Here is a 72,089-nt window from a genome sequence, read left to right on the forward strand (position 1 = left end):
GATCTGTATAGATTAACTGATTGAACTTTTGCTGTTTAGTTTGTCTGTCTGAGTACTAACTGTGTTTGACTGTTTCCAGGTACTTTTAGTTGCTCAGTTCCTTGTGAACTTTTGCTTTGCTTTGCTTAAGCAACTTGCATTGAGGTATAACTTCCTAACTTCATGTAGTCTGGAGACCCGGCTGTTACCGGGCCGGGCAAATAAATGTCTGAAGTCCTCCTTAAGAGGCGATGATTGTGATTGTTTAATTTTGTGCCTAAGCAGGTAAAGTCCTTAATCAAGGCAATTGGTGGAAGGTAGGGATAAGCAATCTATCCCCCACTATTCAGTTGAGTCTTCTCCTTGCTCCCATTACATGGTTGTAGCATTGAGATCCAAGCCCAAGATCCTGTGCAGTGCACATTGTGTCAGAGTCTCTGAGTATAGAAGGGTTCCCCCATTCTGGACCCATGCTCATTTGTCAGAAGCTCTCCCTGGTTAGGGATAAGAGCTGTGAGGTCTGATCCTCACTTCACCTTTCATCTGCTTCACCTTAGCCTCGTAATGGCAAGGTTAAGAGCAAACCCAGCCCGTACAGACGACTCGCTTCGGCAGTCAAACCTATTGTGTGAGCCACTTGTTTGGTTATAGTGCGTGCTGTGTGGATATCTGTTTGAGATGCTTGTTCTCATTTGATGTATGCTTGAATTATACTGTATGCTTGTGTGCTTACTTCTTTCCTGGATAGGGGTAGTTTGCTTATGCAAGTAGGATAGAAAACTGAACTTAGGGTAACGATGCATGACAACACTAGGCTCGAGTCCAGCTCCCTAGTAGTGTGTCTTTCCCCGGTTTCTGGTTAGCAATTCAGTCCCTTTCAGGGGAACTACATCGCCCTGATCCTTGTTCCAGACAAGGTATGTAGGCAGGTGGTCGTGCGAGACCACTCCGGGCAACCTTTTTCTTTTTTGCGTGTGTTTGTTTGTTATCTGATTGCATGTTTGGCTCGGATGCCGACGTAAGCCCAGGATTGGCAGTCGGGCTCCACGTTTGCCGTTTTGGGCGTGTTTTGGTTCGGATGCTGACGTAATTCCATCCAGTGGTTGTCGGGCTCCATGTTTGCCACCCTTGCTTGTTTGTATGTTTTGTGTTGTTTGGCGTGCGTAAGCCGAACTACAGTGGCTCTGATTCTTGTTCCAGACAAGATATGTAGGCATAAGGTACGATACCTTATCGAGCCCGTTTCTCTTAACCCCACCTGCGTTCCCCGTGTGTGTGTGTGATGTTTAGCAACCTATTCTTTCTTAGAACGTGGATCCCGTCGAGTACGACGGACGTGAGGGGTGCTAATACCTTCCCCTCGCGTAACCGACTCCCTTACCCTTTCTCTTTGGTCGCGAGACCATGTTCTTTCCAGGTTTCTCTGAGCGTTTCCTTTCCCTATTTTGGGATAAATAACGCGCAGTGGCGGCTCTGTGTGTATTTTATTTGAGCTTCGCCGGTTGTTTTTTCGCAGGATGCGACAGCGCCAGAGCTCGTGAGCTTACCATGCCATATCTTGCGGTCGGACCGCTGATTGTTGAACCAGGAGTTGAAGGAGGTACCCCTCAGATCATTCCTTATCCAGATATGCCTACCAATGTTGAAGAATTGAAGAAATATTGGATCCAGTTGAGAGAGGAAAGGGATACTTTTGAAGCTCAGTTCTGTGCTGAAAGGAAGAAAGTATTAGAGCTCACCAGCCAACTTAATGAGGAACGAAGACTCAATGCGTATCTCCGCCCCAAAAGAAGCCGTCCCTGGGAGACTTGAGCTTTCATTTTATTTTTATTATTTTTTGTAATAAACATTGATTAAAGAAATTATTAATAAAAGTTCCTTTCTCGGTGGTTTATGCAAAGTTAAATTCCAAAAGTCCTTGAAAACATTTCATACATTGCATAGCATAACATAACATTGCATAACAGGTATTCTAAAAGATCAATATTCTCACGGTCTTCCTTCTAAACAGAAAGATGGCTCTCGAACAAACTGTCAAAGATCTCCAGGCTCAAAATGTTCAATTCCAGGAGATGATCTTGAACTTATCCAAGGGGCAGGAGGAGCTGAAGGCTCTCTTGCTCGAGAAGAAGAAAGACAAGAAAGCGGTGAGTTACATTAACCCGGGAAGAAGACTTAAAGGACAGGCCGCAGGAGTCAAGATTGGAATTCCGAAGGACAAAGAAGATGAGACAGAAAATGATTCAGAAGATGAGAATGCTGACCCCTTCAACCTTGAGGACGACGATGAAGATTATGAAAATGAACAGTACTCTCCAAAAGATGATAAGTATAAGTTGCTGGAAGAACGCATGTTAGCTATGGAGGGTCAGAAGGCGCCCGACCTTGATTTCGAAAGCTTAGGTCTGGTCTCTGATGTGGTCATTCCCCGCAAATTCAAGGTCCCCGCTTTAACTAAGTATGATGGTGCATCTTGTCCTCAAATGCATCTGAGAGCTTATGTGAGAAAAATTCAGCCATATACCACTGATAGGAAGCTATGGATACATTTCTTCCAAGAGAGTCTGTCTGGCACACAGTTAGAGTGGTATTATCAGCTCGAGAGCTCTAACATCCGCACCTGGACTGATTTAGCGACAGCTTTCTACAAGCACTACCAGTATAATTCTGAACTAGCGCCTACTCGGCTACAGTTGCAGAATATGACTATGGGATCTAAAGAAGGCTTCAAAGAATATGCTCAAAAATGGAGAGATTTGGTTGGCCGAGTCAAACCCCCTATGACTAATCGAGAATTAGTGGACATGTTCATGGGTACACTGACTGGCCCGTTCTACAGCCATCTACTGGGAAGTTCTTCATCGGGTTTCACTGAACTTATATTGACAGGTGAACGTGTTGAGAGCGGCATTCGAAGTGGAAAGATACAGGCGGCTACCTCGGCAAGCACCAAAAAGTCCTATCAGGGGAGGAATGAATCAAATGCTGTGTACCACCAGAGGGGTCATAACAAGAAAAATCGTGACCATGCTATTGGAGCAGTTACGATTGCAGCACCGCCATCTCAAAACTTCCAGCACAGACAAGATAGGCCAAGAAGGCAATTTACCAATATCAATATGACTTTAGCATAGGCACTGCAAGGTATGCTAAAGGCGAATTTAATCACCCTCAGAGATCCTCCTGCGAGTCCCAACACTACTTCTCCTCGTTATAATCCCAATGCCAAGTGTGCATATCACTCCGATAGCCCCGGGCATGATACAAACGATTGTTGGTTGTTGAAGAATAAGATTCAGGATATGATCGACGCTGGAGAAATTGAATTTGATCCTCCAGAGACTCCTAATGTCATCACTGCTCCTATGCCCAATCATGACAAGACTGTTAATGCTGTGGATGACAATTCTCACATTACCAATGTAGCTGACTTAGCAACTCCTCTCCTGACCATCAAGAAGAATTTATTGCAAGTTGGTTTATTTCCAGGTTATACTGAAAATTGCGATCTCTGTATACTCCAACCCAATGGTTGCTTGAAGTTGAGAAATGGTATTCAACGGTTGATGGATGGTCGTACAATTCTCTTCGAAAAGATTCCTAAGGTGGAAAACCCCATTGAAGAAATATTTGTGGTTGCCAGATCCAAAGTTCCAGTGAAGATTACCGCTATTAGGGTGCCTGTGAAGATTACTGCCGAGCCCAAGGTAGCTCCCCTAATTATTACTGCACCTGGCCCAGTACCATATTCCTCAAGCAAAGTCATTCCGTGGAATTATGGAGGTGATGTTTACATCCATGACGTAAAGCAAGTTGATAATTCTGCTAATCCTAATGGCATTGTTGGGACTAGTAAAATTACTCGAAGTGGAAGGATCTTCTCTCCAGAAATCTCACCTCCCGCCCCTGAAACTCGAGGAAAGGAACCAGTCAACCCTTCTCAGTCAGAGACACCAGTTGAGGTTACTACCGAAGATGTTGCCAAACAAGAAATGGAAGAAGTGCTGAAAATCATCCGCAAGAGTGATTTTGATGTGGTAGAACAGTTGGGGCATACTCCGTCTAAAATTTCGATGTTATCCTTGTTGTTATCTTCTGAATCTCATGCCAATGCATTGATAAAATTCCTGAAGACCGCTCATGTACCTCAGGAGACATCTGTCGATCAGTTCGAAAACTATGTTGCTAACCTGACTGTTGACAATGGCCTAGGCTTCTCCGATGCTGACCTGACACCAGCAGGAAAGAATCACAATAAAGCTCTGCATATCTCCATTGAGTGTAAGGGGATCACTTTGTCTCATGTGTTGATCGATAATGGCTCTTCTTTGAATGTGCTACCGAAAGTTGTACTCGATAAGCTTGACTGTAAAAGTATTGAACTGAAGCCTAGTGACGTTTTGGTGCGTGCTTACGATGGTGCGAAGAGTGTTGTCCATGGTGAAGTGGTTCTCCATATCAAGATAGGACCTCAAGTCTTCAACATTACCTTTCACGTAATGAACATTCGTCCTGCCTATTCCTGCTTGTTGGGACGCCCTTGGATTCATGGGGCAAGTGCTGTAGCTTCGTCTCTCCATCAAAAGCTGAGGTATCCAATAGAGGGTAAGATTGTCACTGTGTGTGGAGAAGAAGAGTATGTTGTCAGTAGTGTGCATACCTTCAGATACGTCGAGATGGATGGTGAATTCGTTGAGACTCCTTCTCAGTCATTTGAAGTAGTTCCTCCGACTAGTCCTGCCCTTAAGCCAACTTCCCGTGTGCCCAAGGTTATTCATGCTCCTCCTGCTATGATTTCTCTGAAAGATGCTCAAGCCGTGGTTGAAGATGGTGGTCGTACTGGATGGGGTCGCCTGATCGATGTACCGTACAAGTCTGATAAATTTGGCCTGGGGTTTAGTCCTGAAGAGGCAGTCAAAAAAATCAAATTAATGCTGTAGAAGATGCTGATAGCGATTGCGACCTGGATAGCTGGATTTTCCCAACAATTGGTGACAGACTCAATAATTGGAAGGCTGAAGACACTATCTCGATTTCCTTTAGTCAGGAGTAATTGTTATTGCTATTTTAGTGTTGCAAATTTTTAATTTTTTGAACTTCTTAAAGCATTGTGCCTATACCCGGGGCACAAATAGCTAATTTGTTAAGGGTTTTGTCATTTTCATAAGCATATTCACATTCAATAAATCAATGGACTTTTTACATTCAAATATTGCGCTCTTTATCTTTCCTGTCATCTTTTAAACAAGCTATGTATTCTTACACACACTCACGTAACAAATTGCAGATCCATATCCACTCTGGATCCTATTGATAATAATTCTGCTATTGTTCATTATGACTTTGAAAATCCGATCTACCAAGCCGAGGATGGAAGTGAGGAAGCTTGTGAAGTACCTGGAGAGCTTGCCAGACTGTTACTGCAAGAGGAAAAGACTATACAGCCGCATGAGGAATCAATTGAAACTGTAAATCTGGGTACTGAAGTAGACAAGAAAGAAGTCAAAATAGGAGCAGGCTTGGAAAACAGTGTCAAAGAAAGATTGATTCAGATGTTACATGACTATATAAAGATTTTTGCTTTGTCTTATGAAGACATGCCAGGACTGGATACTGATATAGTAGTGCATCGTTTGCCAATGAAGGAAGATTGTCATCCTATTAAGCAAAAGGTTCGGCGCATGCGTCCTAAAATGTCTGAGAAAATCAAAGCCGAGGTTATGAAACAATTTGATGCAGGCTTTCTGGCTGTTACTTCTTATCCTCAATGGGTTGCTAATGTGGTACCAGTGCCAAAGAAGGATGGTAAGGTGCGAATGTGTGTAGATTACAGAGATTTGAATAAAGCGAGTCCCAAAGATGACTTTCCGCTTCCGCACATTGATGTTTTGGTGGATAACACCGCTCAACACAAGGTATTCTCATTCATGGATGGATTCTCAGGTTATAACCAGATTAAGATGGCACCTGAGGACATGGAGAAAACTACGTTTGTGACGCAATGGGGCACTTTCTATTACAAAGTAATGCCATTCGGTTTAAAGAATGCAGGGGCAACATACCAGCGAGCTATGGTGGTTTTGTTCCATGATATGATCCATCATGAAATAGAGGTATATGTGGATGACATGATAGCCAGATCTCATACTGAAGAAGAACATCTCAATCATTTATACAAACTGTTTGAGAGGTTGAAGAAATACAAGTTGAGATTGAACCCGAACAAATGCACCTTTGGAGTAAGATCCGGTAAACTCTTGGGCTTTATTGTCAGTGGCAAAGGAATTGAGGTTGACCCGGCTAAGGTGAGAGCTATTCAAGAAATGCCAGTTCCCCGTACAGATAAAGAAGTCAGAGGTTTCTTGGGACGCTTGAATTACATTGCCTGATTTATCTCCCATTTGACTGCTACCTGCAAACCCATCTTCAAATTACTGAGAAAGAATCAAGAGATGATATGGAATGATGAATGTCAAGAAGCTTTTGACAAAATCAAGAAGTATCTCCAAGAACCTCCGATTTTGATGCCACCAGTTGAAGGAAGACCTTTAATCATGTATTTGACCGTGTTAGAAAATTCAATGGGGTGTGTGTTGGGGCAACATGACGAGTCTGGTCGAAAAGAGCATGCCATATACTACCTTAGCAAAAAGTTTACCGACTGTGAAACAAGATACTCATTGCTCGAGAAAACTTGTTGTGCTTTGGCTTGGGCTGCTCGCCGACTAAGACAGTATATGTTGAATCATACCACTTTATTGATTTCTAAGATGGATCCTATCAAATATATATTTGAGAAACCTGCCCTCTCCGGAAGAATAGCAAGATGGCAGATGATTTTAACAGAGTATGATATCCAATACACTACTCAGAAAGCAATCAAAGGAAGCGTGTTAGCTGATCATTTGGCTCATCAAGCAGTTGATGATTACCAATCTATGAATTTTGAGTTCCCAGATGAGGATGTCATGCTTGTTACTGATTATGAAGAACCTGGACCGGATGAAGGACCCGAACTGGGATCCCGATGGACTATGGTTTTTGATGGATCTTCTAATGCATTGGGAAATGGTGTTGGTGTTGTAATCATTTCCCCCAAGGGTTGCCATACGCCTTTCACTGCTAGACTATGTTTTGATTGTACCAATAATATGGCTGAGTATGAAGCATGTATTTTGGGACTCAGAGCTGCTATAGACCTAAGAATCAAGTTTTTGAGAGTGTACGGAGACTCAGCCTTAGTAATCAGTCAGATCAAAGGAGAATGGGACACTAAACATCCGAATCTCATCCCTTATCGAGAGCGGGTGTTAACATTAATCCCATACTTTGAAGAGATTACATTCGAACATATCCCACGAGAAGAGAATCAGTTGGCAGACGCATTAGCTACCATGTCATCTATGTTCAGAGTCAGATGGGGCAATGAAGCTTCCATGATCACCATTAAACGATTAGATGAACCAGCATATTGTTATGAACTTAACGCTGATAAAGTAGAAGAGAAACCTTGGTTCCACGAAGTAAAAAGATATTTAGAAACTCAGGAATACCCTGAAGGGGCATCCATTAATGACAGAAAATTTCTGAGGAAGTTCTCCGCTAAATTCTTTTTGAGTAATGGAGTATTATACAAACGTAATCATGATTCGACCTTGCTTCGCTGTGTGGATAAAAAGGAAGCGGAAAAGATTATGGAAGACATACATGATGGTATTTTTGGGACTCATTCTAGTGGACATACGATGGCCAAGAAGATTCTGAGATCAGGGTATTATTGGTCTACCATGGAAGCTGATTGCCACCATCATTCCAGAACTTGTCACAAGTGCCAGATCTATGCGGATAAAGTACATGTGCCTCCTGCTCCATTAAACATGTTGACAGCCCTTGGCCCTTTGCAATGTGGGGCATCGATATGATTGGAGAGATTAAACCTACTGCTTCTAATGGACATCGTTTCATTCTGGTTGCTATTGATTACTTTACAAAGTGGGTAGAGGCGGCCTCGTTTGCTTCTGTCACCAAAAATGTAGTGGCACGGTTCATCAAGAATAGTCTCATTTGTCGATATGGCATCCCTGAAAGAGTGATCACTGGCAATGGTACTAACTTGAACAACAGGATGATTACTGAACTCTGCACGCAGTTCAAAATAAAACACCATAACTCTTCTCCGTACCGGCCAAAGATGAACGGCACCGTAGAAGCTGCTAATAAGAATATTAAGAAGATCATACAAAAGATGACAGTAACATACAAAGACTGGCATGAGATGTTACCATTTGCTCTTCATGGTTATCGCACTTCAGTGCGCACTTCGACAGGGGCAACTCCTTTCTCTTTAGTCTACGGAATGGAAGTCGTCTTACCAGTGGAAGTTCAGATTCCCTCTCTAAGAATTATGAAAGATGCAGGCTTAGAGGAAGATGAATGGATTCAGACTCGACTCGATCAGATAAATTTGATTGATGAAAAGAGACTTGCGGCTGTTTGTCACGGGCAGATATATCAGAAGCGCATGACCCATGCATTTAATAAAAGAGTCAAGAGACAGGTGTATCAAATTGGCGACTTGGTGATCAAGCGTATCATTCTACCACAAGGTGATCCCAGAGGCAAATGGACTCCCACATACGAAGGGCCATTTGTAGTTAAGAAGGTATTCTCTGGTGGAGCCATGATACTTGCTACAATGGATGGCGAAGACTTCCCACATCCCGTGAACGCAGACATAGTTAAAAGATACTACGCATAAAAGAGACCCGCTAGGTCGACGTATCTAGGCAAAAGTAAGGGCATCCCGGCGAACCAAAAGGGTTCGGGAAAAATTAGGGATAAACATATAAAAATGTACACCCGGCAAGTCGAAAACCTGAAAAGGCGGCTTGGGCAAAAAAGGGTATCCTGGTGGACTAAAAACCTGAAAAGGCGGTCCAGGCAAAAATTAAGGATAAAAGCATATGACTATGTCCCGTTCTCAGTCAGCTTCATCCAAGTTCAAAGGACTGAACAAGCCAATCACTTTTATCCGACAGCAGGAGATGAGAGGCTTGAAGACATAATGACAGTAGTGGAATTAAAATCAATAGAACTTTTTCTTCATAGCTTTTTCTTCGTTTTCTTGACAATCTCCTCTTACTAGGATTTCTGTCTCCCTGTACACAAATTGCCTGTTTACAGGCCCTCTTTCCAAATCAATACAATTTTATTTCCAAAAAGATGTTTTTGTTTTACTTTCTCTGTTTTGTTTGCCTAAACGTCCATTGATTTGATTCGAATGAGTATATGCGTTTGAACATGATTAATGTTTACCGAAAATACATGCATAAAATAGCAATAGCAGTTACTAAAAGACTTTAGGGTCGAGGATAAGGTCTAACCATGCTTTCCAACGAGTCCGGTTACAAATCCTTTCCCCAGCAAAAACCAGTTATTCCCCAGAAGAAATGGGCATCACCAGACAGACTGGTCATCTCTTCTATCCCCAGCAAAAACCAGTTATTCCCCAGAAGAAATGGGCATCACCAGACAGACTGGTCATCTCTTCTATCCCCAACCAGGCTCTGTTGAATATTTCTATCATCAGACAGAAATCAAGTATCCACGACTAAGAAAGGGTCATCAATACAAATATCTCCAACCAGGATATGGGGATTTATTTTCCCCTGGCAAAGTTTTTCGGACACATAATTCATTCATGCATCATTTCGAATCATATACATACATGCAATGTTCACATTTATTTTCACAAGCATAAAACATCTCATGCATCATGACATGGCATGAGGCTAACCTTTTTTCAGGTTAATTATCCTCCCGATACAGTCAAAATAAAGGTTCATCCAGACGGACACTCTCATCAGTCACATTCAAGATTCAGATACATTTTCGGATATAATCCATATGAATATTCATTCTGACAAGCATTCTGATATCCTCCTAATGATGGCATCTTTAAGCCCATCCCAGACATTTATTGCAAATACAACATATACAAACATTATCAGATATAGCCTAACGTACGGTTCATTCTGGTTCCTTCAACTGTTCCAATACGGTCTAGCATACGACCCATTTGGATGTTCATCCCCTCAGATACGATCTAGCGTACGATCCATTCTGATCTTTATTCCTCAGATACTACCTAGCGTACGGTACATTCTGAAATGTAGTCTAGCGTATGACTACCCCTTATCATCAGATACAACCTAATGGACGGCTCATTCTGCCACTCAGATACGATCTAGCGTACGATCCATTCTGATCTTTATTCCTCAGATACTACCTAGCATACGGTACATTCTGAAACATGGTCTAGCGTGTGACTACCCTTTCATCCCCAAATATAGCCTAATGAACGGCTCATTCTGCGACTCAGATACGATCTAACGTACGATCCATTATGATCTTTCATACCCAGTGATGTCACCCGCCTAATGGACAACTCATTCTGCTATTCAGATACGATCTAGCGTATGATCCATTCTGATCCTTTATCCCCAACAGTGTATGACTCACTCGTATCCTTATCTCATCAGGTTCAGCTCACCCTAATATCGCCTAATGGATGACTCACTATACGGTCTAGCATACGACCCGGTGTGGCGCCCATGTCTTCAAATTGGTCTGATGCACGACGCACTCTGAAGCTCTCATCATCAAACTTCCTGGATGGCATCTTTAAGCCCATCTCCATCAAGACTAACTTTTAATTAACAAGTGCAAATTTTTGGGGCATTCTAAGTGTTCAATAATCTTCCACCTCTAGACCACGAATGGCGTACATATCATTCTAACTCTCTCGGTTTAAGAATATTGAACAGGGGCAGCTGTCATACCCCAAAATTTGCCCGTTAATCTTGCAAGACATTTTTCAAGGCACTCCAACTCATTTTTCGAGGCATGGATCTTAAAGGAACAAAGACCCAGCACACAGGTGGCCAAATCCAGAAAATGACTTAAAATGGCTTGCTCGCTAGGCGAGCAAAATCATTCGCCTAGCGAATCCTTCGCTGCACCACTCGCCTAGCGAAGCTTGCGAATACCAGAAATTTTGGGCTTCATTCTGAGCCCATCAGATCACAAAAATTATTATAAATAGCAGAGTTTCATTCACAAACGGGACAGAGAAGAAGACGGACAGAAACCCTAGCAAGGAAACCCTAACAAAAGCAACCGAGCAAACTCTGGAGGCTGACCAAGAGAATTCAGAGCAACCCTAAAGGAAACCCTGAAGTAAACTCATCTGCACAAAGGTTACCCCCGCCCAACTCAATCCGGCACCAACCCTAAGAGTGATCTGCCAATCCAACGTGGCAATTCAATTGCAAACAGGTTTGCACTACCGTTACCGCTTTATGCTCCCAACTTACATGTGACATTATGATTGAATTTATAAATATATCTTAGGTTTTGCACGTGGATTTAAGTATGCATGGATGTTTTGAATCTTTAACCATAAAATTTCTGTAATGGATGCCATAGGGTTTGGAGCTTGCTGAAATCGTACTGTCTTAAATTCAAAACCCGCAGCTGTTCGCTAGCACATCGCTAAGCGAACATGTAACGAGCGTCCGCCAGGCCCTCGCTAGGCGAGGCAGCAGCGAACATGACAGTCGTTGATTTTCCTATTCTGATTTTTGCTCATCTGATATGTTTTATTGTAACCATGCATGGTTTACCTGACACTATTACTGTTGTGATTCCTTTTGTTTGGTGCAACTCTTGATTGCACCCTGATTTGGTATTCTGACCTGTTTGCTGAATTTTGTAAGGATTCACATATTCCCGGAGAAGGTAGCTTGCTAGGTATTCCACTTTATTTGTGGGATACCCTTGTGGAGACTCATCCTAATTACCTAACTGATTATAAATTGTTGCCTTTGAATATATGATCTTGGCCCTCTCATTGTTGCCTTACGGTATTACGGTTATGTCCCGCGAATGTGGGGATACACTTAGCAAAGACCCTTCGGTTAAATCATCATGTCCCTATAAGATAAATCATAGTCCCTCGGATGTCGCCTGCGAATATATGATTTTGTCCCTCGATGACCCTTCGTTGTAGCCTACGAGTTAATGATGGTTGTCCCTTTGAATGCTAAGGTACCCTTACAAGTATGGCCTCCAATGACCAATCGATGACCCTACGATGTCCCTTTACATCCAAAGGATAAGACTGTTTATTTCTCAATAGTAAGGACAATCTTACCCTCCTAAGGATAGGAAATACCTATAAAAACCTTGGTTAGGTACAACTCTTAAATGCTGACTCACAACTTACAATACTTTTCACACCTCACACTTTGCAAAACATCTATTAGAAAATCACCACTTGGTATACATTCATACTAGAATCATTACCAAGTTATATTTTTCTAAACAGCTTTCAAAATTAAACGAGATAAATACTTTGTATACATTCGTACAAGAATCATTACAAAGTTAAACTCTCTTTTCAAAACATTTTCTAAACAGCTCTCACACACTTTTTCGGACAAGAAAAACATAAGTGATCAAGCAATTAAGAGCCCATGGATAACCATGGATACAAAGGGTGCTAACACCTTCCCTTTGTATAATGTACCTCCCGAACCCAAAATCTAATCAAGGTCTTTCCTGTTCTTTTCCGCCTTTCCTTATTGGATAAAAGAAAAGTCGGTGGCGACTCTTGCTATCCGCGACATTTGCTTTCCAAAGCAAAAACACACAAAGTCAGTTCACCGTATGACACCTATCAAGTCTACAGACTTCATAAGTCACTTGAGGAATTTTACAACAAATGTTATAGAATTACAAGAAGGTGTTTGGTGCTTCTAGGTAAGCAAAGTGAACACAGTAAGAACAATTGAGTCTCACACTAAGAGCAAAAACCTTGTGAATATGTGGAGCAAGAATTAGTGAATATTTTAATTTTGATGAATAAAATTCTTGTTGAATAATTTTGTGTCAAGGTATGATGATGGTTGGACCTTTATATAGTGCTTGGAGATGATACCATTGGATGAAGCATTGATGTTGATATCTTGCCAATGATGGAACTTAATTGTAATTAAGTTTATTGTCATTTCCATAACAGTTTTAGGAGAGTACTTAATTTTCTTCATATATAGATTTATACCTCTTTAGAAAACTCCGTTGTTAAGTCTTGATTTGATTTGATTAGTGAGAATCAGAGTGCACGGAATTCAGATACTTCACTCAAATCTTGTATTCTTCAGATAGTTGCCTGATATTTCCATTAGAAGCTCTTGATTAATCTTTGTCTTTACATTCCTTAGATGTAGTGATCTTTAGAGACTTCAGATGGGGGATCTTTCAGATTCAGAAAGTCAGAGTCTTGAGTCGTCAGAGCGAACACTTTTAGCTTTCAGTTTAGCTGTTTTGGACTTGCTTAGCGCTTAGAGTTTGTTTCATCAGATGCATTTAATGTTAGAGCCCTGCGCACTTAGAGAATTTTTTCATGGTACTAAAATGTTTCATCCTTTGTTATCATCAAAACTCAAGGATAAATTGCAGAATCAAAATCTTGTTCTAACAGATGAGCTGGAAAATAATTTATCTAAGTTGCCACAACAATTTGGAAATACATGAATCGCCACAGCAAATGCAAATTACATTTTGCGGATTATGCAGTAGTGATCATCCACCTAAACTTTGCCCTCCAAATTATGAAGAAATCAATTTTGTAAACTACCAAAGGCCATAGGAATATCATCAAAATAACTTCCAAGGAGGCAACTCCCATTGGAAATCAAGAGTTGATCCTTCAATCAAACAATCTTTTGAAAACTACATCCAACCACATCTTCAAAAGAAATCAAACACGAAAGAAATGCTTCAACAATCCATACAAGTGTTGGTAGTTGCCCTTCAGAAAACCAATACTTTATCCAAGACCTTGTCACCTAAATTGGACAACTAGTCAAACAAATATCAAATTAACACAAGAAATATTATAAACTTGATACAACCAGATGGGATCAGAGTGGAAGCAATCACGAAGAGAATGAAAAATTTGTTATTGAAGATGGAAAATAGCATGAAAAAAAAAGAATAGGAGAATGGTAAGGAAAAAATAGTAAAAAAAGAAAAGGAAAAAGAAAAGGAGGTGGAAATAAATTAAGAAACTCACATTAAAAAAAAGGTAGGAAAAAAAACAAAAAAATAACCTTATTCAAAACTTGTCTTACCCTCATAATCCAACAAAAAAAATAAGGAAAGGCAATACGCAAGGTTTTTAGATTTTTTCATTCAGTTACAAATAAAATTTTCATTTTTAGAAGCCTTAAAACCAATGTCTCTTATGCAAAGTTCATGAAAGAGATCTTGACCAAGAAAAGAAAATATATTAATGAGGATACAATTAAATTAAAAAGTTATCTATAACGCGATTATTTAAAGAACATTGCCTCAAAAGGAAAATGATCCAGGTAGAGTTACTTTTCCAGTCACTATAGGCAATGTCAATATGGGCAAATCACTAATTGACTTGGGCGATAACATCAATCTGATCCCCTTGTCAGTTTTCAAAAAGATTGGTGATTTCGAATAGAAAAAGATAAATATGATTTTCTAGCTAGCAGACAAATATGTAAAGCAACCCTCTGATATAGCAGGAGATGTATTGGTAAGAATAGACAAATTCTTGTTCCCAGTAAATTTCGTAGTGATGGATATTGAAGAAGATCACAAAGTCCACATCATCCTAGTAAAACATTTCATGAAGATTGCTCAAATAATGATTACCACTGGATGACGAATGTGCATAGACTAAATAATACACCTCGCACGTTGTACAATAGAGAAAACTTTAAAACTCTAAAAAAATATTAGTCGGGCGCACCTCCCAGCACGTCAAGCAGGTGGGATATTGGCAAAATATAATATTTTGTTGAAAAACTAAATTTCTAGACTTATTTCCACAAAAATCTTAACAAAACACTTAAGAGTGTGTGTTGGATTGGATGAGGTGATTGAGAATTTTTAAGGAATTCAAAATTTACAATTTTTAAATTATTCATTTAAAATTCATTCATTTGTAAATTCGTTTATTTGGATGGAGTATTAAAACGATTCATTGTTTAATTTTTGGGATCATTTTTATAAAATTTAAAGCTTGAGTCAAATTTAAAATATGAAAGATAGGAATTATTTTACAATTTTTGATAATTTGAAGGACCCAATTTATAAAATTTGAAAATTATTAGGGATTTATTTATATATATTTTTTAATTTTTGCGGTGAATTTTTTTATTTATAAAATAGGAGGATCATCTTACAAAATTTAAAAAATTAATAATAAACAATTTAACATTCACATTATATTAAGTGAATGAACAATTTTAAATTCTTTATTTTTTTGTGTCATTTGAAATTTTTAAAATTTAATTTAAATAATTTTTTTTATAAATTTATACCATTTTAATAATTTTTATATTTTTTATCTCAACAATAAAGTTTGGTCAAATTATTATGAATTATTTTAAAAATAAATAAATTTTTTCATTAAAATACTTCATTCAAACCCACAATATAAATTGTATATGATAATTCATGGAGAAAAAAAAGGATCAATTCATATTTCCACTATTAAACTTTTCTTGTAGGAAAGAAATACAAGCTAGTTTGACATTTTCCTCAGAAAATTAATAAAGTTCCCACAATTCTATTTTGCCTTGGAGAAAAGGAATCTTCTTTACATCTAGGTCTTAGCTTCATTCCACAAGTTATCTTAGCTCAAAACTAATTTCGGAAACATATGAATTATTGAGGTTTCTAGGATGGACAATTTTGTTTATTTTAGTGCTCATTACAAAATGATTCCTTTAATTATTACTACTATTTTTAATTTCAGTAATTTTTCTTTTGTTTCTATTGTATACTAGTACTACGCAGTACATTTTTGTTAATTTAGATTTATTATACTACTTTTATTTAAATCTCTTCTGAGAGCGTGGCTTTAGATCCCTAGCATAAGTTAATTGATTTTCGATATTCTAGCTTGTAAACAAACGATTCTTAGAGAAAAAAAGCTTGTTACATAGACAATATTTATTAATTAACTTATTATATGATCGTTTAATCCAGATGACACCAACACCAATAATTCTAAAAATTACTTTTTTTCATATAATAAGAATCTGAACAAATATTACTTCAGATCACTGTAAATAATGCATACAAATTTTGATTTGAGTGGTCAAATTTAGACCAGACAGTTAGATTGAAAACTCTGTCCTTTTAATCAAAAATGTTAAAATAAATCGGACGGTCCAGATTAGTTAATCCTTTCCAATAAATCATTGACTGATTAAATAAAAATCATTGACTCATTCTCATATCAACATTAGTCTTCTCTAATATAGTCTTCTCCGCCTCTTCATCTTCTTCTTCATCACAAACAAAACACAATCTCTTCTCCAAACCAAACCAAAAAACATGGACAGAGAACAAGAAGACATGCAATTCCTCGGTTTCTTCGGTTGCTACAAACAATCCTTCAAAATCATATTCTCATGGAGAAAAATCTTCACACAAATCACGTTAACTCTCATCCTCCCTCTCTCCTTCATCTTCCTCTTCCACATAGAAGTCTCCAACCTCATCTTCAACAAAATCAAACACACCGAAGAACAAATCGACCAGACCCAACAAGGCACACCGAAATACGATAAACTCACCGACATAGTTTCATCACAGTTCATCACCCTTTTACTTTTCAAATTATTCTACTTCACTTTCCTCTTAATCTTTTCTCTTCTCTCCACCTCAGCTATTGTCTACACGACAGCTTCCATCTTCACATCCAAGGATCTCTCCTTCAAAAAAATCATCAAAATTGTTCCAAAGGTTTGGAAGAGACTCATGCTCACTTTCTTATGTGCCTATGCTGTTTTCTTCGCTTACAATTTTCTAACCTTCTTGGTTATAATCTTGTTAGTAGTTACACTTGGTGTAAAAAATGGAGGTGCTGTTTTGCTTATTTTCTTGATAATCTTCTATTTTATTGGATTTGTTTACTTAACTTTGATATGGCAACTAGCTAGTGTTGTGACAGTGTTGGAGGATTTGTATGGATTTAAAGCTATGGTGAAGAGCAAGGAATTGATAAAGGGGAAAATGGGTTTGTCAATATTTATATTTTTGGTGCTAAACGTTTCGTTTTTCTTGATAAGGTTTGTTTTTAAGGTAGTGGTTGTGAATGGAACATGGTGTTTTGGTTACGTGGACAGAACAGGATATGGGATACTATGTTTCTTGTTGCTGTCTTGTTTGTTCTTGTTTGGACTTGTTTTGCAAACTGTGTTGTATTTGGTTTGCAAGAGTTATCATCATGAGAATATTGATAAATCTGCTTTGGCTGATCACCTTGAAGTTTATCTTGGAGAGTATGTGCCATTGACAGCTAAAGATGTTCAGCTGGAGAATTATCGGATTTGAGTAGGAATTATAATGGAACTTGATGATGTAATGAAACATTAATATATGTGCAAGTTTATTGATTATATGTTTTGTAATTTGTTGCAAGAAATTGATATACTTTTGTGTGAAATCCAATTGCTTTAGATTGATTATACTATGCTCTACCGTACCATAGAATAGTGTAAGGCCATGTGTGTCTCCTATTGCAAATTTAGGCGTAGAAAAGTTGGCTAAGAAATTAGAAACTTTGAAATGTGTCTCAACTAAACATTTGAGCAGGTATTATTAGTCTCATATACGATCACCAAAATTACAAACCAACAACACACAAACTGCAATAAAAAGAATCCACAAACACTAGCTAACCACCCAACTTGATAATGACACCAAAACACCCTAGAACTAAAACGCAGCCTTTGCAACACGCAACAAAAAAGCTTCAAGTGCCAACCTGCACCAAACAGAATGAAGCTATTTCTTCAACCAACAAACCAAAACTACACGGGTGATACTAATAACCCAAGCCATAGCAGTCCATATACAGGCCAAATAAAACTTTGTTGTTCCACCTCTTCCAAACAAACCTGGGACGCTTTCTAAATTTGGAGCTATCTTACGGGGTAAGTTAAAAGGAACTTTCAACCATTTGAATAACTCAAACCAAATAATCTTCACAAAAGAAAAGTTATAGAATAAGTGAGAAATAAATTCTCCCTCTTCACACTGAAACAGACAACTATCTCCATATACCCTTAACAAATCTATTTTTCTGAAGTTATCTCTAGTCGACAACTTGTTTTGAACTAATATCCATAAAAACACATAGATATTTTCAAGAAAAGCTTTGTTCCAAATCAATTTATTATGGGGTATCGCATCTCGAAAAATACGATCTTACGAGCGCACTGCACACTTGCGGATGACTAAGAGAGTCGCCATCGAACTTTATTTATTTCCAAAAAATGAAAAGAGAAAATATCAATAAAATCCTCAAAAGATAACAAAGAAATGGTCGCCACAACTAAATCAGGTTCGAAAGTCAATTATACAAAAGGAAAGTATTAACACCTCACACATCCGTTGTACTCAACGGGAACCGTTTAGTTAGTTTTGCGCATAAGTGTTAGCTTAAAAATGTTTGCTTTTTTCAAATTATTAAAAATTCAAAGAGAAAAAGAAAGAGGTTGCAAAAAAGTTTTTTTTATTAATGTTATTGGAAAGATTGCGGGTCTTGCTCCTACGTATCTTTAGATGTGATGGAGAACTTAAGGCTACCTAGTTCTGGGTAGAAATTGTTTGTTGGTGGGTCGATTTTAGTGAAAGTTATTGTTGTCGCAATCGAACGGAAAATATTGCTTACCCAAAATAGTTAGAGGATGGGGTGTTTGCATCACAACACAATGAATTTCTATATCAACATTCGCGGAAAAACGTCACTTAGCTCACTCACATATATGTGTGACGAAACATTGTTTGGCATTGTCTTGAGATGAAACATCTTTTGGTTAAAAAAAGTTTGAAAGTGAAAGCTAAAAGGCAAAAGTTTGGATGTGTTGGATTATTTTTGGGTGATGATGAATACTCGGATGGTCGAGATATAACCTCTTATTCTAACCCTCTAGAGCTCGTGATATGCATCACGTTCCTTTTTCATATTACATGTGAAAGGTTTAGATATAGTTAGGTATTTTGGTTGGACGACGAACATTCAGATGGTCGAGATATACACCTTGTATCATAACCCTTGGGGAGTTCGCGATATACATCATATTCCTTTTTCGTCCAATTTTATTGAGAAGATGATTTGCATCAATCACATTGAGAGTTTTTTAAAGGGATGACGAGTGTTCAGATGGTCGAGATACACACATCATATCCTAACCCTCAGGAGCTCGAGATATACACCACATTCCTTTTTAAAAGGATCCAGGGTTTTGATCGCCTCTATGGGCGGAAATGATCCCACTTGAGGATCCAACGTTTTGATTTCCTTTATGGACAACAAAGATCCCCTTGAGGATCCAGGGTTTTGATCGTCGCTATGAACGGAAGGGATCCCACTTGAGGATCCATCATTTTAATCGCCTCTTATAGGCGACAAGGATCCCACTTGAGGATCTAGCTATTTGATCGTCTCTATGAGCAAGAAGGATCCCATTTGAGGATCCATTAAATTGATCTCCTCTATTGGCAAGGATCCCACTTAAGGATTTAGCTATTTGATCGCCTCTATGAGCAGAAAGGATCTCACTTGAGGATCCAATAAATTGATCGCTTTTATGAACGACAAATGATCTCACTTAAGGATCCAACGTTTTGATTGCCTCTATGGGCCTGCTTTAATCCATATATTGACTTCTTTAATTTACACACTAAATTTTCTTTTCCTGCAGTAACAAAACCTTCAGGTTGGGCCATATACACCAACTGTTAGCAAAATTTTATGTTTTGGATCTTGATATCATGATTTTCACAGTGTTTTAGATTCTATAAATAAAACCGTAAAAGCGTACCCGGATCCATGACGTCGATTCTTGTCTGATTTATTGATCCTTGTTTGCAATTGTTTTCTCCTCTCTTCCTTCTTCCTTATTTGTATCTTTGATGATGAAGATACTTTTGTGTATTTGTGAGAAAATGAGAAGGAATGAGAAAAGTCCGTGTTGGTTGCCTAAATGTGTCCTTTTATAGACACTTTATTCCAACAGTCATATTCCACCCCAAGAGTCATGTCCCAACAGTCATGAAGAGAGAGAAGAGGGATTTGTATTTTGAATTTCAAAATAAAACCCCATTGACTTAATTATCCATCTACCAAAATAATCATCACATTCAGGTGTCTTTTATTTAAGCCAAATATTGTTTACATGAGTCACACCTAATTAATAATAAATTAATCCAACAGTCTCCCACTTGACTCATGTGACATCTTGATGTTTCAATCTTATACCATAATTGTGCATCATTCATTGAAAGCACCAAGTTATTATCTTTAATGAATTGGAATGATCGGATCATGGCGGTCACAAATTATTCATCAACTTGATTCCTTCCATGTATCATGAATCAATTCAATTCAAATAACTTTAGGGGATACAATAATGTGTCTCTCATGTCTTTTCAAAGACACCTAGTCATCACATATTACAATAACATGTATAATATAATATGGATGTCAAAACTTAACAGAAATATAACTTTAATTGAATTCACAATTGTCATACAATATGAACATTAAACTATACTTGTATATATACCAAAAATAATACAATGTTAACAAGGACTTTTACATAATGTCCATCCTTTCTACATGACCAATAAATGTTTTGGACGGTAAACCTTTAGTTAACGGATCCGCTATCATTAAATCTGTTCCAATATATTCAAATGACATCTTTTGTTTCTGCACTTCTTCTTTCACTGATAAGTATTTCAATTCCATGTGTTTAGCACCTTTGGAATATTTATCATTCTTAGAGAAGAACACAGCTGCAGAATTATCACAATAAATCCTTAGCGGCCTAGTTATACTGTCGACAATACCAAGCCCTAAGGTGAAGTTCCGCAACCATAATGATTGAATTGTGGTCTCAAAGCATGCCACGAATTCTGCCTCCATAGTAGAAGTAGCAATGATGGACTGTTTTCCACTCTTCCATGATATTGCTCCTCCAGCCAAAAGAAAACATATCCAAATGTGGATTTTCTTGAGTCCACACATCCTGCAAAGTCTGAATCTGAGTAGCCAACCCCTTCAAGGTGATCTGACCTTTTATATGTGAGCATGTAATCTTTGGTTCCTTGTAAGTACCTAAGAACTTTCTTTGCAGCTTTCCAGTGATCCATTCCAGAATTACTTTGATATCGACCTAACATACCAACAGCAAAACTAATATCCGGTCGAGTACATGTTTGGGCATACATCAAGCTCCCAACCACTGATGCATAGGGAATAGACTCCATTTCTTTTCGCTCTAATTCATTTTTGGGACATTGCATTTGACTAAACTTGTCCCCTTTCTGAATAGGAACTGTCCTTCCAAAGCATTTGTCCATTCTGAATCTCTTTCCCAATCCTCAAGAAGAGCTTTTTCATCTTCCGTACTGTCCTCCGTAATGGCTGCGGGCTTCTCGTCCATTATCAATGCCATATCCAAGTTCATAACACCCAGTTGAAACTGAATCTTTTCAGACCAATCAGCATAGTTTAGCCCATTGAACTTTGTCATTGCGTTGCCTAAGGCAAACATATTAGTAACAACTGCAAACATTTACACGTGCTCATGCGTTAATGCTTTGAATAAACTTCATGGATTCAAACTAATTGTAACTTTAATCATGTATCTAAATTCACCTTTGGGTGATATCTACATACATTTCAATAACATACTCAAAAGAACATGCATGTCTATCTTTGGATATACAAGCAACAAGTATGATAAAAACTTTAATTTTATTAATTATAAGTCATGATTCATCTTTGGATGATCTCTATATATCTTATAATAATAAATACTATTATTTAACATAAACATGTTATTTGTATATCATCGGATTAAAATTATACACTTTCATAAATTTGATCACTTTGGTGATTTCAAATTTTAATATAATAATTTCAAAACAATGAATTATATCTATTAAAAAAAATAACGATACACAATTTTTAAAACAGTAACATTTAAATGAGATTTAGCATGGCAATGTTGCAACTCAATCAAACCAGGATATGAACACACAAAATTTGAAAAGGTAACATAACTAAAAATAAACGACTTTATATACGAAGTTACGTAAATGAATATACTACGCATATATAGGATATTTTGGATTGTCTATTAACACATGCATTGGAAATTCTAGAACATGTATATAAATTCCAGTGCCATCACCGTAACGTCTTTGAAAATTTTCAAAAGCAATTTTATGCATAGCATACATACATATCGATAATCAACACCGAAAAATCATAATACCGGTAACAATGCTCTGATACCAACTGTTAGCAAAATTTTATGTTTTGGATCTTGATATCATGATTTTCACAGTGTTTTAGATTCTATAAATAAAACCGTAAAAGCGTACCCGGATCCATGGCGTCGATTCTTGTCTGATTTATTGATCCTTGTTTGCAATTGTTTTCTCCTCTCTTCCTTCTTCCTTATTTGTATCTTTGATGATGAAGATACTTTTGTGTATTTGTGAGAAAATGAGAAGGAATGAGAAAAGTCCGTGTTGGTTGCCTAAATGTGTCCTTTTATAGATACTTTATTCCAACAGTCATATTCCACCCCAAGAGTCATGTCCCAACAGTCATGAAGAGAGAGAAGAGGGATTTGTATTTTGAATTTCAAAATAAAACCCCATTGACTTAATTATCCATCTACCAAAATAATCATCACATTCAGGTGTCTTTTATTTAAGCCAAATATTGTTTACATGAGTCACACCTAATTAATAATAAATTAATCCAACAAAATGATCTCACTTAAGGATCCAACGTTTTGATTGCCTATATGAGCGACAAGGATCTCATTTAAGGATCCAACATTTTAGTTGCCTTTATGGGTAACAAGGATCCCGCTTGAGGATCCAACAAATTGATTGCCTTTATGGGTGACAAGAATCCCGCTTAAGGATCCAATGAATTAACCGCCTCTATGGGTGATCTTTCTTCGAACCTTTAAATTTCCTGCAAAGAAAAAATACAGATTTTATAAAATAACAAAAGCGAGGTGCCTCATTAAAAATCTTTGCCCTATACAAAAGCAAAAAGGGAAAATAGTGCAATCCATAAAATAACTTGTCCTTACAATCAGTAGAGATGCAATACTCGTCTTTAAAAATTGTCAACAAAGTAATCAAATAGTACTAAAAGAAATAAATAAATGACAACTTTGTCGATGTCTCTATAGGGCATCTCTTTCGGACCTTCAGTTTTTAATCTCCTCAACGGTCGGCGGGGAAGTCTCATCGCCCTTGCAGGTATGACTTAGTCTGCATAATTAGGGGATGGATAATGACATTGAACACCTGTCTTATTAGGAGGGCAAGACCCCTTCTGTCGTCCTTATTTAAGAACTCCTAAAAATATAACACTACACACTTTATTTAATCAAAATTACAGAACATCCATTCCTTCACTATAAATATTATATGAATTAATCATGATTGAAGTATTGATAACTCAATTATCTTTCAACATATAAGTAAGATTTTTCAACAAAATATCTAAAATAATATTTTATTACAATTTATTTAAGGTGAATACTCTGATAACTTTGAATTTAGTTGGGTATCAATAACTTCATTTAATAAAATAATGGTATTTAAATATTATTTTATTTTAAAATAAATTAAAATTTTAAATTTATTATCGAATACTCAACCAAAACTCATGGGTAAATAATTTTTAATTTTTAATTTAAATTTTTTATTAAAATTCTTTTTATATTTTTTAAAATAAAAATATATAATATTATAAATAAAAAAATCTGATTTAACACTTGGTTTGTTTTGATCCCAAATTAAATCCAAACCAAACAAACCGGTTTTTATATTCTCTAGAGCGCCGAAACAACAACCGGTTCACCGCAGGAAGTAAAGCATAGATCAACCTTGAACCTTTCTTTGACTTTCGGCAACCTTCTAAATATACTTTTCTTCCATTGAATTCATTCAACACAAGTCTAGATTCTCCCAACAAACAGAAGGAAAGGAAAAGAAAAGAAAAAACAACCACTCAAAATAGCTTAAACCTAACCGTGCTTATTTGCACCGTTCCAAATGGATGTTTCTTCCTCTTCCTCGACTCACACTGAATTCGATTACTTGTTCAAGCTTCTCATGATTGGTGATTCTGGAGTTGGAAAAAGCACGCTGCTTCTCAGATTCACTTCTGATAACTTCGAGGATCTTTCTCCCACCATCGGTTTGTTTACTTCATTTCCAAACAAAACCCTTATTTCCATTTTCATGATGCATTTTTTCCTTTTATTCATGCATTTTGGTTTTAACTTTGGATCAGATTTATGTGTTTTCTCAATGTAGTTGTGTTCTATGAGTGTCAAAGTAGATAATTATCATGTAAGTGTCGATGTGATATGTATTGTAAATTTGGATAACAAAAATTGATTTTAACTGATTTTTTTTTTGTTGAAGTTGATAATTGAGAGAGGTAAAGTGATTTTTATCAATTCCTATTTGAATCAGAATTGCTTTTGTGTGTGTGTATGTCTGACACATTGGAAAAGAAACCGGGTTCAATTGCCGGAGTCTCCCATTTAGGAGAAGGCCCGACCCTACTAAAAAAACTAGATGTCTCCTGTCGACTCGGGGATTAGTCTAGTCTCATTGCGGGCTTAAAGATCCTAAACTACGACATACCTTGGAGCGTCTTCCGGGGTCAAATATCCTAATTACCGTGGGTTAGCAAAAAAGTGATTTTGGTATGTTTGGGGGTTATCTATTATAATTGATTTTGCCTCTAGAATTAATTAACTTAAAGTTATGTTTGGTAGCTTGTCTCTAAACGTGACTCTAACACTTAAATTTATTGTTCAACTCATTTTTACGATTTTTTAATGTATCTAAACATAAATCACATTTGAGGCGCTAGCAGCCAACCCCGATAAATTTATGGCCAAATTACATCTGACTAACCGAAATGTTATTCTAGGAGATCTAAACTTAGAACCAAACATAGGTGAAGACTTTTTGTGCTTTTTCATGGAAAGACCCTTGAGATGTGTAATAACTTTTGAGGGTTGACCAGGAGGTTTCATTTGGTTATTTGATCAAACTAGCAAGATGACATGGCATGGATGTAGGAAAAAATTGTGGAAAAAAGTGATGTGAAATTCCACCATGTGTCATTAGTGTTTCCTTGTTGTCGCTCATGTCCTTGTTTTTAACTAGTTTACTATTTCATTTTCTATCTGGAATGTTGAGTTGAGTTCAGCTCTCTCATTTTGTCAAAAAGTTAGCTTCTCTCTCATAGTGGGTGTTGGGAGAAATTTAAGGAATCTGAATAGTGGTTGAATCATTATCCATCTTATACACAGTTCATAAGCTTATAATGCTAATATAGATATGAACGAACGTTATGTTTCATTAGAAAGATCTTGATAGATAAAACTTTTCATTGGTGTAAGAAATCAAATGAAATGTGATGGTTTATCTGTGGTTCATGATACTGTTTTATCATCCCTACCACCCAATTATAGGTTAAAGTACATCTTTCCTCATTTATTTGCATTGACTCTTTCGAACATAATGCAGGTGTAGACTTCAAAGTTAAATATGTTACACTTGGTGGAAAAAAGTTAAAACTTGCTATTTGGGACACAGGTAATGTTTAATGTGACATGCTGATTTAGTTTTATTTTGGAAAGTTTTAATTCTATAGAATTTAAGGTGTGGAACTTCTTTCTATCATCACAAACCTGTGTGCTGCATATTGAGTGTGGAAGTATAAAGTTCTCATTTACTTAACTGTTCTGTTTTGAGCTATAATTGCAATGTATGCCATATCGATTTCAATCTTCAAAATTTAATTTTGAATTTTCACTATTGGTTATTAACATATCTTAGAATGACAGTGATGTAACAACAGAATTTAGCAAACTATGTAATATTGTTTAAAATCAGAAAATTGAAATAGGCCTTATATTCAACTTAAAAGACTGAGTAAATTTTAGTTTGCAGAGTGTCATTATCATATTATTATACACTTATATTTCAAATCTACTTTGTTGAATTGAACTGAAGATTGAAGGTTTCCTGTGTCTATTTACGAAAACATATTGTATAGCGCAATGCTTTAGTTGCTATGTGCAATATAAAGTATAAAGCATTTTTTATAGATAGAGATGAGCAGCTTGTTTTGGCATGCTAAATTCTCCTCTCTCTGTTACAAATTTACTTGACTATAAATTTGCAGAGATCTATCCAACCATATCTGTAATAAGTTAGTTGCATAATTTTGTATTTTCATATCATGCAGCTGGACAGGAAAGGTTTAGAACACTTACAGGTTCATATTATAGAGGTGCACAAGGAATAATTATGGGTATGCTCCTTGATTTTTTTCTTCCATTTCATAGCTATGCTTTCTGCTTGCTATCTTGTGATGTATGTTTTTCCTGTTTTGTTTGAATTCTGTTATCGTTTTGAGCTGGAAATCATTCAACATGGCTATGTGTATAGTTCATACCAATTTATATTTCATTTTTATCCCTTTTTTTTTAAATAATTTTTTTATGGTAAATGGAAAGCAAACTTTAATTGTAATTATTGTTAGCATTTCTGTTATTAACCTGTTGTCTTATTTATATTTCATAGCTACCATAGATAGCCTGAGCTAATTGATTTAATTTAGAAATTCAGGGATCACGATATGGTTACCTCTTGTATGAATATCTGTACATTTCCTTTTAAAGTGTTATATTCGTTATCATTGTTGTGGAATTCTATTGAACCAAGATTTGTGGTGCACTTCCGTCCTTATAAACACATGTTATGAAGTTCAAAGGAAGGACCAAACTATTAACTTCAATACAATGACAATATGAGACCATTCATAGCTTGGTAACACACTAGAGTCTAAATGACAGATCTTGAATTTTCTTTCTATTAGAATAAATGCTAACTTTAATTTTCATGAGCTTTATTTATAAAATGTAGTAAATTTAGCCAACAACTTGACATAATTTGTTGTGAGGTGCACCTTTCTATATTTTGAAGTGCTCATGATAAGGTAATCCATTTATCTTTTGGTGTATGTTAATGATATTGTTATTACAAGTGACGATCAAGAAGATATTGAGGATTTGGCAACTTTTATTTAGACATTTCAAACTAAAATTTTATGTGATTGCGATACTTTCTTGAGATTGAACTTGCTCAATCAAAGACAGTATTGCTTCAATTTTTACCTCTCAGTATGATGAGAATGTTTTAATTCTTTAGCTGTGGCAGCCATATTTATCTATCAGTTTATATTATAAACCTATCAGTGAATCTGGGTTATGAATACAGTATACGATGTAACGCGGCGGGATACCTTTACAAATCTATCTGACATATGGGCTAAAGAAATTGACCTATACTCAACAAATCAAGATTGCATCAAGATGCTTGTCGGGAACAAAGTTGACAAGGTACACCATTTATGAATTTGCATGTGTACTGCTTTACTCTACGACTGCGTATTAAGTTTTGATTTACTGATTCAGTAAGAAGTTTGTTCGTATCATGCTTTAGGAAAGTGAAAGGGTTGTTACCAAAAAGGAAGCGGTGGACTTTGCAAGGCAATATGGATGCCTTTATACTGAATGCAGTGCAAAAACTCGAGTAAATGTTGAGCAGTGTTTTGAGGAGCTTGTAATGAAGGTACTCACTCAACTCTCCCCATCTCTTCAAAATCAAGAAAATGAATAAATAAACTCAAGCTCGCTGAAAGTTGGTATTGAAGACATTTATCCAATCTTGGGGTTCTCCTGTCACAAAAGGACATTATTGCATACTATTTTTTTTTATTTATATTTCTGTCACAAAAGGACTTCAAGCACCCATTTGGTTCTATTTGTTTGCATTAAGTACAACTTAGCACCTTCAGAAAATGAAATTAATTTTGGATTCGTTTTGTCCTTTTCAGATTTTGGATACACCCAGTCTCTTGGCCGAGGGCTCATCTGGTGTGAAAAAGAACATCTTCAAGCAGAAACCCCAAGAGTCTGATGCATCAACTAGTAGCTGTTGCTCATGGTGATGTGATTATCATGTTCCTAAGCAGCTGTTACCTTCCCACTCTGCCGAATGATGTGAATTTCAAGCGCTATCGAATTTCATCACATGTACCCAAAAAAATTAATTTTATTATAGTCTGCATATCATGATGGATCTTCCGAATTTACCTATTTTTAATTATCTCTTCCATTTTATTGGATCAGCTGTGAATTTCCTGCTTTCTTATAAAGGTATAAAGAAGACATTTATGTTTATACCTTGATGTTTCAACATGGTAGCTGTTACTCAAAAGTGGTGCTTATATTTGGACACGCCCTCCTGAAAACCTCCGCTTCTTTATAATAATCTCTAAACATTAAGTTGAAATGTTACCAAATAAGCGTCCGCTCTACATGCAAGGGAAATATGAGGATGCTGCGTAACACAAGGGATTTGTTAAAAGCAAATTCCTAATTCTTTTTAGAATTATCGTCTCTAATGCAAACTGGTCTAAATTGAAAAGAAAGATAAACACAATAACTTGAAATGGAAATATTTCTTAAATCAGAATAAATTGTGTATTTTCCATTTTCAAGTGAGTAAATAAACACAACAGCTTTATTTATTTTTTGAGCTGGAAACATAAAGAAGTTATTTAATTTATTCTATAAAAAGCAATTATAAATAAACACGGCACACCCCCATTTCCAAAAAAGCCCAAAAAAAAGAGGAACCAAGAAAAAGTACCCCATCAACCAGTCCAAAAGTTCACCTAAGGATGGAACCCAAGGCCCACTGACAGCTCCAAAAGTGAGTCTCTTTTTCCAGCTTTTAGAGAAATGAATATGAAAATAGGAATATGATGATGAAAGAACTTAAAAAACAGTTATCTCCCGCGAAAAAGCACTTCCCGTGATCATGAAATCATAATATACACACATTTACAACTAACTCTAAAGCCTCGTGACTCGTCACTCACTCACTCGTTCATTTCCCTTTCTCATTCTTTTCTTTCTTTCTCTCTCTTCCTTCCCCAACCTTCCATCGATAATGGTGAAGGAAACAGAGTATTACGATATCCTCGGAGTCTCTCCTTCTGCTTCCGATGATCAAATTCGCAAGGCTTATTATCAAAAGGTTCCATCATTATTTTCTTGTTTTTCCTTTTTCTATTATGAATTTTGCTTACTTGTTTGTTACAGGCAAAGCAAGTTCATCCTGATAGAAACCAAAACGATCCTAATGCCGCACACAAGTTCCAGGTACTAACTCTATGTATTTCATTATTTTTTATTTTTTATTTTTTAATTATGCGGATGTGAAATATATATATTATTGACTTAATACTTTTATATAATAATTTGTTTTATATAATTATAATTATGTTCTTGGTAGATTTTGGGCGAAGCATATCAGGTTTTGAGTGATCCAGTGCAGAGGAAAGGGTATGATCAAAATGGAAAGCATTCTATATCTAGGTATCTCATCAATTGTTTGTGTAGCCAATAGCGATGAAACTTTGGATTAATGACATGTTATTCCATTACTACATTATTTTAAAAGTTAGAAAATGTTTATGCTGGTGTCAGATTCGTGTTTGGTGTTTGTATCTGTGTTGATGCTTCATAAGCATCGCGGTGTAAAACAGGTTTGTATATCATTATCTAGCTTGTTTTCACAAATTTTAATATGGGTTCCTTGACAGAGAAACTATGCTTGACCCAATGGCTGTCTTTGCCCTGCTCTTTGGAAGTGAATTGTTTGAGGACTACGTTGGGCATCTAGCTGTTGCATCAATGGCTTCTTCTGAACTAGCGGATGAAAGTGAAGATTTGCAGGAAAAGCTAAAGGCAAGTGTGTTCCCAAATTCACTTTTCATTATATTTTCAAAGTTCTTTCTATATGTTTCTAGAACACAATAAGTAAGTAGTACAACTTCAACTCCACAGTTTCTATTATTATGAAAGAAGCTGTTCATATTTGGTTACTGTGAGTCTCCCACAAAAATTAAGTCCAGACATTGTGTGTTGACACAACAGTGTCATTAGGAGAGGCTCTTAGGCACGAGGTAGAATGCTGGGGTAAGGGGATTTTTTAAGTTTAATTTTATAGTAAAGTTTAGTTAAGCTATTATTGCTGAATTTTACAGTTTCGATTCTTTTCCCTGTCTCACAATGCCTGATTTCGAACCGAGTACGGAAAGGTAATGATGCATGCATAAAACCATCAAACCACTTAGAAGCCGGTGCTAAATCTTCCATGCTAGTATTTTCTTTGATGTAGAAAAAAGATTTTTATATTTTTCCACTCTTATAATGTGATTATTTTTTCTTCCTAAGAATTTAAAGCAAATGTAATGTCAACGTCTCATTCTGGTCTTTTCCCAATCTTTCCTTGAATAATAATACATAAGTACACACACATGTATAATACATGTATTCTTCCCCTGGAATCTATTTTATGAATTTTAAATTGTGCTGTGCTTCGATATAGGCTGTCCAGAAAGAAAGGGAAGAAAAGCTAGCAAGATTTTTGAAAGATTGTCTTAGCCAATATGTCCGCGGTGACCAAAAAGGTTTTTTGCAGCGCGCTGAATCTGAAGCAAAACGGCTTTCTCATGCAGGTTAGTGAATTCTAACTGCTAAACCCATGTCACAGGAAGTTGTAAATATTGAATGCCCACGTTGAACTTCAAAGCTTGACTTAACACTTCTCTCACTGAAGTCTTAAATGTCAATAATGTTGTTTAAATTGCAGTTATAGTGATAGTGTAGCAATGTAGTATTGTAGACTTTGAACAGAACACTGTTTTCCACAATCAGCGATTGATAATGCCCAACATTCCCTAACTAGTTACCTGTGTCTCTTTTTGCAGCTTTTGGAGTTGACATGTTACATACTATTGGCTATATATACTCAAGACAAGCAGCTCAAGAACTAGGGAAAAAGGCCCTTTATCTTGGAGTGCCATTTCTGGCTGAATGGGTTCGCAATAAAGGGCACTTTTGGAAATCACAGTTAACAGCTGCTAAAGGTATAATAGCTCCATTCTCCGTTAAGTATTAACAACCCCTTCCCTTAAATGTCAATTACTAATTATTGAAAGTTAGTTATTCCAAACAATTTTTTATCATATTGTGCACATGTGACTCAGGTGCTTTTCAGTTGCTCCAACTTCAAGAAGAACTCAGCAACCAATTTAAAGCGGGTGGTGGTCGCCCTGAAAATGTTGACTCCCATATTCGTCTTAATAAGGATACTTTGTTGAATTCACTGTGGAAGTTAAATGTAGTGGACATAGAAGTAACCCTTGCACACGTGTGTCAAATGGTGAGTTCTGAATGCTTGTTAGAGATTTTTCCTCATCTCTTCTGTAGAACACCTTTCAAATTTTTAACTGCATAATTAATCTTTTACCAACATACTTCTAACTATGTTACATGTTTTTTTCAACTTGTAAAGCTAACTCTCTCTCTTCTAAAGTGTAAATCTGTAAATCTGTATAACTCTTGTATAGAGTTATAAACTGTATGCTTTCCTGTTTGTGTAAGATGATATTAGTAATTGATCAGAGAACAGGTTATTGTATTCAGTTCCTTTTGTCCAGATATCATGAGAGGCATTGTTACTAAAATATAAGATTCTTACCATATGATGAAATGATGAATACGAGTGATTGTGACTTTCGATCACTTCTTTTGCGAGAATTTTTTTATAATCAACCAGCATAATAAAGGAAATGAAAAATGGTAGAAAATTCTTACTCATATACTTGCTATTGCAGGTGCTAAAGGAAAATAATGTTCGGAAAGAGGAACTTAGAGTTCGAGCTATCGCTCTTAAAATTCTTGGGAAGATATTTCAGGTGCACATTTTAACTTGCTGTGTTGAACAAAAAAATAAGGCACTTGCTTTTCATCTTCAGTATACTACTTCACTCTCTTTCTCTCCAAAATACTCCATTCAAACTCACACAAAAGAGTGAAGAAAGCTATTTTACAATGATAAGAATTTGTTTTTTCGGCTAGTAACTGATATAACCGTGATGTGCTTCCTTCAGGAAAAGAATGCAAAAGGAGAAACACTGAAGAAGAAACACACTGTTGATTCTGATGATGAAGGAAGCAGTTCTGATTCATCAGACGATGAATCATCTCATAGAGCACTTACCTACCGAACTCCCTTTTTCAATCAGGTACGATAAAACTATGTTGATCTAATGACGGCGATTTTGCATATTCGCATGCCCTATGGTTACATTTTCTTAAAATATCATTTGTATATGTGTGTTGGTGCTTTCATAGGTGTTGGAACTTTGATTACACAAATATGTAAATATTTCTGCTTTGCAGGGTATTGGTAGGCTCTTCAAATGTCTTTGTAATCCAGCATTTGACGTGGATGATGAAGAGATAGTTTACAAAAGCTAATAATCCGAAAACCAAAATTCAGCACTTGTCAATATTTCGTTGGATGATATTACTGAAAGAAATTGAGCCTAGTTTTGTGAAGACAATGGTACCAACCATTAATATTTTGTTGTTTGTTGTAATTACGATGTCATCAAATTACATGAGCATACCATACATAACATTTAATCAAATCTTGAAGCATTTGACCACAGCACATGACAAACTATGTAACCATAGTGAAAATCTATCTGTATGAATGTACTACAAGTGGCTCTAGGAATTTGAAATCAATACATTTTTCATTGGGACTCTATCTTGGACCTTTTCACTGTTTCACTGACAATGACTCTTTGTTGCTGTCCAAGGAGTGCATCATGGTAAGTCATGAAAAGAGCCCCACAGAATTTATGTTTTTTTTTTTAACTCTAAAGAGTTTATAGGTTTGAGTGTCGAGTGTTGAGAAGTGGAGGGACCACACAAAGTTCCTATCACTCATAAATTTGCTGTTTGTAAAATAGCCATCTTTATTATAGTTTCCTTTTACCAGCACAGATTCCATTTTCCTTCAAATTACTTTAGAAAAAAACATTGCAAAATTAATTCCCAGAAGTTCCTTTCTCATTTAAAAGAAATCTAACATCATATTAACATCATTCCATAATACCACAATGTCGTACCGTAAATTCATAGGCAAACTTGGAATAAACCGATATTTACATCCAAAATGGCCTATAAACTTAGCATCACATGAAATTCAGAGAATACAAGAAACGTGCAAGACAAGTTCAAGGTTTTGTACATAATATACAGACCTCAACATAAACATCTATTTGGTTCAATGAGCCGAGTGAGGGAAAGCGTTTATAGCCCGGTGAGGCTGAGCGCAACAAGCACAATGCACAGACGTGAGATTCAAACAGCCACTAATGATGAGTGAATGTCTTCCTGAACAGGTATGAAGTGCAGGGAATGAGTCACAAACAGCCTGAACAGCTGAAGGGGTGAGTGATGTACACTGACTAATGTTCAAAGTCCTTAAACCATCCTCATCATTCTCACCATTCACAGATCCCCACATCTTGTTTTTCACTTTGCTCTGTGCCAATGAATACATTGCTCTGTCTGTTATGTTTTTGCAGTAGTACAGCCCAAGTGACCTCAGATGAGGACACCTATTTGCCAATGCTATTACACTTTCATCTGCAGCAAATAAGGAACAACATGAAGACAAAACTAAGAACAAGACAACTAATTAGCAACTATAGTACTATATAGAAAATGCTGCGATTAGGATCAAAATACCTGTTATAAGGACACAACCACATAAGTCAAGTGTTCTAAGATCAGGGCATCCATATGCTAAACTCATCACTCCAACATCACTTATTTGTTCACACCATCCAAGGTTCAAAAACTGTAACTCGTTGCAGTAATGTCCAATTGCCTGGATCATAGATCATAACCATCTTAAGCCCTTCTTTTCATAAAATAATTAATCAAGTAAATCTAAACAGACCCTAATTCTTACATGAAATTAACAACCAATATACCTGTAATGCAGTATCTGATACAGCTTTAACACAACCACACAGATTCAAAACTTTCAGCTTTCTGCATAAACTAGCTAGATAAGCCAAAGCTTTGTCACTAAAAGCCGAACAGCCACTGATGTTGAGTTTTCTAAGATCACAACAACCTAAAGCTATAGCATACAGCGAACGATCGGTAAGCTTGAAACTTTTGGTGAGGTCCAGAACCTGCAGGTCGGGACAGAATTTTGAAACAGCCTCAACAGCATTGTCCTCAAGTTGAGGCTTGTCTTGTCGAAGGATTAGAGTTTGCAACTTTGTAAACTTAGGAGCTAGAGATAGAACCAAGTTATTCATGTTCTTGCTACACCTAATAATTGATATAAAGGTGAGGAGGATGAAACAATAGTAACAAAATCATGGCTTTAACAGAGAAAGCAAAGAAGAAGAAGAGTATAGTATATACCATGAGAGTGATAAGTGGGTGAGACCAAAAGAAATGGAATCTCTCCAGCCATGGCAAACATGAGAAGCTGTAATAACCGTTTGATCATCTAAAAGTGATAAAATCTGCATCAGAAGTTCAACTGGAATATCCTTCCATTCTCTAATCATCATGATCATCTTCACTTCTTCTTCTTCTTCCACTACCGCCACAACTAGTAACTATCATAAGCTTCTTTCAGTTCTCAACTTTGTTTTATAATATTTCCAGTTTCAGCGTTGTTTATATACAAACAAAACACAAATTATTACTCACCACAAACACAGTACAAATAACGTCATACGTGGTAAATGGATAAGGCATAACAAGTTCCAGAACAAAACATACACGTTTCCAAATATTTACCGCCATAGGATAATACTGAAAAATAATATTTTTTAATTTGCGCACATAATAATCTATTGTAAAGATATTTTAGACGTGTATGTATATAATAATAGGTTGTTATTATCTGATCAGTGGTAAAATGTATATATTCGCACTCATTATGGTGTGTTTAAAATAGTTTTATTTGGACAGATACAAAACAGAAAAGATATTCCCATATTAAAAATATATATCAACTTCATATTTCGCTCAATACAATTAATAGTAAAATATTATAATAATATATATATTTTTAAAAAATATAATTTTTTTATTTTTATATTAAATAATATTATATAAAATTAAGAGATTAATTACTATACGATATCAGGATAAAAAGTTTTTCACAATCGATTCATCACCATCACCCGTTTGTATTATTTTATAGATGTTTAAAATAAAAGTCAAACTTATTTTAACATCCAACAATTATAATTAACTGACAGTGTAAAATCATTTTACACTATCACTGTAATTCAATTAAATCTTAAAATTAATATAAAATTGTGTGATTAACTAATCCTTTATATTTATTAACTACGAATGTCAATTAAACAATTTTACTAACAACTCCAAAAATAAAATAAATATGTATAGTACAATCTTTGAATGAAATTATGTTTGTAATGTTTAAATAATTAATAGGATCGATCCAATCAACTTACAGAATCCATTCTAATTAAAAAAATAAGCTCAATTTTTTTTAAATACAAGTAAATAATTAAAAAGAATATATAAAAATAGAATTATATATTAATTTAAAATAAATTTATTTTAATTATTTTAACTTTTAATCCTTCATATCTTTTATATATTAAATTTTTATCATAATATTTATTTGTTTTATTGAATTTTTATTATAACATTATTTTATATCTACTAAGGAAAAAATTGTACAGGATCCTCTAATATTTCATCTATCAATTCATATAAAAAGAAAAGTCAACTATTAAATAAATAAATAAAATATGTTAATATACTCATTTCTTTCATATAATTTTTTTTACATATTATTCAAATAACAAAAACACATTAATCTGATTATATTTTATTATTATAAATATTTACTTTATTTCTTAAAGCATCCAAATAACATTAATATTAAAATAATAACAGAGAAAATATAATATTGATATTTAATGTTAATTATTAATTTTAATAAATATGTATAAAATTACATAACACAGCGAATATACAAATAATTCAAATTAATCTTAACATCACTGATTTATCAAGATGATTAGTCAAAAAAGATAATTAAAATATAATGATATTTATAAATGACTAAAATATCACTTTATACAAATTATTGAATAAATAATAAAATTTATTAATAAGACAAAGGCAAAGGTAAATAGGGTAAGATTTGCAGCAAAAGACATGATAGATGATTCATTCCTAGGGATTAGATTAGAATTTAAGACTATTTTAAGAACAAATCTAGGATCAATAGTCAAAGTTAAATGTCCAAGTGCAAGAAGGAATTTATGATAGAATACCTCATTTTAGAAGGTTGTATATATGGTATGCAACATGCAATGGAAGTTTCAAGTTTTTTAGAAATGTTATTGGTCTTGATGGATGCTTTTTAAAGGTTTTTTTTTGTGGATGACAAATATTGGTATCCATTGGTAAAGATCCTAATAATCATATGTTACTAATAGAATTTTCTATGAATTAAGGGGGGACAAAGAATAACTAGACATAATTTTTGAAACTTTTGATTGATAATCTTGGAGGTAGGAATGAGTGTCTTGCAGCAAGCTAGGTTCTTTTGTATGTTTATGAACAAAGTTATGTTATGTTGCAAATTCTGTGTATGAACAAGCTAGGTGCTTTTTGAATCTATACGGACATGATGTGTGTTCTTTTGAATGTTAATGAATAAAATTATGTTTTGTTTTTTATCTCAATGTTTAGTACAAACAATGTTTTATGGTTCTAATAAGTAGGGGTGTGCAAAAAAATCGGTTATCCATAACCAAATTGGTATCCAAATTGATCTACTTTAAAAAAACCAAACCAAATGCTAAAATAAAAATTTGGGTATCCATTTTGTTATCCAAATATAAATCGTTATCCATTATAAAAATTTGGTTTTGGTATTGGTATCCAAATTTTATTATACGTTAAATTTTTATATTAGTATGTTTTCATGTTTTATCAGATTATAAATCAATTTTATATTTTAAATTTTTTTAAATTTTATAAAAAATTATTTTAAAAATAAAAATCAGATTTTTTTTTCTTTTCACCAAAAATATTATATTTGGATTTTTTTTTTCGAAAAAATTATATTTGATATTTTATTTTCAAATAAAATTATTATTTTTTTCTAAATAGAAAAGATATTTTTTATCAAAAATATTTTGTATTTTTTCAGTAAAAAAATAGATTTTTTAAATTTTTTTTTCTTCAGAATATAATTTTATTATTTTCAATTTTTTTATATATATATTTTTTTCTTTTTTCTGAATATTTGTTATTTTTTTTCTTAAAAAAATTGTTTTTGTTTATGTTTTTTAAATTTTAAAATCTCATAAAATTTGTTTATAAACAATTATGAGAGATTTTAGAAATTTGAACAATTTTTTTGATGAATTATTTATTTTATGAACAATTATGATTTATAGAGATATGAGTCATAATTATTTTATTTTATGACCGTTTTTATGTAACACATCATGCTTTGGGATTGTTTTTAATCGAGATATTATTTGTGGTGATTATAAAAGTTAAATTTAAAGTAATTTTTTAAATAAATATTTTTTTTATATAAAATAGTTTTATAATTAGTGAAAATAAAAAAGTTAGTTAAAAGAAAATAAAATTATTTTTGATATAAAATTGATTTTTTTAAAATATAGTTTTAAAAACTATTTTTTTTTATAAAATTGATTTTTTTAAGAAAATAAAAAATTGATTTTAAAGAAATTGATTTAAAACTGTTTTTTTTTAACTATTTTTTTTTTGAAAAACCGGTTTAAAACCGAACCATCCACTTATAAACCGATTTCTAAAAAATAAATTGATTTTATAAAAATGGTTTTAAGAACCAAACCGAACCATATATATGGTTGAATTTGATTTGGAGTACCTATCTATCTATATAGTTACTACAAAATTGGTACTTAACTGGTAAAACTATTAGCTGGTGTAAACCTACCATCAAAACATAAACAGGTATAACCATAGGGTGAGATAATCTTAAACTGCAAAATCGGTGTAATTAACAGGTATAAACTTATATTGTATAACTAGTATCATAATTGGTACAAATATGAAAAACTGGTATAAACAGTCCATCAAAATTCAACCAGTATAAACTTCTCCACATTCAATTTTTCATTCAATTGCTACAAAGGTAACATTACTTTACATTCAATTGGTACTAAATAACATTACATTCATGATTCAATTCATCTGATAAAGATAACATTAAAATAATTTGAACGATAAGTTAAAACAACAAAATACAATGTCTTCCAAATTTTCTTCAACTTCATAGTATTCTTCAAAATCACTTCAAGTGCTAAAAAATTTACTTTTCTTTTTAAAGATTATGCAGATGCTCCTCATTTGTTTTTATTAACACTTCCAACATCCTTTTTTTTCTTTATCATAAAATGACCCTTCTCATATTCCACTTCTTCACGGAACCAATAAAAGAAAGCACGTATATAACATCGTTTGAAAAATTAAAGAATTAAATTGATTTTTAAAAAGTTAAGTGATAAAATTGGACCCTTGAACATAGATAAAAGACAAAAGGTATTTAGGGCCTGTTTGAAACATTTTCCAATTTTAGTTTTTAAAATTTGTTTTTCAAATCTATTTTAAAAAATTATTTTTAAGAAGAAAATTAACAAAAAATTTGTTTGATAAAGTAATTTTTAAAAACTGTTTTAAAAATATGAAAATGAAAAAACTTGTTTGATAATCTAATCTTTTAAAATCACATTAATGTTATTAATGAAAATTATAAACTTTTTATGTTTTTTCTTCAAGTTTTATAATACTAAAAACTAAAAAGTGAGAAGCAAAACACAATTAAACTGTTTCACTTTTTTACTTTTAAAAACTGAAAATAAAAAAGAGTTTTTAAAAACACTTTTGCAAAACATTATATTCAAACAAGTTTTTAAATTTTAAATTTTCAAAAACTAAAAAAGAGGTTTTAAGATGCATTTCAAACAGGCCCTTAGTCTTCAATTTATTATTTTACTAAACTGTTTTTTTAATTATTATTATAAACCCATCATTAATGACATTCATATATTTGATTAATGAAGTTTAACATATAGTTATTAATAGGAGATTAATTACTATACACTGTCAGTATAAAAAGTTTTACACCGTCGACTCATCACCATCATCCGTTTGTATTTCTTTATAGATTTTTAAAATAAAAGTCAAACTTCTTTTAATATCCGATGTTTATGATTAACTGACGGTGTAAAATCCTTTTACACTGTCAGTGTATTTCAATTAAACTCTATTAATAGGTTATCAATTTTTTTAGATTAATTAATAATTAATTAAATATGGATTGATATAATTAATTTGTTGATTAATTATATTATGAGATTAATTGTTATGTGTAAAAAGTTTTACACTATCAATGCGTCACAACCATCCGTTTGTATTACTTTTCAAATGATTGACAATATAAAAAATCTTTACACTGTCCGTGCATATCAATTAAATTTTTATATTATGATCAATTATTATTAAATATTAATTATTGATGAATTGTTTGATTGAGTTTTATGTCTCAATAAATCATGATGAGTTAGATCATTCAATTGAGAACAATAAGAGATTTCTATCCTCAATCATTGATCTATTTAAGTATTAGTTCATTAAACGATTAATATACTCTAAAAACTTATACGATAATAAAGATAAAGATAGTAATTCTTCATATTCATTCTCTCAACAACTAGACAACTATCATCCGAATTCTAAAAAATACTCAGTTCATAATTAGTACATTTTATTATAATATTCTATAATTTGTATTTATCCTATTTAATCAAATCCTATATTTTTAATATAATTAATACTATCTATTATTTTGCCATAAAAAATTCATGGGGATAGGATTCGCAATGAGCCAAAACAAACAAAAATAGATCAAGATTTAATTCAATAGTAAATTTGTTGAACTTAATTCATAAACAATAAATTGTAAGAATCATTTAATAAATGGGAAATGGGTTATCTCTGGTGAATTTTTCACTTAATTTAGTCCAGTTTAAATCCCTCCTTTTAAAATTTAATACGGTTATATTTTCAACATTAATTTCAATGGTTGAAATCCCAATATTTTCAACATTTTTTTGCCACGTAAAATACCTTATACAAGTTTAATGCAAGATATTCGAATCGAAACACTAGGAAGAAACAAATTCTCCATTGTTAGTAATTTGTTGATCAACAATCACCAAATAAACAACGAAGCCTTCAACAGAACTAATTTGTTAATTTGTTCCACTAAATCACATGAGTCTGAAAAGTATCTTAGCCAATAATTTCAACATCTCTCATGTAAAAAAAGACACTAAAAACTGAAATTAAAACATGATACATGAGAGATGGACGTGATAGAGAAGAGGGAACACATGTTACATCTTACAAGTATTGTTAGGTTTGAAACAAAAGGACCAAGTTTAAGCACTGTCCAAATTTGACACACAACACCTTTATTCTTGTAAATACAATTGTGTTGTGTAATTTACAAATCACATCAACCAGAATCAGGTGCATGATTCTCTCAACTCGTTCTAATTAATTCAAGAACCTTTCCAACAAGTTCCCAAAGAAGAAGCTTACTCTAGCCCATCCTCGAGACGTTTCTGGCGCTTTCGTGTTGCCCGGTACCTTCTTCACATTAACCATTACAGTCTGGCCGATTTCTTTACGCAGTGCGTCGATAATGTTCATGTCCACAGGGTTTCCATATGCATCTCTCACGTAGAAAACATTTAGTCCTTTCTCTCCGATGGTTGATACACCTGCCCTACAAACTGTTAAGCCGTTCTCTCGTAGAATCCTTGTCACTTCAGACAGCAAGCCCACTCTATCCTTTGCACATAGCTCAAGGCTCACACCCTGTGTCCATCATCCAGAGGATCAATGGTAATAACACTATCATCTTCTGTCTCTTATTTTCTTCATCATTCATTTATTAATTCATTTGTTGTATGAACAATAATTTATGTCAAACTTAGAAGATGATAACAATATGCATGATAGCTGATTCACCTTATATATGACTGATTATGAATTTATGACATGCATTTGTCACATTCAACACCATTAATTAGTTATAGCCCCTTCAAAATCACGACTGTTCAACTTTAGTTTAAAAAACTTTTACCATTTATACTCTTGTAAGATATAAAAACTGTGTGTTTTTAGTCCTGTTGAGAAATAATTAAAATCACACAGTTTTTGTTGAATAGAGATTAAAAATGAATAGAATTTTGAAAGGACTAAAGCTAGACAATCATGAGTTTATAAGAACTAAAAATATATTAAACATTTTTGTTTATGTTGAGATTATAGAGATGTGGATGATATTACGTGTGGAGCATAAGGATTCTTAAGCTCTAGTGAAGACAAAAGACCATCAACCGTCACCGATTCATTGGTGGATACGATGGTCAGATACAATCTGAGTGGAACTTATCACCGTGTATGTATACCGTACCATTCGCAACAATACAAGCAGATAGCTGCAGGTTCAAAATGTATTCATTTGGTCAAACTCAGAAGACTTTCTGCTGAAGAATCACATGCAGAAAAGAATAGTAGATCGCTGACTTCAGCTAGAAGAACACATAGATATGAAGCTATGGGGAATTGTATATGTCAAAAGAAATATCCAAGTTTGTTAATAGGGCAGGAAAGACTTACTAATAAGAGCTGAGAAGCAGGAGTTTGTCCTTGAGTTGTTTTTTACTAAGGATTAATGTAGCTAGCATATACTTAAAAAAAAAAATTTAAACGATATGTTACATTACCTCGCTTACTCTTCTTTGAATAGCAGCTTCAATGCATTTGACAACCCTTTCTTTCTCCCCTTCAGTGTCAAGTGTGCACCCATCCATGTGCCTGATGAAATACTCCTAAAAATGCAGCATCAACAACTTAGTCCACTTCAAATTTGTCAATTATTAATTAATTTGATGTGTGTGTTACTGTTACATTTCATACCTGTGATGCATAAGGGCCTTCAGATGAGATTGAGGCATGAAAAACAACATATTCCATGTCAGTGAGAGTGCAGACAATGTCAAACATTAATTTTGCCCGATCTTTGCATTTGACACTAACGACTGAGTAGCCTTTTTCCTCAATGCGTTCTATTCTGATATTTGGCCTGAAAGAAGGAGGACAATCAACATTTGTTGTGGTTACTCCGGCACTCTCATAATCCCTATCAGCAAACAGCATTTGGTGGAGCCTTCTGTCCATGTGGGTGAAGGTGAAACCCATGGAGAAACTGGTCCGAGCCACTTTCTCATCATCCTCACATCCACGCAGGATGTGGTTGAGCTGCTCCTCAATAGTAGACAATCTTTTTGAGTCATTATCCATAGCTTGGTTTGTAGCGTCATTGACATAAAGAACACATGCTATTCGCCTGTTATGAGTCCAAACTTCAGCTGCAATCACATTGAATTGGAGGCTTGCAAGGACAGCCGAGATCTCTGACAAGAGACCTGGCCGGTCCTTACCAATGAGCTCAATGGCTGTATGATCACCAACGGGGTGCACACCAACTCGTTTGCCTGACCAACTCTTCACACCTTCTGTGCTCTTGCGGCCCTTTGGTCCTAGAGCCTATTGAAGTGTTCACAAACAAGTTCTTAGTATTTGATGTATGTAACATACTTAAGTTGCTACAAGGACATGATTCTGCTATATGTAATTATTGATTTTAATAGAACATTTTTGTATCATTCTATTTTCGTTATTTTAATAGAACAAGGAAGTGCATTAGACACTCAAAAAGCGGGACAGGCATAATGCATATCTGGTCTCCACTCCCATCCTTGCTATTGAGAGAACAAAAATAAGAATTAGCAAATCTTGCATGGTTCCTTTTCTAAGTTGAAGATAAAGGCTACTAAAAGCATTGCCATATCTTACTAAAAGCATCTCGGATAGAAATAGAGGACATCGAAGATACATACCTTTTCAATGAAGTCGATAATTTTGATGTCTGTTATCTTCTTTCCTTGCTGATCCGTGACATGAAATACTGTTTATTACATTAACTAAACATATTAACTACAACTTTTAACATGATATGTTCTGGTACGTCTAAGCACAAATGTGCATATTTTGTGCAAATGTTCTGATCCATGACCCTTGATATTTTAGTTGCCACAAAAGAAGCATATAAATACATCATGGGCATATTCACATATGTAGTAAAAAAAAATTGAAGATCATGTTGATTGCAACCAATATTTACATATGCAATAAATAATTACCAAGAGTATAATTAAGTAAATAATAAAATAGACAACAAGCATGAATAAGACACATCTATGTAAGTATCAGTCAATGCATTTCCGGTTCAAGTTTGAATTCAATTGCAAACGTACCATCCATAAACCATCCACCATCAGAAGATATGTAAGCTTTGGTGATTATGAAGTCAAGGTCTGTTAGGATTTGCACGACTTCCAGCAGAATTCCAGGTTTATTGACACTATCAATCTGCATTATCGTAAAATGAATCCATTATATATTACATCAACTTATCTCCATGTGAATACCATGGAAGTAAAATTATCTAATGATGATGGCCACTTGATGTAGCCTAATTTACTAGGAAATGAAGAAATTATTTAGAAATCACTGGAAGAGGTTTTAACAGGAGTTCTATCTTCTCAACAAGCTTTTAGTTTAAATTTTCAACTAATTTTTAGTAAAGAAAATATTGCTAAACATAAGTTTCTGCAAAAGTAAACTAATCATAGGAAATCCAGACGGCGTATCAGAATTGACTGAAGGCCAATAAGTTTAACTCAAAGAAGTTAGGTTAGGTTTAAATACAGTGGCTAGGTTTCCTTCAGCTGGCAAATTAAGACTCAGAATGAGGCCATGAAAAATATTAGAATTAATCAATTATTTTGAGGAATTATACCTTGATCAATGTACAATCATGGCAACTATCATTGTCCATAGAGACCCTGCGAAGTGGAAACAGAGTTCACCAAAACGAGCAACTTCTGGATATTAAAAATTCCCACCATATTCCTCAAATCCACAAGGAGTTTAACCTATGACACAACTAGGGATTGAACTGATAGCATCTATCTTGTAACAAAGGACTAGTTTCTTTCTTTGTGACAAAACAAGAACTGGTCATTATGAACTAAAAGAAGCTTTTAAATTTATGCTGTGCAGTTCTTTTGCCTTTTGACCTTTAAGATTAAGTTAAATCAGTCAAATGACGCCGAAAAATATTATAATATACAAATATCTATAAATGCTAATACTAAAAATCGTCATTTTGTTATTTATTAAAAAAACCAGTGCATTTTATAGATTTAAAACTGTTTGTAGATCATTGGAGAAGAAAACAAGTAATGTATTTCAAAGGAAGTTAACAGTGAACCTTGGAGGGTTGATTCTGTTGCTGAAGTTTTCATACTCAGGATCAAAATATGGCCAACAAACTTTTGCCATTCAATTTCCTTCTCCTGTCAACAAATTGCTTAGTATTCCCTTAATCAAAAGCAACAAAGTCTAGTTAGAGGGGAAGTAGAAGTATTATTTTCTTATTCTAATGTGCAAATTCCAACAATAAGCTCATAGAGGAAAAGAAACAAAAAAGTAATATTTTCTAGAGCAGGAACCCATAGTGAAGGAAACAATTAGTTTTGGGTTGATAGAATATTTCTAGGATTTAATTGTTAACATAGACTGGAATAAGGTTTCATACGAGAATATAACCACGACCAAAGGTCATTTATATCATGTCCGTGACTATGTGACAAAGACAACAGAAACCAAATTGTTGTTCTCACTTCAAAGATTATTTATTAGTAGCGTTTTCCTGAAGATGCGCTAGGCAAAATCATAGAGCATTGAGATAGAGCATCTGCCATGTTGGCTTTAGCAAGGAGATCTCAGATGTTCTTAGTCGGGCGAGAATGAGGCTGCCTTTTTAAGGTGTTGAACCTGTACCCGAAAAATATTCCAGGTTTCCAAATTGTTTGAGAGAAAAGTGGGTGTTCAGCCTAGTAAATGACTACTGAGTGTGAGGTAGAAAGTTATTAGTGAAAATAATTTCATCTACACGGACAAGCATCACTATAGTCTAAGTAGTGTAGGTTGAAGTGGTGAGTGTGAATAGAGAGGAAACACCCCTGCTGGATATGAACCAAGCCCTTTGAGTGAAGCCTTTAGACAGTCAAACCAAGCTCTTGAAGCTTGTTTGAGACCACAAATTGCTTTGTGGAACCGGTAAATGATTGATTTATCTTGTACTTGAAAATCTGGGGGCTGTTGCATAGAAATTTTTTCTTCAAGAATGCTATTAAAGAAACTGCCTAGAAATAGGAATGGTGAGTATTGTTCGCATAGTAAGTGGTTTAACAACAGAGGAAAAGGTTTATGTAAAACAATTCATGCTGTTGATAATAGCCCTTAGAAGGGAGATGAACAAAGGACTCTCTGTTGTTTTAAGAAGGGGCTGATATTCAGTAGTCATGACTGCCAACCACACAGGATTCTATAAGGCATTTTGTGATGAGTGAATTCTCCTACTGTGAGAAGAAGAGTAAGGTTGAGTCTTGGTTTTTGAATACCGTCTATTCCCCTAGTTGTCACATGTCTGAATTAGGTACGAAACTGAACTTCTATCATAGTTTTGAAGTCACAAAAGATTCCGAACGCATCTGAACTTCTACTTTGTGCAAGTATCTTATAACAGAAACTGATTATGTTGTAAACTAACAAGCTAATCTAACTAACTCTATTATTATATAGCAATACTAACTGTATACTATATTGCTATATTAGTTTATATTTAAAAATATGCGACTTTTAAGTGTTGATGATGGTTGTGATGTAGATCTTGATATTCAAATAGTACTATTATTATGGAAGAACTAATTAAAATCTGCTATGAATTCATGAATTCAGTTTACTGTATACTCTGTTAATGCTTCTACATAATATATCAAATTGGAAAACTGTAATACAAGATGCAACAAGATTATTACCAATCTAACAAACCTCTGAGTAATCTTTCACGCGCGTAAAGATTAAGCGACCTACATTGACGATACCTTTCATCGGCGATGACGGAGCTAATGCATACGGTAACGTCACCGTCGGCACAGGCTAGAGTCATTGCGAGACGGTGTTTTCGAAAAATACCAGACGCAACAACCGCGAATGGTGAAATCAGTCGAATCCATCTCCGTCGGAGAATAGAACGGCCGAGAGCGATGATGAAGAAGATGGTGGTAGCTTTTGGCGGTGCGGGGAGGAGAATAAAGAAGTAAAAATCTGATGTAGATGACTTACCATAAGGTCCTGTAAGTCTCATCATCAAACGGCTAAAAAGAAGGCGTGGATCGTACACTAGAATTGTTATTTCAGATAAATATTAGTTCTAGTATCATATTAGTATTAATATATTACTAGATGTGTAAATATTCATATAGTTACTTGCTAAGTATATATTTACAATAATTTTCTTGATAAGCGATTATGTGACATAACTAACATATCAATTCATATGATATAAGAGAACTTAAGCAATTAATTCAACAATTCATAAACAGAAAGAAGAAGCACATACCTGTTTTTGAACGCGAATTCTTCACATCCTCCACAGTTATTTTGAGGAATATCTATAGATAGAGAGAGATGACAAGTAATTATGACAGAGAAGCACTTTTGAAGAAACCTTTGTGCTTCTATTATGCTATCCACGTTGGAATGACAAACATTGGGACATTTGTGTTTGGGACTTGGCACTACTAGCATAACAAAAAAATAACAAACTCATTCAAAAAAGCTCTTGAATCTTTCTCCAATTTATTGCAAGATATTGTTACACTATTTCATATATAGTCACCATCTACAAGGCATCCTACACACTATTACTGCGTATAATCGCGTCTGTGTTACTCTGTTAATGTGTCAGTGTCGGTATTGCATCGATGTTGAGCATAGAATATATTCAATCAACCAATGATACACTTCCACGTATGCTATGTAGTGCATAATAATAGTATTATAAGAGGGGAAAAAAAGTACTAGTGCATAATAGTTTAATGTGGTAGGGCATAATAAATGAACGGTGTTGGTAGTTTTGTGAATTTTTAATTTGAAATCGAAACGAAAACCATGAATTTAGAACCATATGTCTAGTCAGTAGTGAGTAGTGGAGATGATTGAGCATTGGTGGAAGAAGTGCTTTAAGCTAGCACAAAGTTGTTGATATGTTTTTTGTGTATACGAGAATCTACATACATGCTACCTCTATTGACCTTTGAACATGAATATAGGAATAATAATTTAGGTATTGAACGTTCCTTGTCCACTACATTATCTAATGTGGTGAGAGATAAGAATAAGTGGCTACTAGGAGGAGTCTAGGAGAATCACGACATATGTAAAAGGAGACATTTTCGGTGCATAATATGAATTAAGGATGCAAATTCATCTAGATTTATTAGATAATGCAAAATAAATGTATATACACTATGCATGGAAAATAAAATGAAATTTGCACTTTTGTCTAAGTTAGATTTCAGCTATTAAATAGTGTTACCGCATGTCTCTTAGAAAACTACGCCGAATTTCCTCTTAGTCAGATTCGTAAAAACAATAATATGCGGAAGCATAAAAACACACACACAATTGATAACGGAGTTCGGCCAAGTATGCCTACGTCTCCGGGCTGCTGCAGACCTTTTACTGAAAAGAGAAAAATACACTGTGTTTACAAACACTCAAAAGTTTTTCTCACCCACAACCCAATTACACCCAAGAGTTTCTCTCACAGAAATTTTTCTCACACTAGAAAATTTCTCTAACTCTCAAATTACAATTTTTCTGTCAAATGCAAATGCATTCATTGTCTTGAGAAAAAATTTTAAATTTTCCTACAACTTCAATGAGTATTTATAGGATTCATGTGGTCAAATTCAAAGTTACTATTCTTTTGGTCAAATTCAAAGTTACTATTCTCTTGGTCAAACTTCAAAGTTACTATTCTCTTGGTCAAAATTCAAAGTTACTATTCTTTTGTTGACTACCATTGGAAAATAGAGGGTGGAATAGTATGGCTAGAAATGTAGGCCTGTGGATCTAACAATCTCCCACTTGAAGACTGACTTCAGTCGGTCTTCACACCTCGATCATGCAGCAGCCTCTCTTGCATATTATTCTAGCAGGCCAACTGAAGTTGAACACAACTTCAGTTTGTCAATGGTCACCACCTTTGTCAACATGTCTGCTGGATTCTTGCTTCCTAAGATCTTCCTCAATGTTAGTACCTCATCCTCAATCAGAGATCTTATGAAGTGATAACGGAGATCAATGTGCTTCGTTCGAGAGTGAAATGCTGAATTCTTTGCCAGATGTATTGCACTCTGACTATCACTGTGCAAGACATTATCCTCTTGGATGAAACCCAACTCTGTTAACAATCCCTGAAGCCATATCAATTCTTTGCTAGCTTCTGTTACTGCGACATATTCAGCCTCTGTAGTGGATAGAGCAACAATCTTTTGTATCCGCGACATCCAACTAACAGCACTAGTACCAACAGTAAATATGTAACCAGTCGTGCTTCTTCGGTGATCAACTTCACCTGCAAAGTCTGCATCTACGTACCCTTGTACTTTTAACTTACCTTTACTAAAGCACAAACACTTCTCCTTAGTGCCTCGTAGATATCTCAAAATCCATTTCACAGCTTCCCAATGAGCTTTACCTGGATTTGACATAAACCTGCTTACAACTCCCACTGCATGGCCAATGTCTGGCCTCGTGCAGACCATCGCGTACATCAAACTTCCTATGGCTGAAGCATATGGAATCTTAGTCATTAATTCCTTATCTTCCGCTGTCTTAGGGGACTGATCCTTTGATAGACGAAAATGACTAGCCAAAGGTGTGCTAACCGGTTTGGCGTTGTCCATGTTGAATCTCTGCAAAACACGGTTGATGTACTCTGTCTGAGATAACTGCAAGGTTCCCTTTTGCTTATCTCTCGTGATTTGCATTCCAAGGATCTTCTTCGCTGGACCTAAATCTTTCATGTCAAATTCTTTTGACAATTGTTTCTTCAAATTTCTGATCTCGGTCATATCTGGACCTGCTACTAACATATCATCGACATAAAGTAGCAAAATGATATAACTGGAGTTATATCTCTTGAAGAAACAACAGTGGTCAGCATTGCACTTCTTGAAACCTTCCTTGTGCATGAAGCTCTCAAACTTCATATACCACTGCCTTGGAGCTTGCTTTAGGCCATACAAGCTCTTCTTTAATCTGCACACCATATTCTTTTTCTCTGAGAAACCTTCTGGTTGGTGCATATAGATCTCCTCATCTAGGTCTCCATGAAGAAATGCAGTCTTCACGTCCAACTGCTCCAAGTAGAGCTCATCACTGGCAACAATACTTAACACAGACCTGATAGTATTGAGCTTCACAACTGGTGCGAAAATCTCGGTGTAATCGACTCCTTCCTTTTGCTGGAATCCTTTTACAACAAGTCGAGCTTTATATCTTTTAGAGCCATCATGCTCCTGCTTCACTCGATACACCCATTTATTGTGAAGTGCCTTCTTTCCCATAGGTAACTCTTCTAGTTCCCATGTTTGATTTGAGATCAAAGACTTCATCTCGTCTTTCATGGCAAGCTCCCACTTGTTTTGTTCGCATCTACTGTCTGACATGCTTCTGCATAGTCTTCAGGTTCTCCTCCATCTGTCAACAACATGTAGCTCATGTATTTCCTGTTAGGTACAGGAACTCGAGAAGACCTCCTTAACTCCGGAGCTGGAGTAGAATGCTCTGTTCTGTCAGACTGCTGCACATTGCCTGGTTCAGTTGATTCTTCTGGCTGAGGACTATCAACTGTGGGTCTTTCAAGGACATCGTCCACATCTGCATAAACTGGCCCACTTGGTTCTGAGTTGATGGCACCTGTATCATGCTTGTCCTTGTACATTACCCTCTCATTGAAGATCACATCTCTACTGCGGATCATCTTTCTGTTCTCGTCATCCCAAAGACGGTAACCAAACTCATCTTCACCGTAACCAATGAAAGTACACTTCTTTGATTTGGGATCAAGCTTGTTCCGGCCTTGATCGCTGATGTGTACATATGTTGTACAACCGAAAATTCTAAGATGTGAGAGTTTTACCTCTTTTCCGCTCCATACCTCTTCTGGTAGTCTATGTTCCAATGGCACTGATGGACCTCGGTTGATCAAGTAAGCTGCTGTGTTGACTGTTTCTGCCCAGAAATGCTTTGGAAGACCTGATTGCACACGCATGCTTCTGGCTCTTTCAGTCAATGTTCGGTTCATGCGCTCAGCTATACCATTGTGTTGAGGCGTACCTGGCACGGTCCTCTCTATTCTGATCCCATGCCCATAGCAAAACTTCTTGAATTTGGTGTCTTCATATTCACCACCATTGTCGGTTCTGAGCTTTTTGATCTTCAACCCTGTCTCATTCTCCACCATGGCTTTCCATATCTTGAAAGCTTCAAATACTTCAGATTTATGTTTCAGAAAGTATACCCATACCTTTCTGGAGTGGTCGTCAATAAAAATCACAAAGTATCGTTTTCCACCAATGGATGAGACTGTCGTTGGACCCCAAACATCAGAGTGAACGAGCTCGAGTCTCTCCTTCTTTGGCTTCCTTCCGTTTGTCTGAAAGCTAACTCTCTTCTGCTTTCCAAATATACAGTCTTCACACATGTCAATTTCTACTGATTGAAGACCTGGAAGTTTTCCCTTCGAGTGCATTACCTTCATCCCTTTCTCACTCATATGGCCAAGTCTCTGGTGCCATAGGTTGGGATTTCCACTTGCTGCCACCGAAATAAGATGACATTCTCCTGCCGTCTTGTAAAGAGTACCACTCTTTTTACCGCGAGCTATCGTCATTGCACCCTTTGAAATTTTCCACTGATCTCCGTGGAAGATTGTTGTGTAGCCGTCACTGGCCAACTGGCCTACTGAGATTAAGTTCTTTGTCAGGTCGGGGATATGTCTGACATTCTTCAGCTCCCAAACAGACCCGTTCAACATGATCTTCACTACACCTTTTCCTACAATCTCGCAAGATTGTTCATTACCAAGGTAAACTTTACCAAGGTTTCCAGGGACATAATTCTCGATGAGTTCTTTCTGCGAAGTTGCGTGAAAGGATGCTCCAGAGTCTAACACCCACGACTCTTCCTTGTTCTCCAAAGAGCATATTAATGCATCACCTCCTCTTGAGGTTGAAGCAACGTTTGCCTCATCTTTCGCCTCATGTCTCTTTGGTGCACTCCTGCACTGGTTTTTATAGTGTCCCGTCTTCCCACAATTCCAACACTCAATAGTCTTTGAGTTGTTAGAACTATGATGATTTCTGGACTTGGATCGCCTTTCTTTTGATTTTCCGCGTCCGCTTCCTTTGGTTGAACTCCTTCCTCTTGACTCTGTATGCAATACTGAAGAGGTTGATGATTCACCCGACTCTCTCCGTCGGATCTCCTCACTGAGAACCAAATCACGAACATCATCAAATTTTAACTTGTTGTTTCCCGATGAGCTACTCACAGCTGTGACAGTAGCATTCCAACTTTCTGGTAGGGAAGACAAGAGTATCAAAGCCCGTACTTCATCATCAAAGTCGATTCCAACTGAACTCAACTGGGTTGTGACTGTGCTGAGTTCATTTAGATGTTGCGCCGTTGATGCACCTTCTGCCATCCGTAAGTTGAACAACCGCCTCATCAAATGAACTTTGTTTGAGGCCGATGGCTTTTCGTACATGTTAGAAAGGGCCTTCATAAGACCAGCCGTAGTCTTTTCTTTGGCAATGTTGAAGGCAACATTACGAGATAACGTCAATCGAATGACTCCAAGAGCCTTTCTATCAAGAAGTTTCCAGTCATCTTCTTTCATATCTGCTGGTTTACTCGTGAGAGGTTGATGCATGCTTTTCTGATACAAATAATCCTCTATTTGCATCTTCCAAAAGCTGAAGTCCGCACCGTCGAACTTTTCGATTTTCACTTTTCCTTCGTCTGCCGCCATAGTTCCTACTCGAACCTGACTCCTCTGGATCGCCTATGATAATTTATGCAAACCACCGAAAAAATTGGTAATGCTGACCAATTTTCACTATTCACGAAAAACACTAATCACAAAGTTACTATTCACATGAATAGTACTTTCCCCCAAAACAATTATTCGGCCGAACCAACCAGCTCTGATGCCAGTTGTTAGAAAACTACGCCGAATTTCCTCTTAGTCAGATTCGTAAAAACAATAATATGCGGAAGCATAAAAACACACACACAATTGATAACGGAGTTCGGCCAAGTATGCCTACGTCTCCGGGCTGCTGCAGACCTTTTACTGAAAAGAGAAAAATACACTGTGTTTACAAACACTCAAAAGTTTCTCTCACCCACAACCCAATTACAACCAAGAGTTTCTCTCACATAAATTTTTCTCACACTAGAAAATTTCTCTAACTCTCAAATTACAATTTTTCTGTCAAATGCAAATGCATTCATTGTCTTGAGAAAAAATTTTAAATTTTCCTACAACTTCAATGAGTATTTATAGGATTCATGTGGTCAAATTCAAAGTTACTATTCTTTTGGTCAAATTCAAAGTTACTATTCTCTTGGTCAAACTTCAAAGTTACTATTCTCTTGGTCAAAATTCAAAGTTACTATTCTTTTGTTGACTACCATTGGAAAATAGAGGGTGGAATAGTATGGCTAGAAATGTAGGCCTGTGGATCTAACAATGTCAATATTAAAATTCAAATCTAAAATTTCACTATTGAATTTTTAACAATTGTTATTATTATTTTATTTATTTAAATAAATCCGCACAATTATGTCCGAAAGTCATAACCTTTAAAAAAACGAAAGTCATAACTCAATCGATGAAATTAAATATGTAAATGTGTGAAAAATATATTCACAATAATTTAAATAATCATATACAAAATTAAGAAATTAAAAATAGAAAATTACCCATTTATTCGTTAAAGTGAATTTTAACCACTAAATTATTTGATATAAAAAAAATCATTTCATACAATTACTCACTTATGAAATTCAAAAATATCCATTTGACATGGTTTAAAAAATCCAACACACCACGACACTACAAACTCAATATTGTTGGGGTTAATTTATGAGTCAACACGAGAGAACAATTTTATTTTTGAAGATTTTATTTATGCGCAACACATATTTGTGAGAGACACACCTTATACTCACCCAAAATTTTAAGGTGATAGGTGTGTGAATTCTTTCACTTATAAATGTTCAAGTCTTCATATTTCTAACAATGTGAGACTTCTCCACACTACTCACATTTGTTAATCTCAAAAAATATTATAACCATGTCAAAGTCAAGAAAATAATATGCTCGAATTACAAAATTCATATGCATTATACGAATAACGAAATTTGGACGTTGTATTTAAGTTTTCCCCTCTCCATTCTGTTGCGTTTTAAATTTAAAAAAAAACAATTTCTCTTAAGAACACTAGAACTCTCACAAACATGGATGACTGACACAAAAGGCTTCAGTACGTAGGGAGAGAGCCCAATTATTGCAAGTTGCTAGAGAATCATCTCGGGCTTATGAAGGGTCTTCTTCCTGTGGTCATGTATCTCTGGCTTTTAACAAAACACATGTTGCTCCCTTTCGTGCTTTTGGTGTTGTTGTACATGCGCATAACCCACAGTCAGACCTACTCTTGTCGCACTGTGTGTTATATTAGAGGTCCATATGACATGTCATTACTTACATATTATGCATATTGTATTTATAGGCTTGTGTTGGAAAGAGATGTAGCGTAAATGTTTAATTACTCTTTTAAACATATATTTTATACATATTGTATTGTTTGATGTTGATGTTGATGTTTTTTTTTCAGTATTGTGACACACTAAAATGTACAAATCATACTAGGAAGATAGTTAAGCTTCCCCATCCAAATTAAGCTTAGTTTTAGGAAATATTGAAGCTATTTGGTATGAAAGACTTCTGTATGAAAGGATATAGTTATATTAACCATGATCTTTTGTTAGAATTTTTTTACAAATGACATGTCGAGGCGTCGCCATTCCATCTTCCCATTAGTAAGATGAGCATCAACCTTGGTGATGTATTGTGTCTCATCCATCTTCCGATCACAAGAAGATTGTTGGATCACTATACCATTCATAGATCTAAGACATTCGATCTAATGGTAATTGTAACACCCTAAAACTCTCACTCAAAATTATACGAAATAAATTAATTATAAACAACTACTTCACATAGGATGTCACACAATCTCGACATTCAACCTGGTCTGTAAACCCTTGTTAAACAAAACATTTAATTTAAAATACTTGTCATCACATGCTCTATTTTATTTAGACTCATCGCAACGAAATTAATCATTAAAAATAACGACTCAATCAAATAAGTTCAAATATAACTTTTATTTAAAATTAAACTAAATCAGGGTAATATGACTTCAACGTCAAAGTAACTCAAACACAGGAGTTATAACATTTAATCTCACAACAATAACTCAGAATAAAACATAACGTTTGCCCATATAGTGTTATATATCAGAGCAATGATAATCTAAAAACACATAAAACTGGAAAAAGAAGAATAATCTCAACGTCATTCGTCAACTCTAAAGCAACTACTAATCTACCTGCTTGTATGTACCCCAAGAAGGAGCCATACTAAAATGCCATAACATAATAAAGGAGTGAGAATATACTCAAAATATATAATGATGCAAAAGAATGCAAGGGTAGCCTAAAGATAAAACATCAACTTTCATACATTTTAATTACATAAATCAACACAACAATGACTCAACAACACCAAAAAAACTCATATGCATAATCTTCATGTAATGCAATGCAACAACGACTACGCTCATGTATTTGATACTAACTAAACAAAGGTTCTTCAAACGAACCGGATCCCAACATCTGAACCTTGGGCCCCTCATTTGAGCTAGGGACAAATCATTAGTCCCAATGTTTGAACTTGTGACTTGCCTCTTTCACAACAACGACAATATATGATGTATGGTATACAATAATTCAACGACAACAACACCGCAATGGTTACAACCTCACATATGGCTATAATCAATCATGCATTTAAACGCAACATTAGTAATTCATACTCCGAACTAAGCATCTCAACAATCATCAACAAGTATGTACAACAATTCACATAATTATACTTGCACTTCACAACATATATACACACATCAAACAAACAATCATATATCACTCAATCATATCAATTTATCTCATTAAACACGGCCAAACAGTAACCAACAGTTGCTGGAATTGAAGACAGGTCGACAATTTGAGTTAAAAATGACAACTATGTGATGTCACGTTGCTAAGCGAGAGCCAAAAAACAAAAAATATCACATTCTGTCACAACTCTCTAAGTGAGTGCCTTCATCACTAAGCAAGGGCTCACTAAGTGAAGTACATCCTAGCTAAGCGAAGTCGCTCAAAATTGCAAAAATCGGAAACATGAATCACCATTAAAGCCCTATCGAAGCTCGATTTTGATCTCAGTCGACCTCAAACGCATGAAATTCAATCATACATGTTAATTCAGTATTAAAACACTCAACTAGGAACAAATTAATATATATTACATCAATTTGATTCAAAATCATCATTGTCTTCAACAATTGCAACCAAACTCCTAAGAACACTCAACTTTAGAATTTAATCATATAGTTTCGCATGAAATTAGTACACGAATTTCACACAACAACATCAATCAAACATAATATACATGTATTCAAAGTTCAGACAGAATCAACAATGACAAAATATGAGAAAACCCAGATGAGGATTAAGGAGTCCGCACTACCCTTCATCAATTACACCAACATACGAAGTAGCCCCCCCCCCCCCCCCCCCCTCATACCTCATATTCCTAGCAGCAAATTTTGAATCTAAATAAGGTCGGTGATTTGAGTCCTTCCTTCTTCAAGCCCTAGCCTCTTTTTTTTCTCCAAAAACTCCAACTTTACCTACTATCTCTTCAAAAGCTTAACTAATCTATTTTTATCTCTAAAAACCTAATTCAATCTTCTAATAATAACACTTTGCCCCAACTCCTCTTATAATTCTCACCACTTCCCTTATTTCTTCTTAGTTTCTATTTTCCACCCAAAAACCTTTATTTTCTATTTATTTTAATTAATTAAAAACAACTACTAATTCTAATTATTTTTTAATTATTCTAATCATTCTACTAACTCACAAATACTCTCACTACACTCCACCATATACCATATAACACTCATAATATATTTAATTAAAAGTGTATCACATACTAAATAATTAAACAAAAATACTAATAATTTGATTAAATATATTAATCAAATTTTGGAGTGTTACAACTCTCCCTCACTTAGATAATTTTCGCCCTTGAAAATTACCTGAAGGAAATAGAGTCGAATTCGACTCTCTCATCTGACTCTCCAGCTCCCACGTCATACTTTTTCCAGTTGTTCCTCCCCACACCACCTTCACCAGCGAAATCTCATTGCCTCTCAAGTGCTTCACTTTGCGATCCTCTACTCTCAAGGGAGATGTCTCAATGGTCAAGTTCTCTTTAACTTGCACATCGTCCACTTGAATCACATGAGACGAATCAGGAATATACTTCCTCAATTGAGACACATGAAAGACATCATGAAGATTTCAAATAAATGACAATAAAGCAACTTTGTAGGACACTTCTCCTACACGCTTCATAATCTGATAAGGACCAATGAAATGCGGCATAGGCTTTCGAGATTTCAAAGCACAACCAACACGTGTCACTGGAGTGACTCGCAGGAACACATGATCTCCCTCTTGGAACTCAAGTGTTTTCCTCATCCTATCATGATAACTCTTCTAGAGACTCTGCGAAGCTTTCATCTTTTCTTGGATCATCTTGATCTTCTCGGTAGTCTGTTGAACAATCTCATGTCCAAGCACAACACTCGGCAGAATCATACTAACACAAAGGTGTCTTACACCTTTTAACATACAAAGCTTTGAATGGAACCATTCCAATACTAGAATGGAAACTACTATTGTAATTGAACTCAACCAACGGTAGGTAACTATATCAGTTACCTCCCTGCTCCAAAATACAAGTTCTTAGTGAATCCTCTAAAGATCGGATAGTCCTCTCTGTCTGACTGCTTGTCTACGGATAATAAGCAGAATTCAACTTCAACTTAGTACCCATGGCTTCCTGAAAAATCCCCAATAACCTCAATGTGAATCTCATATCTATATCAGAAATAATACTCAAAGGAATATCATGCAAGTTAACAACCTTCTTAATATACACTTCAGCCAACTTCTACAATGAATAACTAATCTTAATCGGAACGAAATGAGCCAATTTAGTCAACCTATTCATTATAACACAAACTGAATCATTCCCTTTAGAAATATTAGGCAAACTTGTCACAAAATCCATGGAAATACCATCCCATTTCCACTCAGGAATATCCAATGGTTTCATCAAACCCAACTGTTTCTAATGTTTGATCTTCAACTTTTGGTAAGTCAAACACGCATAAATGAACTCAGCTATATCCTTCTTCATTCTTGGCCACTAAAACATTTTCTTCAAGTCTTGATACAGTTTAGTAGCACCAGGATGAATACTCATACTACTTTTGTGACCTTCTTCAAGAATACTCTTCTTAAGTTTTGGCACATCAGGTACATAAACTCTGTCACGAAAACGCATAACACCATTCTCATCCATTCTAAAATCCACATTTTTACCTTGATTGAATAACACTAGTTGGTCAATCAATCTCAAGTCTGATTTCTGACTTTCTCATATTTCTTTGAGAATGCCACTAGTCAACTTTAACATACCCAACTTCACACTGTTAGGATTCATTTCACATAATAAACTTAAATCTCTAAATTATCTGATTAACTCTAATTCTCGAACCACAAGCATCGACATATGCAACGACTTTCTTCTCAAAGCATCAACTACAACATTGGCTTTACCCGCATGGTAACTCAATATGAAATCATAATATTTCAAAAATTCAAGCCACCTCCTCTGCCTCATAATCAACTTTTTATGATCGAGCAAGTACTTTAAACTCTTATGGTCACTGAACACTTAAAATCTGGAACCAAACTAATAATGTCTCCATATTTTTAACACAAACACCATGGCCGCCAACTCTAGATCATACGTAGGATAAATCCTCTCATGAACTTTCAACTGTATAGAAGCATAAGCCACAACCTGACCATTTTACATCAACACACCACCTAGACTCATCTCTGAAGCATCATAATACACAACAAAGGATTCACTTGGACTTGGCAAAATCAAAACTGGAGTTGATGTCAACTTCTTCTTGAGTTTTTGAAAAATATTTTCACACTGAACACTCCACACATAAGTTTTACCTTTTCGAGTCAACTGATTCAAAGGCAACACCAACTTCAAAAAGCCTTCGATAAACCTTCTGTACTAACCAGCCAAACCAAGAAAACTTATGATCTCTATAACAGACTTCAGAGTCTCCAACTGCAACACTCCGTCTATCTTTGAAGTATCCACATTGATACCACTATTAGATATCACATGACCAAAGAAACTCGCTTCTTTCAACCAAAAATCACGCTTAGATAACTTTGCATACAACTTCTTTTCTTTCAAGGTTTGCAACACAACTTTCAGATGCTCTACATGCTCTTCATTAGACTTAGAATGTATCAAAATATCATTTATGAACACAACCACAAACTGATTCAAATACTGATGGAAAATCATATTCATATATTCCCTAAACACACCTTGTGCATTAGAAACACCAAATGACATCATAAAATATTCATAGTGACCATATCTCATTCTGAACGCAATCTTCAGAATATCGTCTGACTTCACACAAATTTGTTGATAACCCGACGACAAATCAATCTTACTAAACATGCAAGCACCAACCAACTGATCCATCAAATCATCAATTCTTAGAAGAGGATACTTATTCTTGATAGTAACCTTGTTCAACTGTCGATATTCAACACACAACCTCATGCTAGCATATTTCTTCTTAACTAACAGCACCGATGTTCGCCATAGTGAAACACTCGGTCGAACAAACTTCTTCTCAAGTAGATCCTCTAACTGTTTATTCAGCTCACTCATCTCTGAAGCTGACATCCTATATGGTGCCATCGACACAAGACTAGTATCGGGTACTAAGTCTATGGCGAACTCAACTTTGCGTTCATCACTAGTGTGCTATCGGAACACTTTAGGAAACTCACACACAATAGGTAGATTTGTAATCATTATCTCGTTTCCCCCTCTCAAGGACATGAACACCATAAACACTTGAGTACTCTCTCTCTCAAGGACATCCCTATGTGTCTCGCGATCATAAAACTTGCTCTGTAATCTCTTCGAATTCAAGAAACTTCACTGATTTATCAAACAATTGATATGCGCATGGTTGAACTCCAACCAACTCATTCCCGAAATAACATCGAATTGACTTAGAGGCAAACAAAATAAGTCAATCCCAAAATCTCTACCATAAATTATCAAAGGATAATTCAAACACACCAACAAAGTAGTCATTTAACCATTAGTTGGGGTATCAATGACCATGCTACCATTCATATAAGACACTTCCAAATTCAATATTTTCACGCACTCAACAGATATAAACTTTGAACCCTTCTCTTAAACAACCTCAGGAAACAACACTTAATCATCCAACAACCTGCACTATTTTAATCAGCGGCACACTGAAACAATCCTCCACACCTAAAACCTCTCAAAGAAGCAGAAGCTTCTCCCCCACTTATTTCAATCCCGCTCCTAATGACAAGCAGTTAGAAAAATAAATGAGTATCGACAGTGTTTCACACATATGTCATATACCAGGGAATAGACAAAAATACAAAAACATGATTGGATGGACCAACTTACTATGATACCACTATTATAACACCCTAAAAACCCCTTATACAGAATAAATCAACTATAAACAACTATTTCACATAGGATGTCACACAATCTCCACATTCAATCTGCTTTGTAACACTTATTAAAATAAAAGATAACATTCACCCACCCAGTGTTACAAATCAAACAAACGATAATCTAAAAATGCATAAAACTAGAAAAGAAGAATAACCTCAATGCCATCCTCCAACTCTAAAGCAGCTACTCATATACCTGTTTGTTTGTATCCCAAGAAGGAGCACATAATGCCACAACAAAACAAATGGGTGAGAATACACTTAAAATATATAATGATGCAAAAGAATGCAAGGGTATCCTAAAGGCAAAACATCAACTTTCATACATTTAAATTACATAAACCAATACAATAATTACTCAACAACATTCAAAATAACTCATTTGCATAATCTTTATGTAATACAATGCAACAACAACTAAACTTATGCATGTGATACCACCTTAACAAAGGCTCTTCATACGAACCGGGTCCCATCATCTGAACCCCGAGCCCCCTTATCTGAGCTCAAGACAAATCATTAGTCCCAACATCTGAACTTGTGACTTGCCTCTTTCATAACAACAACAACATATGATGTATGGAAAACAATAATGTAATGACGCCACCACCACAATGATTACATCCCCATATCAAACTATAATAAATCATGCATCTAAATGCATCAACATTAGTTCACACTCTGAACTACACATCTCAACAATCATCAGCAAGTATGTACAATAATTCATTATTATACTTGCACTTCATAACATATATGGACACATCGAGCAAACATCCATATATAACTCAATCATATCAATTTATCTCATTAAACACGACCAAACAACAACCAACAGTCGCTGGAATCAAAGATAGGCCAATAATTTGAGCGAAAACGGCTACTCTGCATTGTCACGCTCGCTAAGGGAGATTCAACTCCCTAAGCAAGGACCAAAACACAGAAAATATCACATTCTATCACATCTCGCTAAGCGAGCACCTTTCTTGATAAGTGAGGGTTCTCTAAGAGAGTTCATCCTCACTAAGAGAAGTCACCCATAACTATAAAAATCAGAAACGTGATTCCACCATTGAATCCCTATTGAAGCTTCGATTTTGACCCCAAACGCAAGAAATTCAATCATACATGTTCGTACATTATTAAAACACTCAATTAGGCATACATTAACATATATTACATCAATTTGATTCAAAATCATCATCATCTTCAACAAGTGTAACCCAATTTGTAAGAACATCCAATTTCAGAATTTAATCATATAGTTTCACATGAAATTAACATGAAATGAATATATGAATTGCACATAATAGTACCAATCAAACAGAATATACATGTATTCATAATAAATAGTTCACACATAATCAACAATGACAAAATAGGAGAAAATCTAAAGGAGGATTAAGGAGTCCTCATTACCCTTCATCAATTATACCAATATACGAAGTAGTCCCCCCCCCCCCCCCTTACCTCGGATTCCTAGTAGCAAATTCTGAAATAGATTAAGGTTGGTGATTTGAGTCCTTCCCTCTTTCAGCCCTAGCCTCTCTTCAAAATCTCAACTTATCCCCTTTATCTCTAAAAACCTAATTTAATTTTCTAATAATCACGTTTTGGCCCAACTCCTCTTATAATTTTCACAACTTCTCTGATTTTTTCTTAGTTTCTATATTTCGCCCAAAGCCTTTATTTTTTATTTATTTTAATTAATTAAAAATAACTATTAATTCTAATTATTTTTAATTATTCTAATCATTCTACCAACCCACCAATACTCTCATTACACCCCCACCATATACCACATACCACTCATAATATATTTAATTAAAATCGTATCACATGCTAAATAATTAAATAAAAACATTAATAATTTGATTAAATATATTAATCAAATTTTGAGGTGTTGCAGTAATAAAATTAAAAGTCGATGTTAGTGAGCCCTAAAAGGAGATAAAAGACACTAGAGAGTGTCATTCCAGATTTTCATTCCTAACAAAAAAATATATTGACCACTTAAATGCAATTGTAAATGTTACGGGTGATGATGTACAAGTTGCCTACCATAAACAATATACGTTGAAGACATACTTTATGATTTTGGTTGGCATAAGCATTTTTGTGGACAACAAATGTGATATATGTCGGTGTTGTCTACCATAAATACTTTATGGACTTGGAGCAGATTCATGAGTACAATTTGGGAAGCTTATTTATTTTACTTGCACTCTAAGTTAGATGGAGGTAGTAAATGGAAGACGAGACAAATGACTGGATGCAATTGTTTATTTTAGGTAATTGATTTACACATTGAAGTTGCATATTATGTTTCTTCCTCATTGGTTAAATAATTTTAATTTCTTTTCTATTAAGCTTTGTTTTTTTTATTTAGCTTTTAAATTCGTTTTAGCATGCATAAATCAAAGTATTTGGTAATAGCTTAAGCAATATGATTTAAGTAAATCTATTGAGTTTTTAGATCAAGAATTATGTTTGAGAATGATCCAAGTCATGACTATAGTAGAATCTCAAAAACCTTTTGAAAATTTGTAAAATTGAGATTCTACCAGTGTGATTCGAATCACGATGTTTGTCTGACGCGGATCAGACTCGCAGAGAGCTCATAAATCATTTTATAATTTTCATGATTCAAATAAAAGACTGCATGATTCGTATCACAATACTCTAATTGGAATCACAAGAATGCTTTATACGAATCACATTGAACTGGAAAACTTCATGGTTTTCTTATGGAACTCTAATTTGAATCACCACTTTCTCTGACTCGAATCATGTGACTCAAATCACAATTTTGGTGACACGTATCACACAAATGGGTTTTATATGATTTTTTTGCTTCTCGATTCAAATCATTTGGTTTTCTGACTCTAATCATACATCTTGCTTATGACTTGAATCATACATCTTGCTTATGACTTGAATCATACATCATTTTTTACTCTTTTTTGTGTTAGATCTCCAATACATATATAATACCATTTTCTCTAAAAACCTTTAATAATATTAGTAAACATACACTTCCAAAATTGATTTTAAAACTCACAACTTATTTATTCTCTCATTTTTAAAAAGAGTTTTGAATCTTTCTTGAGTACTTGTAGACGATTTCTTTCATCTTCTGCCCAATTCTAATTCCATTTTCACATGGATATAAATCTCATCTTTGGAGATTTGGGATTATTTAGTATATTTTGTCATTCTATTTAATGTTTCTTTGAAGATTTAGTTAAGACTTCAGAGGTTCACAAGGTGTGTGGTGTTGTGCAAGGTGTGTGACTTAAGATTTAGTGTGTGTGTGTGTGTATATATATATATATATATATATTAATTTCAAAGAAATTGCATATTAGATTGTTTTTACCACTTTCCTAGAATTGCATGCCATTAGGTATTTGCTTTGGTAGCGACTTATTAAGTGTAGGTTTTGTTAGAATTGACACTCTGAATTTGTCTTGTTATTGATTAAGTCTGAAAACTTTGATCTTAGAATTAATTTGTATTAATTTTGTAATATTTACATGTCTTGTGTAAATTCAATATTAGTTCAATACAATACATTGTTTACTCTTTAGTTAGATTGTTGATTCAATCTTTCTTGTATCGTGTACTAATTAAGTTGTTTTGTGTATATAACAATCGATAAGCGTAATCACTTTATATGCAATTTTCTTCCGCTGCACAAACTATTTTTGTTTTTCAAACTTTGATAAAATATTTTCAAAACAATATTAAATTGGTCATTTTAATTTGGATGTTTATCACCCTCTCCCCTGGACTATTGTATTCTCCATATTCTCGTCCAAAGATTTGCCATCAAAGTTGGTCTTTTTGATTAGGTCTAAGTGACTCAAAAGTTTGAGAATATGGATGACGACGATCTGAAGGGAACATATAGTAAAACACCAATTTTCAAAGGAGGAAATTATGTTTACTGGAAGGAAAATATGCATGTACACTTAATATTTATAGACATACATATATGGATAGCAAAGTCGATAATTGTGTTAAACTCCCAAAAGATGTTTCAGCATGTGTGCAACATCTGAACTCAGTCTACAGGTCAGGGTTTATGAGTTATTCTGAGTGGAATTCAGTTTGATTCAGAGAAGATTTGTTGTTGTATCTTTTAGCAATATGTTATTTAATAAGATTTGCTAAAAATATTTAATAAGATCAAAGCCAACTAAATGAAGATTTAATTGAATGAGATCAAATCTCTAAGTGAAAATGTATGAATAAGCAAATCAAATTTGAATCTATTTTAAATCTACATCAAATCAAATATGTTTGCATTTATTTTTTTGATTAGTCCCGGGAGATTGTTTGTCATATAAGAAGACTCATTCCTAACAAAGAAAGCAAGTGTAAGTATTAAAGATCCACTGTGCTATGGTTTTGTTCTTTGAATCTTTGTATTCTTGTTGTTTACTGTAAACCTCTAAACAAGCTTAAATTGAATATTTAAGGCATAAAAGTAGATTTTTAGTTGAGTTGTAATTCAACATATGTAATCTTTTGAAAGCATAGCTCACTAGGATAATGATTGAAAGAAAGTCAGAAGGATTCTCATATTTAGGAGGATTAAGCTTTGGGAGAATGATAGATGAACCACTATAAATTTTGTGTACACCTCTCTCTCTCTCTATATATATATATATATATATATCCCTCTCCAATCACAGTTTTGCGGGATCCATCAAAAGCTTTAACTACTACTCCACTCTGCCTCATGGGAGGCCCCTGGTATGACAATTTGGCCAGAGTGGATTTCGATAACACATTCAGTGATGATCCAGTGTCTACCAGCACATTAGACATGGCATCATCCTTGCAGCTCATAGATATGTGTAGTGCCAAATTATGGTTTCTTCCCTCCTCAGGGAGATCAGCATCACAAAAACTCAAATTGTTACAAGCAGTAATGTTTGCAACAATACTGTCAAATTGCTCTATTGTGACGTCATGATCTACATACGCCACATCCAACACCTTATGCAGAGCTTCGCGGTGTGGTTCTGAATTCATCAACAAAGATAACATAGAGATCTTTGATGGCGTCTGTAGAAGCTGATCTACAACATTGTATTCACTCCTTTTGATGAGCCTCAGCATCTCATCACAGTCTTCTTTCACAGTGCCACTTTGGCCAGCAGAGACAGGAGTTTTTACAACGGAGGCAGGTTTACTGGCAACAAGTGTCGGATTCTGAGCATTAACAGCATTCCCAACCGGGCGTACAGCACAATCAGCAACATCAGCCCTTCGGACATCAGTTTGGGGTTTTGGCGGAGCCGAGAAAACACGACCGCTACAGGTCAGGCCGCTGACATCGGCAATATTAACAACAGAAGTAGAGGGCAGGGGCACCTCCTTCTCATCTTCAAATGCCACACCATTGTAATGATAGGGAACAGCTTTATCAGAAGAGTATGACACATGGCCAACTGGTTTAATAATCAAAGAGGGAGAAGCCTTCTGTTTGCTACCATCATACCTGATGACAATGGGCTCAGGGATCCGAAATACCGGAGATATCACATTGACTTCTTCATCATCATCAACATCTCGATTCTGAAGTATCTCAATTACTCCTTCATCCAACATTTCTTGCATGTCTTTACGGACTTAGCGACATCCCCTTTGATTGACAGTGCAAACTCGACATCTGTCATGGTCGTGCTCATAGTGACTGTATTCACACAACAGTCTCTGCATCTCGACCAAAGATTGTCGAATATGGCTAACATATTTGACCTTATATTTAGCAGGGCAGCCTTGGACCATGTTGACAGAGGATTTCCCATGCTCGGGCAATGGGTTCTTCTTCACATTGGGACCTACGTCCTCGAAACACAAGATACCACATCTCACAAGGTCTTGAACCTTGGTCTTCAGTGGGTAACAGTTTTCCACGTCATGTCTGGGGGCATCGGAATGATAAACACAGTGTAGCTCGGGCTTATACCACCATTGAGGGTTGGTAGGTATAGCCGGTGGGTCTCGTGGAGTAATCATCTTCCTCTCTATCAAAGAGGGATACAATTCTGCATAGGTCATAGGAATAGGATCAAAGGTGACCCTCTTCCTCTCATAGCTTGTATTGGCCTGATTGTTGTTTCGCGGCTGGTAGGCCTGCTGTTGAGGACGGTGTTGTTGTTGTTGTTGATATTGCTGTTGTTGCTGTTGTTGGTTATTGTTGTGCTGGTAGTGTTGATTTTCTCTGAAAACAGGTGCTATGTGAGCCACCTGATGTTGATTACCGGCAGAACGCACAGTCTTCCTCTTTATTGAGGGTCTTCTAGGTTTAACATGGGAGGTCACAACATGTGCCTCACCATCTTTCTTCTTTCTAAACGCCTCATATCGTTTGGCAGAAGAGCCTTCTTCTCTGGTCAGGCGCCCCTCCCTGACTCCTTCCTCCAGACGCATCCCCATGTTCACCATCTCGGTGAAATCAGAAGGAGCGTTGGCAATCATCTGCTCATAGTAAAATGAGCTCAAGGTCTTCAGAAATATCTTGGTCATTTCTTTCTCTTCCAGCGGAGGCATAATCTGTGCTGCTAACTCTCGCCACCTCTGAGCGTACTCTTTGAAAGTTTCCTTGTCCTTCTGGGACATGGCTCGCAATTGATCCCTATCGGGTGCCATATCCATATTATACTTGTATTGCTTGACGAAAGCTCCGCCAAGGTCATTGAAGGATTGGATGTTTGCGTTGTCCAAGCCCATATACCATCTCAGGGCAGCACTAGACAAACTGTCCTGGAAATAGTGAATAAGAAGTTGATCATTGTCGGTATGAGTTGACATCTTCCTGGCATACATAACCAGGTGGATGAGAGGGAAAGTATTTCCCTTGTACTTTTCAAAGTTAGGTACTTTGAACTTTACAGTGATTTTGACGTTTTGGACTAAGCAGAGTTCGACAACAGACTTGCCAAAGAGGTCATTTCCTATGAGAGTTTTCAATTCCTTGCGGAGCTCAAGAAACTGATCATTCATAGCATCCATCTTTTCATAGACATCTGGGCCCTCAGACGACTCAGAGTGGTAGATGGTGTCGTCTACTCTGGACATAGTATGCACGACAGGAGGTGGAACAGCGGAGACCGGGCTAGATGCCGACAGAGAAGCAAATGTGGGGGCAAGACCCTCAGGAACGAAGTTGGCGGGCATCCCCCAGGGAAACCCGACTGGCATAGCTGTTGGTGCAAAATGGGCGCTGGCCGCAGGCACGGTTGAAGAGGCAATCTCAGAGATGATTGTCCTCTGGGGAGGAGCTGAAGGTGTCGGAGACGACTGGCTCTGGGCGGCCATGAAAGACTCCATCAAGGCAGTCAATATGGCCACTTCCTCCTTGAGTTCATGGTTCTCTTGCTCTAGATGATCCATCAGTCTTGAAGCGTTGGCTCGAGTGTAGTACCGGTGAGTCAGCTTGTCTTCAAAATAAATGAAGAATACAGAGTTAGACCATAGATTAAGAAGCCTGGAGCAAAACCTGCTTATGCACATGATGCATGCAATGCTTGTGCATATGATTTGTTTTTATTTATCAGAGGAACTTTATAGTCCTATTTATAAATATTGAAAATATTAATCATTTAGACATATGTGGAAATATCACATCAATAATATCTGGAAAATATTTTTACACCAAAGAAGTACATTCTTGGTAACCGAATACAATACAAGAGAGAAGGAAAATTAACATCCTATGGAACCCTAGAAACAATCATCTAAAGCTCCGGAGACTCGAAGATAAGCTGCACAAAGCCTCTTCACCTCCCTCTCATAGGCTGCCTCCACATCTGCCTTCTCTTTGGCGAGTGGATCATACTTCCTCTTCCAGAACTTGGAAGACTGAGGAAGAAGAGAAGTCAACACATCATCAGGCTCATCAATAACCTGGTGCTCCAAAAACTCTATCAAAGCATCCTTCTCTTTAATCTGCTGAAGCAACTCCTCTCGTTCACGGATCCAAGCACGTGAACGGTCTTCGTCTCTCAACTCCTCTACTCCTTGGTCAGGGAGGGTTGAAGGCCCAACCACAACCAAAGGTGTAGGTCTCGGATACTCATAAGGCATAAGGTACTCGGAAGCTCTCCTCCTAACCCAATAGGTATAGGGTTCCAAAGCAATACAGCTCTTCGGACCAAGCTCCTTTCTTCCCTTCATATGGATCTTGCGCCAAGCGCGAACCATCCTGCCCTTCAAGCCTTGGGGATCTTTACCCTCCTAGAAGAATACACCTTCTAACAGAATGTTATTAGGTTTATCCTTTAGGGGGAACCCAAGCTGACGACGTGCCAAAATAGGGTTGTAGTTAATCCCACCACATGTACCAAGAATAGGCACATTGGAGAATTCACCACAAGAGTCGATAATCTGCACACCATCATATATCCGATTGTACCAAAAGATGTCATCATTAGTGAGAGACATAAGTCTCGTGGACCACCGTAGACATCCTTTGTTCTCCTTGAAGGCGACCGTCTGTGGCAAGTGCGAAATAAACCACTTGTACAACAGAGGCAAACAACACACAATGGTACCACCACCCTTTGCATTCCTCATATGCAAAGAGAAATAAGTGTCACCCAACAGAGTCGGAATGAGATTAAGAGTAGAGAAAATCCTAATAGCGTTCACATCCACAAACTTGTCGATGTTGGGGAATAACACTAGCCCATAGATGAGAAGTACAAATATGGCCTCAAAGGCGTCCTCACTCATGGCCTTCCCATATAAAGTAGCTTGAGCAATGAGGAACTCAGAAGGGAGACCTTGAATTCCACCTTTGGTAGTCATATGAGCACCAACCAGAGATTCATTTATATGCAACATATCAGTTATCTCTTGAGAAGTAGGAACCCTCTCTAAGCCACTGAACGACAACTAATCTAGGATAGGTATGCCCACAAGATAGGCATACTCCTCAAGCGTGGGCATAAGCTGGAAATCTGGAAATGTGAAGCAACGGTACAAGGGATCATAGAACTGCACCAATACACTCATCAGACCTTCGTCCACCTGAGTAGCCATAATAGATAGAAGCTTTCCATGACGAGCCTTGAAATCCAAGGGATCTAATACATAGGATGTCAAATTCCTTAACTCTTTCAATTCGGGTTGTCTGAAACTGTACTTCTTCGTATTCCTTCTTTGTCTATCCATGTCTGAAAATTTGCAAATAGACCTTTTAAGTTCCTTGAAAATTTTCTCATTATTGATGATATGGATGCAAATTGGTGCATGAATGCATGGATGCAACAATCACACTCAAGGATCAAGCAAAGCACACCACACAAAGGTCATGGGATGGATCAAGTCGTCCTTAATATCAATCATCCATTTTGGTGGATTATGGTTTACACCTTATCAACACCCAAGTTCCATTGATATTAAGGATACACAAGAACAGATCAACCATGAATCAAGGGTTTGTTGCAAGTCACGAGCATGGAGTCTTGGTTAAGAACCACCCAAAGGGAGTGTAGTAGGGTTTAAACCTGCCAAACATGTTCTACAAGAGGCTCTCATAGTCATCATTCCATCTTTCGGATATTATCGGATAAACGACTACTCATATTCCAAAAATATTCTCAAGAGAGACTCTTATGAATATAGTATCGCGTAACAATCGTATCAAATCTTACACTTGAACGACCTTCGCACTACATCCTAAGAAATAGACCAAGATGGGCTTGGTAAACTAAGGTCCTTGGCTTCTAAGGTCTATATTGGAAAGAGTAATGCCTAACCACGACTACTCGTGTGACATTACTGATCCCAACATGACCTCCACCAAGTGAATGGGCTTGCAAGTTAACTTGCTAAGGAATAACTCCACACAAGTCAACAAGACTATGCCATTCTCCTATCCTAAGTGCACTCGAGTTCGGGTATAGAACTTATCTCACAAAGATCACCAAGCATACAAGGAATTAATATATCAATCAATTCAATCATTACATACAATACAGTAATCCCAAATTGCACAAAAATATATCACAAAATAATATACAATACAATACAACAAATATGAAAAGTAGGCAAAACCCACTAGGCAAAAGTCCCCAACAGAGTCGCCACTTTTCTGTAGCGGGGTATTCGTTACCATTAGACATATTGACTAAATCCAAGGTAAACCATACAAGTCGAGTCGCCACCGCACTTCTATTTATCCAAAGGAATGGTTAGAAAGCGAATAAAAACCTAAAAGTTTTATCGAATCAAAAACTAGTAAAAATGTCAGAGATCGGGGTAAGGGGGTTGGTTATGCAATGGGAAGGTTTTAAGCACCCAAAACATCCTAGGTACTCCTAGGGAGCCCTTTTCACACTTGTTGTAAGGTTGGTATTTTGTGAAAATTTATTTGTGCAAACATGATTGAAGAGATGAGAAAAGAATATACAAATTATTTACAATTTTGTGTTTGAATGAATAAACTCATTGCCTACGTACCATCTTAAAAAAGATTAGGATCAAAACCCCGTAGTTCGGGGTAAAAATCTCAAAAACAAGTTGGTGAATTGATTGGTCCAAAAGCCTTAAAGTCTTTTGTTATCCAAGGGAGAAAACTCAACCTAAAACCACAAATCCACCATGTGAGGATAACTTCAACATGCTAGTGAGGGGTTAACCCTATAATAAGCATGGAAGACTCATTGTCCATCACTAAGGATATAGGTGAGTATTACATCTACCTCAAGGATAACTCAAACCTAAGAGCTAAAGGTTATGAAAAGTTTTTGATAAGAAAGTGGCCATTGAAACCACAAAAACATTTGAATGAGTTATATTTACCAATGAAAAGTATTTACAAAATATAGTCAAAGTTAACTTAAAGATTCAATTTAAAATAAGTGTTATGAAAAGGAAGTTTGAAAATCAAAAGCATAAGGCTTAGATTTCTAATGTTTGAAAACAAGTGTTAAATGTTTGCACAAAAGTTTTGGCTTGGGTTAAAGTGGAGGGAAGAAGAAGAATGGCTAAAGTCGTAATCATACAAGAGATGAAGGATAAGAAACAAGACCACAAATGGAGTTCCCTTCTTGAGATCATATTGATGATCCAAGTAGCTCCCATCCTTTGGAATAAGCAAGCAAATAAGTGTAAGCTCAAGCAATCAAATTAATCAAGCAAGCCCTTAGAAGATCCTCAATGGCTCTTGTATCTTTCTCTTTGAAGCACATGACAATGGTTCTTCAATTTGGCTCAAATAGGATTCCCTAGCATAAAAGCACACACATCAAAGAGTTCCATGAAGTAAATCAAGAATGGACAAGAGTGAGTTTAGAGATTTGGTCCTTCTAATCCATTTTCCACATTAAGGCCTTTTCACTTTATTTTGCTAGGGAATGTCCTAGAATCTAAGTCCATTTGTCCATTTTTGCATTTGGTCCACAACAATCAAAACAAAACACAAGCACAATAATATATACACAATTATGTGCTCAAGTGAGCAAAAGGCAAATTGCATTAACATAAATATGTGCTTAAATGAGCAAAGGGCAAAAGCAAATGAATAATATGTATAAGAATAGTAAATTGCATAAATGTAAAGAGCAAGAATTAAATGTTAATGGTTAATGGTTAGTGTTAGAGTTAGTGTACCATAAGGCAAATTAGCGCTATGTTAAGCAATCGTAATTGGACTTATGTAGAAGTCACAACTATCTGAGGCCGGTCAATAATAATGTAGGCAACAACACAAGTTAGAGATTTTGATTAGTGAATCAAACTCCTACAACTTGCCATGCCAAAAAGAAGATGAGAAATGATCTTGTATTG

General features: G+C 35.6%; 5 protein-coding genes across 11 annotated transcripts; 3 read left to right on the top strand and 2 right to left on the bottom strand.

Annotated features, from left to right (window-relative positions):
- Positions 1-16,311: 16,311 nt before the first annotated feature.
- LOC127091050 (uncharacterized) lies at positions 16,312-17,536 on the top strand. The gene has a single exon (XM_051029565.1). The coding sequence runs from the start codon at positions 16,423-16,425 to the stop codon at positions 17,422-17,424; it is 1,002 nt and encodes a 333-aa protein (XP_050885522.1). The 5' UTR covers positions 16,312-16,422; the 3' UTR covers positions 17,425-17,536.
- A 6,404-nt stretch (positions 17,537-23,940) lies between these two features.
- LOC127091053 (ras-related protein RABC1) lies at positions 23,941-28,409 on the top strand. Its single transcript, XM_051029568.1, has 6 exons — positions 23,941-24,337; positions 25,687-25,755; positions 26,411-26,476; positions 27,445-27,566; positions 27,670-27,798; positions 28,064-28,409. The coding sequence occupies exons 1-6, from the start codon at positions 24,193-24,195 to the stop codon at positions 28,175-28,177; spliced, it is 645 nt and encodes a 214-aa protein (XP_050885525.1). The 5' UTR covers positions 23,941-24,192; the 3' UTR covers positions 28,178-28,409.
- Positions 28,410-28,898: 489 nt separating this feature from the next.
- Positions 28,899-32,859, top strand: LOC127091051 (chaperone protein dnaJ 10). The gene is made up of 10 exons (XM_051029566.1): positions 28,899-29,271; positions 29,337-29,396; positions 29,530-29,612; positions 29,840-29,984; positions 30,628-30,757; positions 31,010-31,168; positions 31,289-31,464; positions 31,919-31,999; positions 32,195-32,329; positions 32,487-32,859. Exons 1-10 carry the CDS (start codon positions 29,185-29,187, stop codon positions 32,562-32,564), a joined length of 1,134 nt encoding a protein of 377 aa, XP_050885523.1. The 5' UTR covers positions 28,899-29,184; the 3' UTR covers positions 32,565-32,859.
- A 287-nt stretch (positions 32,860-33,146) lies between these two features.
- LOC127091052 (F-box protein SKP2A) lies at positions 33,147-34,851 on the bottom strand. The gene is made up of 4 exons (XM_051029567.1): positions 34,542-34,851; positions 34,097-34,445; positions 33,849-33,990; positions 33,147-33,746 (listed from the first exon to the last, which is right to left on the bottom strand). The coding sequence occupies exons 1-4, from the start codon at positions 34,697-34,699 to the stop codon at positions 33,382-33,384; spliced, it is 1,014 nt and encodes a 337-aa protein (XP_050885524.1). The 5' UTR covers positions 34,700-34,851; the 3' UTR covers positions 33,147-33,381.
- A 5,699-nt stretch (positions 34,852-40,550) lies between these two features.
- On the bottom strand, positions 40,551-47,109 carry LOC127091054 (ACT domain-containing protein ACR3). Of its 7 annotated transcripts, XR_007791863.1 has the most exons (9): positions 46,783-47,109; positions 44,587-44,696; positions 44,113-44,158; positions 43,568-43,682; positions 43,151-43,218; positions 42,168-42,797; positions 41,975-42,079; positions 41,535-41,686; positions 40,912-41,060 (listed from the first exon to the last, which is right to left on the bottom strand). XR_007791863.1 is itself a non-coding variant. In XM_051029569.1 (8 exons), the coding sequence occupies exons 2-8, from the start codon at positions 44,655-44,657 to the stop codon at positions 40,737-40,739; spliced, it is 1,359 nt and encodes a 452-aa protein (XP_050885526.1). In that variant the 5' UTR covers positions 44,658-44,696; positions 46,783-47,106; the 3' UTR covers positions 40,551-40,736. The 7 variants fall into 7 exon arrangements, 6 of the variants coding, with proteins under 6 accessions (XP_050885526.1, XP_050885529.1, XP_050885528.1 ...); XM_051029569.1 differs by lacking the exon at positions 41,535-41,686 and having other exon boundaries at positions 40,551-41,060; positions 46,783-47,106; XM_051029572.1 differs by lacking the exons at positions 41,535-41,686; positions 46,783-47,109 and adding an exon at positions 46,265-46,470 and having other exon boundaries at positions 40,551-41,060.
- Positions 47,110-72,089: the final 24,980 nt, after the last annotated feature.

This window comes from Lathyrus oleraceus, chromosome 6 (genome assembly GCF_024323335.1).
Source record: "Lathyrus oleraceus cultivar Zhongwan6 chromosome 6, CAAS_Psat_ZW6_1.0, whole genome shotgun sequence".
NCBI lineage: Eukaryota > Viridiplantae > Streptophyta > Magnoliopsida > Fabales > Fabaceae > Lathyrus > Lathyrus oleraceus.

What these genes read in the sequence shown, in the direction of transcription:
- LOC127091051 (XM_051029566.1), top strand. Translation starts at nt 29,185, where the DNA reads ATGGTGAAGGAAACAGAGTATTACGATATCCTCGGAGTCTCTCCTTCT. An exon ending in ATTTGCAGGAAAAGCTAAAG is followed by an intron (nt 29,985 to 30,627) that starts GCAAGTGTGTTC and finishes GCTTCGATATAG; the next exon opens with GCTGTCCAGAAAGAAAGGGA. An exon ending in TTGCACACGTGTGTCAAATG is followed by an intron (nt 31,465 to 31,918) that starts GTGAGTTCTGAA and finishes TTGCTATTGCAG; the next exon opens with GTGCTAAAGGAAAATAATGT.
- LOC127091052 (XM_051029567.1), bottom strand. Translation starts at nt 34,699, where the DNA reads ATGATCATGATGATTAGAGAATGGAAGGATATTCCAGTTGAACTTCTG. An exon ending in ACCCACTTATCACTCTCATG is followed by an intron (nt 34,446 to 34,541) that starts GTATATACTATA and finishes ATCAATTATTAG; the next exon opens with GTGTAGCAAGAACATGAATA. An exon ending in TATCAGATACTGCATTACAG is followed by an intron (nt 33,991 to 34,096) that starts GTATATTGGTTG and finishes TCTATGATCCAG; the next exon opens with GCAATTGGACATTACTGCAA.
- LOC127091053 (XM_051029568.1), top strand. Translation starts at nt 24,193, where the DNA reads ATGGATGTTTCTTCCTCTTCCTCGACTCACACTGAATTCGATTACTTG. An exon ending in ACTTGCTATTTGGGACACAG is followed by an intron (nt 25,756 to 26,410) that starts GTAATGTTTAAT and finishes CATATCATGCAG; the next exon opens with CTGGACAGGAAAGGTTTAGA. An exon ending in TTGAGGAGCTTGTAATGAAG is followed by an intron (nt 27,799 to 28,063) that starts GTACTCACTCAA and finishes TGTCCTTTTCAG; the next exon opens with ATTTTGGATACACCCAGTCT.
- LOC127091050 (XM_051029565.1), top strand. Translation starts at nt 16,423, where the DNA reads ATGGACAGAGAACAAGAAGACATGCAATTCCTCGGTTTCTTCGGTTGC.
- LOC127091054 (XM_051029569.1), bottom strand. Translation starts at nt 44,657, where the DNA reads ATGGCAAAAGTTTGTTGGCCATATTTTGATCCTGAGTATGAAAACTTC. An exon ending in ATGATTGTACATTGATCAAG is followed by an intron (nt 43,683 to 44,112) that starts GTATAATTCCTC and finishes ACGATAATGCAG; the next exon opens with ATTGATAGTGTCAATAAACC. An exon ending in TTATCGACTTCATTGAAAAG is followed by an intron (nt 42,798 to 43,150) that starts GTATGTATCTTC and finishes ACACTTCAATAG; the next exon opens with GCTCTAGGACCAAAGGGCCG.